The 70,107-nt window shown below is 41.6% G+C and overlaps 2 protein-coding genes and 1 long non-coding RNA gene across 4 annotated transcripts; 2 read left to right on the top strand and 1 right to left on the bottom strand.

Annotated features, from left to right (window-relative positions):
• The first annotated feature begins 12,474 nt into the window (after positions 1-12,474).
• Positions 12,475-48,306, top strand: LOC139622095 (tyrosine-protein phosphatase non-receptor type 14-like). 2 transcript variants are annotated; one of them, XM_071479220.1, is made up of 20 exons: positions 12,475-12,919; positions 23,785-24,197; positions 26,162-26,337; positions 34,002-34,099; positions 35,231-35,298; positions 35,609-35,679; positions 35,787-35,874; positions 35,980-36,068; positions 36,241-36,328; positions 36,512-36,594; positions 36,781-36,841; positions 37,495-37,573; positions 38,891-39,360; positions 39,466-40,794; positions 42,265-42,405; positions 43,513-43,731; positions 44,915-45,043; positions 45,285-45,519; positions 45,716-45,879; positions 46,209-48,306. In XM_071479220.1, exons 2-20 carry the CDS (start codon positions 24,024-24,026, stop codon positions 46,335-46,337), a joined length of 3,891 nt encoding a protein of 1,296 aa, XP_071335321.1. In that variant the 5' UTR covers positions 12,475-12,919; positions 23,785-24,023; the 3' UTR covers positions 46,338-48,306. The 2 variants fall into 2 exon arrangements, with proteins under 2 accessions (XP_071335321.1, XP_071335323.1); XM_071479222.1 differs by lacking the exon at positions 12,475-12,919 and adding an exon at positions 12,971-13,305.
• LOC139622098 (N-lysine methyltransferase SMYD2-A-like) lies at positions 46,940-58,220 on the bottom strand. The gene is made up of 12 exons (XM_071479228.1): positions 57,896-58,220; positions 55,422-55,485; positions 54,328-54,438; positions 54,167-54,227; positions 52,512-52,636; positions 52,346-52,413; positions 51,428-51,530; positions 50,714-50,824; positions 50,461-50,581; positions 49,829-50,003; positions 49,584-49,692; positions 46,940-49,075 (listed from the first exon to the last, which is right to left on the bottom strand). Exons 1-12 carry the CDS (start codon positions 58,063-58,065, stop codon positions 48,995-48,997), a joined length of 1,299 nt encoding a protein of 432 aa, XP_071335329.1. The 5' UTR covers positions 58,066-58,220; the 3' UTR covers positions 46,940-48,994.
• A 607-nt stretch (positions 58,221-58,827) lies between these two features.
• Positions 58,828-60,210, top strand: LOC139622099 (uncharacterized). The gene is made up of 2 exons (XR_011691148.1): positions 58,828-58,959; positions 59,798-60,210. It is a non-coding gene; the product is annotated as an uncharacterized lncRNA (long non-coding RNA).
• The last annotated feature ends 9,897 nt before the right edge of the window (positions 60,211-70,107 follow it).

Here is a 70,107-nt window from a genome sequence, read left to right as displayed (position 1 = left end):
TTGAAAAGAAAAGCTCTGTCCTGTCTCAATGCCCTTTCACCTATTCAATGTCCATAGCATTCACATTCATTTTCCTGGTTCTATAGCTGTATAGATTTTATCTGTGAGTAATACACAAGGACACATAGAGTAGGTGGTTGGAGGTTAACTGGAGGGCATAAGGAGACCACATGTGCCTGCTGCAAGGCACTGATTAATGATTAATCCTTTAAATTCAAATAGAAAAAATAACAGACAAGACTTAAATGAATGCGTAAGTTTTCAGAAAAAGCATGTGGAGTAATGAGCAGTAAAATACTGGAAATGACACCAGCTGCCATGCCTGCAAACTAGTGCAAGGTAGCACAGTTGCTAAATGAGCGCGCAATTTGTGGATTAAAATGTACGAGTAAATGTTGCAAATATAAATCATGATTCATGCTGTGATTATTTGCAGTTTCCCGTCTCTGTCACGTTACTTAAACATGGTGCAATAGCATCTTATCCTTAGCAAATCAAAAGGAGCTTAAAATTAAAATGTTCCCACCTGAACACTATGTTTAGATGTGTGTATATGAATACATGTGGGAGTATAACATATAGATATTTGACAACATTTTCACTGACTGTTTTGCACGTATCTGTGTACTACACAATAAAGACAATCAAGACTATCTATCTATTACTGCAAAAGAGAATGCAGAATAAAGTGTACTGTATGTACTGGATAAAAAGGAGATCAACTATACATATATTAAAACATTAGGAAAATGTAATAATAATGTCATATAAAAAAACAGCAATAGTGGAAGTTGCTGAAAATGTAATGACTTAGATGATGTGATGAAAGGGAATTGATAAGAATTGCTTTGAAAGTGTGATTGGTTGCACCCCTGTAACACTCACAATGAACAGTTTACAAACAGGATCAACAACGATGCAGCGGAAGCAGATATCGTCTTTTTTATTCCATGCAAAACCTGGCTTCGACATTACCCACAATGCAGCCTGACCACTGACACTTCAATCAAATATTCGGGTGTTTTATAACCTCGATTCTCCTTTGATGTATAAAATCAGTGGTGTACCATTAGTATGATGAATATTTTTAATTTGATTTTATTTGAAAAGGACCATGTGCAGCTTTCAACCAACCGATTGATGTGCCACACCCATAGCCCCTTGGCAGGTCATAACAGAAAAGAAACATAGTAATACACAGTACTCTTTACAGAGTGAAGAGAACATACAGTACGTAATCATACAGAAAGGAACACACAACAAAATGACAGTTTATTTTTAGGAATTATGTTTTGTTGGAGAAGAAGTTTTCCAGGTTTCTTTTATTTGGACCAATATGTTTTTTTCTTCCTGCAAGTCAAATGTTTTCCTTTTTCTGTTCAAATCATAATAAAAATCATACTTGAATTGTGAGATACCCCTGTATCTAAAAGCTGCTCAATCTGAGAGATGATAGGAAGGTTAAGTAAGAAAATAAACGCTCAGCTTTACACAGCTCACTTGTGTCAGGATGCCGAAGGCATCTCAAAGTCATGAATTAAGGCAGATCATCCACATCTTCTTTATTATGTTGGGTGAAGTTATGAAGAGACCCTTTGTTAACAATCTCCAATCTGTCATGTATCATAAATATCATGTATCATAACTCTTCACATCTTCAAGGATGCGGTGAACTGCCAGTGTGACCTTGTGAAATAGCCTGTTTTTGTATGAAAGCAAAGGGTTTTTTCAGAAATCAAGGCTAAGAAAAGAAATAATGTTTATTTTCAGTATTATTTATATGTCATGGAAAGGAAAAACAATCTGCAAATTTTTATAGTCAACCCTTTATCTTTATGTGACCTCATGTTGCACAAGCAGACACAAATAAAACCTCCAATGGCCCATCCCACAGTTTTGAAATGGCCCTGCTCCTCCACTCTTCCCATACAAATAACAAACTGCCTTTTCTTACCAAGCTGATATTCCTCTGATTTACACTTGAGAATAGCCCCTCACTGTGTGATTTCTTAGGCCACCATGGTGCTCATTTCACAGCATTTTATAATATATATATAATGAGATTTCTGTGGCATTTTATAATGTTTGGTTTGCATGAATAACCCAACATGTCTAAAAAAAGATTTCCATTTAATATTAAAACTACTAATGCCACATTATGGCACTGAATATCAGATCTATACTGAAATTTTGAAAGATAAATTTTACTCCACTGTTGTCACAGTCATGGTTTGAAAAAGGCTTTTATACATCACAAAGAACACACACTTTGCGCAGCACATTTTTTATGGTAAAATGCAGTATTTTAGAGTACAATGGCGCTGTTGTGCATTAAAGAAAAAATAAATAAAAGATTTAAAACCTGACCGTGGACAGTGAAGTGGGAGTAATTCTCTCTTAGGTCTCTTAGAGACAAGTGCCAAAGCTCGCATAAGATTGAACCCATTTAACCTCCATGTGGCCTTCCTCTCCAGGTGGTGTTTATGCTCTGCACAGCTCCTGCTTGTGAATTTGAGTCATTCCTGAATATGAATATTAAAAACAAGAAGAACATGCATGCTAAGCCACCTCTTCAATGGATTAAAAAAAGGTTAAAAACAAATGGAGATGATGCATTCCAGCAGCACTTAGGAGTGGAACTTATTTTCCTGTTGATGTTGCTGAACTTCCTCCGCTTAAATGATAATACAACCCCCAGGCAAGGCTGTGCAGGGTGTGAATCACTGCCTTATAAAGACCCTGCCATTTAACCAGCTGCAATTTATACAAATATTATCATCAGAAGCAATCTGCAGAGGTTTTACAGACTATGAAAAGAGAAGATGGATATTCTCTCAACCTGTCATTTATTTGAAGATGCAAATGGAAAAGGCATATGGCTTCTTTCCAATTTGTCTTAATGCTCAAACAAGGCAAATATTGAGCCAGAATTCGACTAATATGCAGTGTTCAGATACATGTGGTGTTTCCAAACACATCATTTAAAATGTTGAAGTATGACCCCATGCTGTTTCTGAGTTCAATATTTTAATGAGTAAATTCCCACTATCTTTGATACTTGTTATCGAACAATATAATTGATGCACTAATACAGTGTTTGATGCTATTTTCAGTATTTTGCTTGTTTGGATTCATATATGTGTATATAAATAGTGTAAAAAAGGCAGTATTTACAGTATATTCAGGACTACTGGCTGGTATTTTTTAACAAAGCCCTCTTTAACAGCACAAGAAACACATTTAACATTGGCTTATCACTACTTGCTTTATGTTATTTCTTATAAACTTAATTTTCAATTGAAATCACGTTACAGAAGTCTATGACTCCAAACATATGTAACATCATATGTAGACCAATATAATGTACATTTCTTTGTCTGTGACTTTCTGGCAAGTAAAAGGAACAGGAACATTACAATATTAATAAAAGCAGGATTTATTGTAGGGCTGATGTGCTAGACTGCATTAGTTTTAATTGGGTTTACCTAATAGACTGGCAACTGAGTGTATATTTGTTTGTGCACAGGAGTATCTCCCCCGCCCTCTAAGGAGCATACTGTTTGACTGATGCTCATATGACCAGTCCTCGGTACAAAGACCCTCCTCCCCCTATATACAGGGGGTAAACCACCTCTCCTGCAGCTGTTGTCCTGCCCCAGTGAAGACTGCAAATGTTACTTGAGTAAAAGTCAAGTATAATCAGGAAAATGTTCTTAAAGAAGGCCTAGCTAAAGTATCAGTGCAGAAAAATGGCCCATGTGAGTGTAAAACTATTACATATTGTATCATTATGTTATTATTACTCATGTATTAATGTGTAAGCAGTATTTCACTGTTATAGCTGGCTGAGGTGGAGCTAATGCTTAACTATTTTATATAAGGCTGCACTATAATTTTCATAATGCATTAATGTGCCGACCATTTCTCTCTTCAACTGATGAATTGTGGTAGTGGGAGGTAGTGAGAAATGCCCATCACAAACATCCACAATCCAAAGTGACACCTTCATGCTGCTTGTTTAATAAGATTGTTAGAATAATTACAGGAAAAAGCACCAAATACTCATAAATGAGAGGTTTGTACCAGGAAATATTTGTTATTTTACACCCAGTTACTTTTCTAGTTACCTTTCTGTCAATTGACTAATGATTTCAGCTATTACATTTACATTTACTCATTTGGCAGATGCTTTTATACAGAGTAACCTACGAGTGAGGGACCTAAAGCTTCAGTGCTGTAGGAGACCTTGACATGAGTACTAAGTGCTACATCGATTTGTTAGTGGAAGGAGATCAAGTAAAGAGGTGCACCAAAAGTGCATAGTAAGTGTTGGTTGGACATGTTACGGTGTTACAAGTGTTAGGAGAGGAGGCGCTGTCAGAGGAGAAGAGTCTTCAAGAATTTTTTGAAGATGGAGAGGGACACCACTGCTCTGATAGCATTTGGTAGTTTGTTCAACATTCCTTGCAGGAACACAGTGGCCAAGAAGGAGCAAGGGTTTCTGCAAGGGTTTCACTGTGCACAGAGGAAAGCCTGCCAGAAGAGCGCTGCAGAGTAGCTCAGATCATCGTGCCCGGTCTTCGGTTCCTGTAAGTGGGGTTGTTTTTACTGTATGCAGAAGAAGAGCTCAGATAAATCGTTCTGTTAACGCCACTGATGGGTTGATCACAAAACTTAAGCTACTGTTGCTCCTTGGAGTTCATAGATTGGGACTCATGGTGATATCTTTAGAAGTTACTAAAAAGAGAAAACTAAATAAATAAATAAATAAAAGGAAACCCATTTGAAAATGTTAACTGCTTGGTAACAGCGCTTGCAAAAAACTGAACCACTTGCTGGACTTTAAGAGTCCCAGCTGAAGGTGGCATGGGGTCACTCTGGCTGTGATGATGGGGCTGTGAGATGACTGCTACACTACTGTTTTGTCAAACTGTATGTGGGAACTGAAAAAAAAGATGGTGCCAGTTTCTTCTTGTTTTGCATTACAGTCAGAGATATTTGGTGTGTGTGACTTATATAATAAGTGAATCATAAAAATGACATTCTACCTTTTCTCTGTTTAGTCAGTAGCCAGCCATCTTCTATTTGTGATGTCCTCTGTTTCCTTCCAAGTGCATCTACACCCAGCCATAGTGAGAGTGAGGCTGTTAGTCCTATAATAGACCGCCTAAGCTTGGAAAATGATAGACTTAACTGTGCCTGTAACCTTTTACAGGTACAGTTAAGTTCGACCAATTACAGACATTGTGCGAAGTATTTGGAGCTTTTCTCATTATCCAGAAAAATCCATTACAAGCTCAGTGACAGGTTATGCAAGTGTGCGTCATGAATAGGTTGACGTCACTTCGAAAAACTGCGGGAGTGAGGAGGAATGTCCCATTTGGTAAATATGTGTTGCCTCGATTCCTCCCTTATGTTGTAGGAGGAAAAGAGAATAGATTCATGTAAAGAAAGAGAGGAGGCTTGTTTACACGCTTTGAAAATGTGTCAGATTGTCAGATGTCAGATTTTTTTTTGAAAAGCTCCATTTTCTCCAACCGTGCTATAGCGTGAGGCAGGTGTTTTTACAGTTATCACCTTGGGAAAGCATTTTAGAATAGGTGAGGTTTTGTGTGTGGGAGACACTGGCATGTTGTGGATAAAAGAACAAAACAAAAAGAGAGAGATGTACGTTTTCAAAAGTATCTATTTACCGTGGCCGTCAGATAGAAGGCGGAATCCATTTCTGGTCATATTTTGGGGCACTTAAAGCCCACCATTGGTTCAGCAGAACGCCCACAAATTTTTGTGTTCCAGGATAAACTTTTTTCACACCATCAAATCCCAAAACATGAGCTTCAGAGAAGAGGTAGTCTGGCTTTAAGCCAGACATGAGGGCGCCCAAGGCAAACTAATGGACCTTGCTTCAACACTCACCAAGCAAACACTCAACAGGTATTACTGGTACTATTTATCTATTCTATAGCGTGCTTAGTGTGACAGGGAGATTACGACACCCTACAAACCTTTTCTATTAATTTAGCTCTATTTATCTCCAACAGTTACTGCTTTTGTTTTAGTCATAATTTACTGTTTTAGTTTACACACATTCACAAAATCTTTCTCATTTCTCTCTCTTGATTGGAAAACACTTTTGAAACTAAGTCAAACTAATCAGTGCCGGTGATTGACATGTTGCTTTCATGGTAGCATTTTAAACTTTGTTTAATAGAATTAAATGAGGAAGGACCTAAGAAACAGAGAATTTGTTGCATGCAAGAACCTCCATGTAACATGAGTGTGCAGTGGTTGTCACGTTTGATATTTGATGTAATTTGGTTGTGTATTATATTCTGTTTTCTAGATCGTGCAGGAAATGTGTAATTCTTTTCTGTTTCAGAAACTAGATTAACCTGTTGGAGGATCCGGGTGCAGAGATCATGTTTCTGAGCCTCCAATAAAGTTCAAAAACTAGATTTTAACATAGGACCACAACGTTTGGGAGAGAAATAACGGAAGACACATCTTAGCTGTACTATACAAATATGTGATTAATCAAATAATGCACAAACAATTGACACACAGTGAGCTCTCTGGGGGTTTGAGGCCTCAGGGCAGTTACCCGCTTTCGATGGTTGGTGATCCACTTTTGGCTGCAGCTGCTTGAGTCATCCATGTGAAGCAGCACTTAAACAGATGATGACAGAGAGGATGCTCATCAGAGAAATTACCTGCTGAGGTGCTGAGTGAGTGAAAACCTAGTAACACACAGCTATTGGTGTCCCATGCTGGAGACTGACCCTTATAGGTATATTGATGCAGCAGGGAGAGTGCAGCTCTGAAAGGCCAAGATGCTCATGCGAGTTAAGATCAACTAATCATTCATCACTCTCATGACTGAGCTGAACTGAAATGAACTGACAAGTGGACTGTCAACATGTGAAGCACCTGCTTCACATGTTGACTTTTTTGTTTTTTAATTTAAAGAAAAAGGCCCCAGTCTGGTATGAAGCTCTTACTGAACAGTCTTGGTATGGTTTGATTTTCTTTGATTGTGCATTAGCAACTTAAATATATATACTTTATAAAGTGAGATTTCCATGTCTCTTTTGACTATGAAGCAGGTTTAGGTTCTATATTAATACTGTGAAAATATCAAAGCACTCAATCCACAGAGAAATGCACATGGCCTGTATTCAGAAACTGTGCCTTAAAATGAGCCGTCAGGACTGTAAACTTTGTGATGTCACAATGGAACAGTCACCACCCTCAGTTATCCCCCAGTGCAGCCCAACCAGACCCACCATCCAACTCTGTAGGATTTGGATTTGGATTTCTGCAAGTGTTTATCTGAAATATGCTATATTTTTATTTGATCTCTATTACCATTGTTGTTTTTGGCCTCTCCAACTATCTTTTCAATTTTTAATCTTTTTAACGCTATTCTTCTACTAGTCATTAGATTATTTTCATGATGTTTTATGGGTTACACTTGGACTGAAAACACTGGGGAACACAATTTTTGTTGAGTTAGGTCTGACAGCTGTTTTTAACTACGGTAATTTTTGGGTGCGGAATCCAAAACTGATCTCAGTTTTTCTCTATCACGTCAAGTTTTTGAACTATAGGATCTCCGTTTTCTTAAAAAATATGAAAAATACTGTACTTAACAGATATGTGCTTGTTTTATAAAAATTTACAAATATTGACACTAAGCTTAGCTCGTCGCTAACAGCACCAAGATTTTCCGGAAAGCTGGCGAGATGGCAATGCAGAAAATGTAGTTTAGTACTCATGTTGCAACCAAGCGCTTTGTAGCTCTCCAATAGTTTCTGAACAATTTCTGTGTAATTACTTGCACGTGTATTTCCAAGAAAGTTCTTGACGACATCTTTGAATGATAACCAAGCATTCTTCTCAAGGTCTGACATAGTCCCGGTGAACTGCTCATCTTTGATGAGCTGCCGAATTTGTGGACCATCAAACACACCAGCCTTGATTTTTTCAATTGACAGTCCAGGAAATTGCAAGATGATGTACTTGAAACAGTTGGCAATGCTTTTACAAATTGCTTCATGAGACCTAGTTTTATGTGCAGAGGTGGGAATATTATTTTCTTCCTGTCAACAAGTGGCTCATGTAGAATGTTGGGATCTTCAGGTTTAAGATCAGATCTTGGAGGCCAATTCGTCTCAACCCAATGCTTCTCTCGGCAAGTCTTACTACAGCTAATCAATTTTGCTTATCTGGAGGGTAAGCTGTGGAGAAAAAACTTGACGTGCTAGAAAAAAACTGACTGCAATTTTGGAATCAGCATGCCAATTTTACTTTTAATCAGCATAAAAATCTAACTCAACAGAATTTTTTTTTCAAATTGTTCCCCAGTGAAATCATTTATTATTGTGGCTCTGTGTGGACGGCAGTTCAGGGATGATATCCAGCACATGGATTTGTATCTCTGAAAAAAGTATAAGCTGCTTGGTGGCTCTACCTCTGTCCACTGTACCTCTTCCCCATAATTCGAACCCTGTGAGTATTTTCGTGCATTCAGTCAAACAAAGCACAGTACATGCTCACATTTTGACACTGGTATACATTACACTCTCCATCACATCACATTTAACCTGCTATTTTGACAGCTATGCTTAATGTATTTTAATTTAAAAAACTAGAACAGGATCCAAACATAATTGCTATCCAGGTCAGATGCTGAAGGTTTCATATTGCAGATGTTTCTTATTAATAAATACTCAAGGATGCAAACGGGAACTCCCTTTTCCACTGAAGTTATTCCTTTTCAGACAATGTTCCACATGTGACTTAAATTCATGAAAAAGATCACACACAGCTTTTTCCCCAGCATAACTGTCTTCCTTATCATACTTTAATTTATAGGGTTTTAGATGTTCTATGGTTTATAAAAATGAAACAGTGCTGACATTTCAACCTATGGCGACTGACTGCCTGCTTTCTGAAAAGTTAATCAGGAAAATTGTATGAGGTTTGGGCCCACTCTCTCTTTTAGTCTCAGTCAGATTTATCTATACTACACTTCATCATAAATATGTGTGGTGTTGAAAATACAAAGCAGTGATTTATGGAGCTTTGAGTTTGTGTCAAACCAGCGGTACAGACAGGCATAAACTTCTTAGAAACGCTGAACCAAAACAAACCACAGAACTAAAGGAAACTGGATAGAATGCCCACAAGTGAGCGTTAACTGAAACATCCTGTAAAACAATACAATGAGAAGTTTTATTACCTTTGGCAACAAGATAGAAAATAAAACCATGTGTATATGAGTCTTCAGACAATCACAGCCTAACATCCTCTGCAAAGGACTGAGAACATGATGTCACTGAAGCAGACACTCTCCAGACTTTAGCTTCAGTTTATGAATTTCTCAAACATGAGGGAGAACCACTCGTGTCCTGATGGGAATCTGAAACCCATGTTAATGTCAGTAAAGCAGAGCATAAGTCACTCTGGATAGCCTTATACCAGAAACGCCAGTGTTTTACACTCCCACAGCATCTCCCTCAGGACAACTCAGGAAGCACAGTCCAAGGCCTTTATCCAAAATCCTAAAATAGAAAATAAAAGGCATATTGTTTCCCTTGGATCTGACTCCCAGCCAATGGTCAGAGTTGATAGCTGAGACACATCCTGCAGTATCTGTTTTAAATGCACGTTAGAAACTCTTAGTCACTTTTACGCTTGTGTACAATTATTCTTTGTGATGTTTCATTAATTCCAGGGGTTATATAGTGTTGGAGTGTGTTGTAATTTCCTTTTCTGTTGGGTCCGTTTTGCTTTAACTTGGCTGACCCAGTTCATCTTCATTTAGGGATTTCCCAGAATTGTCTTTTGACAGCCAACACCCAAAGTTTATGGGATTTTCAACTGGAGATTTTAAGATGTGAACAGAGACACAGTAGCAGAAGGCAGCATCTAACATTTTGAGTATGTGTGTGTTTCTTTTCACTTATAAGTACTCTATAAACACTTTTTTTTTTTCAAAGTGTGACCTAGTAATAATTATTGCTGAAGTTGTAAATTGCTTGTTAGCCACAAGAGGCTGCAGTTCGGTCATAAATAAAGCAGCCTCTGCAGAGCGTTGTATTGTTCTTCTTTTTCACTTTGTGCTCAGTCCTTTATCCATTTAAGTTAATATGTAAATCAACCACAGATAAATACATTAAAAGTAGGAGAATGTATGTAGGTTGTGGAATATGTGTAATTTTCACATTTTCACTATGTGTAAAACATGTCAAGCTGAATAAAAACTAAACTTAACCAAATCCGAATAATGTACTGCATTTATTGTTATATATTACTCTTTGTTTTTACTCTCATTGAACCCACACTCATCTCTAACAGGAGATTGCTATAATATACCTTTTTAATGAACCTGTAAGGGCTTTTGAGATAATTCTTCCCCTTTGTGCTTTTTTACTCTCCTGTGGTACCATTAAAGGTTCTTGTGATGTCCTTGTAGGATGGAGTGATTAATAACTTGCTGTGATATGTGAAAATGTATAATGAGATCACTATGGACCTTATTAACAAGGCACTTAACAGAAAGTTAGCGAGTGTGTGACAGTTTATCGCAGCAGCAACTTCGTAAATGAAATAAAATATGTGGTTTCAAGTGGTGGAATGGAATATAAAAAATAAAACAAAAACATAAATATACAAAATATAATGATGAATAATACATGGACAAAACCACCACTGAGGACACAGAGATCATGTCTTTGGTATCTTCTCTGGTAATTTGGGTTTTTTGAAAAACAGAAATTGACATTCTCAGACACAAATTACACACAAAGTTTTTAAAGTCTGGTTTAGATATTTGTTGGACTTGACATATTCAAAGTGAACTGCTACTGGCAATAAAAATGATAACATTTCAATAAAAGAAAGGGATTCTGTCTTTCACAACCAATTGTTTTCCTTGTGGTGGGGATCGAGCTTTGAAAAACAGCTTATTCACCAAATAAATGAAAAACTAAAAACGTCATTATTTGAGGTAGAAGACTTATTGTATTTAAAATCCTGGCTGAGGCACTGAGTTCTACTACTGTTTTTTAAATGTTTATTATTTATTAATTTTTGTCAATCAGAAACAATATCACATATATCCGTCTTTTAATTTCTAAGCACATTTAGAATATAATAAATACAGTAATTCATAATATGTTTTGGGACAAGCTCATGTATTAGATCTCGTGATAAAATACAGTATACTATATATTGTGTGAAATAAGGCCCAAATATACATAGCCCGAAGCCTACATGTTGTAAAAATGTAGGTTATGCAAATAAATTACCCCACTGACGGTGTAATTCATCCACGGCCAAAAGGCAACAAGGGGGGACATAAATATGTGAGGGGAACTTCTTTGTTCGACGTTTAGTCACCTCTGTGGCCCCTGGAAAACCATTAAACGAGGAGGACTTCTCCCAGGAGCCCGGCATTCCTCAGATTCCTCCGGTCTGATGTCAGAGCAGAGGGGACGGCGCTCCAGAGGCATCTGGACCCGCTGCTGCCTTCACGGTCCCCGACGAGGCTGCGACCTCTGAGCTCTACTGGCGTGTTCAAGACTTTTCGCACATTTGAGCGATTTCAGAAAATTTCGCAAAACTATGTACTAAATAAAATTTTTTACTTGTTTTCTTTTGACCATCAAGTGACAGGAGGGTATTTTTTATACGATCTATGAGGGGAAACAATTCACTCATAATCCTGTGCCAGTGATTTTTTTGGTAACAAAACAATTTCTACTTGCAATCCCTTGTCGATGGTCGTGTATATTTACAAGCAGTGGTGGGAAATCAATTACCTAAGCTAAAGTTTAAGTAAACAATGTAAAAGTTCTCATTAAGATTAAAAGTGAAAGTCCTGTGTTCAAAAATGTACTTTATCAAAAGTACTCAAGTAGGCCTGTTATCAGCATAAGTGAAAGTAGTCATTATACAGAGTATAGAGCTAATACAAAGAATATTCTAATGGGTTATTATTATTGAGTACAGGTAAAGAATATTTTAATATTGTAGCTGCATTGTACAGATGAAGCTCAATTAAACTAATTTGTATATTAATGTGTTCTGTTGTTGGTCATGTGTTTTGTATATAAAGTACAACCCTCGAAATATAGTAGAACTGAAGTAGAGTATGATGATTATACCCAAATAAAATAGAGGTACCTCAGCTGCAACATATTCTAGTAGGCATAAAATATGGTATTTGAGTATGGCCAATTCAATAAACAAGTAATTTTCCGGTAGTTTTAAGTGAAACACTTGAGATAATCCACAAAAATAAGGTTAGAATAGTTTGAAAAAATAACATAATCTGTAATATTTTTTTTTAAAATGCTTTTCAATCCTTTCCACTTCCTGTCTGGACGTTCAACGTGAATCTCCTGATTCCAATGTTTATTCCAGCTTGTGAATGCATCGTATGCTCCTCTCTCCCCCTGCCGTGAACGCCTCCATTGGACTAGAGGGACCACTACTATAAACATACTGAGAGTCCCAGCGAGAGAAGAAGACCACGTCGTTATTGTCCACGGCCAAGTTGGAGAAGTTTCGTGGCCGTATTTTTTTTTTTTCCTGCCTTTTCTGCTCCTGAAAAAACTCTTTAAAAAAAAACCGACCAAAACTTGACGCCGAAGCAGCTTCAGGACCAACTCCGGACTGACTTTGCGACTGCATTTGCGACTTTTCTTTTTTGTTTTTTTTTTTTGTTTTTTTTTTTGTTCTAAAAGTTGCGCTCATATGATTCAAGAGACTCTCGAGAGTTGTGTTTTCTACACGGGATTTTAAAAAAGATTTCAAAGATCACATGAGGAATATCTGTTTGCTGTGAAGTTCAACGCCGTCGAGCAAAGAAGTTTCTCAAGAGCAGAAAACGGCATGTAGCGCAAGATCAAGGGTGAGTTGTCTTGGGGGGGGGGGGGTCCTCACCAGGAGAGCTTTCTCTAACGCACATAGGCGTCATTGTAACGAGTACGGGACAGCACTTCTGAAGTCTGAATGAGCAGGGCTAAAATGTAAAATGTAGGCCAAATGGCTTTGGCCACGTAGGGCAGGCAGGAGATCCCAAATATTTTCATGCCAAACCCACCTCCCCCTCCTCCCCCTCCCCCTCCTCCTCCTCCTCCAGCACATAAACATAAATTAAAATACAGACAGAGCCCCAAATCCTCCTCTACATTTGATGAGGTGTGGGCAAGCGTTGGCTGTGATTTGGAGATCGTCTTGGACCTGTACGTGGCTGGAGAGTGGTGGGAAGAGTTAAACCTCCGATCAGAGCAGCTTGTAAGTTCTGCAGAGCTTATGAGGGAAAAGCAATATTATATTTCATATATGCACTCGGTTGAGGGCCACCGTGGAGCCCTCTGTTGGGCCCCAGAAGGATGCAGTTTGGGTCCCTTTCTTGGAGTCAAATGGGCCCATGCCAGGTGAACAACTGGAATATTTCGGTCCTGCTCTGTTATTACACCTGGAGATGACATTTTGACACCGAAAACAACTTGTAGTGTGTGTTTGCTGCACTGGACCACGTTGTGGAAAATGCCTGAAGTCATTCAGGTCAGAAAGTAAGCTGGGATTAGGGCTGCACATGCATTCATCTCCAAAGTGATTACACTTCTACACGATTGGTTCAGCACATTTGGATGACACAGTGTGTTTGTGTATGAGCGTCCCTCCTCTTTAACCTGGTGATGATGACATGATCACTTCGTTGCCGAGCTGTTTGTCTTACACCCTCACACCCTGCGTGCACGCTGACTGTGCACGCATGTTTGTGTGAGAGTGTGTAAAAGATGTGTTTGGACTTGCACCTTGGACTACCAAGGCTACAGTAAAAAAAAAAGGGAGAATTCTGTAAAGGCAAATATAGCATAGCTGCAGGAGGCGTAGGCCATACACACACACACACACACACACATCTGGCTGTCTTTATAAGCTCAAAGGCATGCTGTGTAAATTATATGGTGCCAGAGCAAGTGGCTCGGGAGTACATAGCAGTTTTAAAACCCTGGTGGAGAATTGAAAATACCAGCATCCTTCATACATGCTCCTCATCACCTCATGGTCAGGCGTGTTTCAGAGTGGTCAAATATCCAATATCAGTTTCTGATTATTTCCATAGAGTCAGTGCCATATTTGTCACTCTGTATCCTGCCGTCATATTTGGAAACAAAGGAAAGTTGCTGAAATGCCAGTGCAACGTCCCAAAGGCATGTTTTGTCTAAGGTCAGCATGGTAAGAATATAATAGGTGTTTACTGCATAATGGGAGCCTGCATGTAAAAGGAAAAGTGGCTATTGTTTGTGTAGCCAGTGGTCATTTGAGTCTAAAGGCCACTCGATTGCTACGTGGGGCAAACTTACCTGCAATTTTAGTGTTCGTGCTCAGGAAGAGAGCAAGGGGCACAAACACAGACAGCGGCAGTTGTTGTTGTTGTTGTTGTTGCTGCAGCAGGTTAATGTACAGAAATCATTCATGTGGTTCTCTTGTTCTCCTAAGGGCCATACAGCTGTGATCTCTTTCTTAAGTGTAAATGCATTTATGATGAAGTAGCAAGATCAAGTTGTTGTGATGCAAAATAAGGCTGAAATAATGATCAAAGGCGGCCTCAGATTAAGACCGCTCAGAAGGTGAGAGAGAGCACAAATTACAAATAAAATCTTATGGTAAAACAAATAACCATTAATATAAATGAAATAAAACTCTTGAGTTTTAGGAAGCCAGTTATTAAAATGGTATGCGGCTGTAAGCAGAGTGTTGTGTGTGGTGAGTGTATTCAGACTGGCAGAGATGCTTTTGTCAGAGGATCTCTGAATTGTGTAAGAGCTGTGCTCTCTGGCAGCCCGGCAGACAACAACAGAGATGAGGGCGTGCTGCGACCTGTCCAACTCTCCCACAATCCACCTTATACACCTTCCAGGTGCTGCGAATGAGTTGTCAATCACTGCTGGCCTAGGCCCCCTCCCCTCTCCTCCCCTCCCATCCCCCCTCAACAGGTCAGACCCCTCTCCCTCTGATCAACCAAAAGTTTAGGAACACTAAACTGACTTTTTCCATGGTGTGGTCCACATATGGGCCTGAGTGCACACACGTTTTTAGGTTGCTTTGTGCGGAAGTGTGTGTGTGATCCTAATGGAGCATCAAGCGGAGAAAATTTCCATTTGATGTCAAGTTTAAAATGTGCGAGTTTTCCCTTCCTCGCAGCCGTTGTGTGTGTTAGATACAGGCGGAAGTAAACAGTAGCAAACCCAAAGTGTTGCTGCTTTCATTGGCTTGTAAACTCAGAGCTGCTGAAGTCCCTGTTAGTGCCTGAGGGTTCAGCTGTGAGAAGAAAACTCAGTGGCTTTTTGATTGAGTGTGTGTGTGTGTGTGTGTGTGTGTGTGTGTGTGTGTGTGTGTGTGTGTGTGTGTGTGTGTGTGTGTGTGTGTGTGTGTGTGGAGTTGTATTTGTGTGTATGGTTATGTGAGTGAGGTTCCCAGGAGGAGGTGGGTTGGGGGTGTGTGTGGAAAATGTGAACAGCACTGTGGTTGGCTGGAACAGACGCAGTGGCCGACGGTCGATGGTCCCATCATGTTTCTGTTGTTGAGGTGAAGAGCCGCTGCTACCAGTCTGACCGTCCATGTTTGCTCCCTCCTTCCCTCCATACTCTCCCCCCTGTCCTCCACCCACACCCCCACCTTCTCCTCGCCAACTGTACCAACATGATAAGAGCCATCTCCTCTTTCCCTTTCTGCTTTGTTCTCCACATCCTCGCTTATCTAAAACCTTTATTTTCTCATTCGGATGCTGGGAATCACCCACGCTTTGTATGCATTTAGAGGAAACACATTCACACACACATATACACACACGTGCACACACACGCATATACACACACACACTGCACCTCACGCTGTTCCTCTCAGTCATATCTCCAACTCTCCCTGCTTCCATGACATCAATCCCCAGATTTCACCGCTGCAGGATGACTCGGCGGAGCTGCGTCACTGTTGGTTTGGAAAACCAGTCTCTGGTCAGTGTTAAGCTGTATCCCTCTTTGATCCTCCCCCTTTTCATTTTCTAGTGACACTGTTTAGATGGCTATGCCAGCATGAAACACTGGGCATTCCCTATCTATTACTGTCAACTGTGGCGCAGGGCTCCAGCCAGCGAGCACGTATCTCTATTGTTCTTCCGTGGTTTCTTTGGTCATAGAGTTGACAGAGTCCACACCTGTGCAGTTGGACAGTTGGACAGTTGGACTTTTTTTTTTTTTTTTACCATTTTATTCAGAGCAAGCAGAGTTTGCTCTGTTGCCAGTATTTTTAGGGATTTTGTCTGATGTGGCTGTCATTTCCACATGCCCTCATGTCTCCTACTCTTTGAGTGTTTGAGCTCCACTGTGCTCAACACTCAAGGAATTTATAACATATAAGGCGTCTGAGCATCAGGATTTTAGATTTTAGATATAGTGGATCTTTTTAGAGCAATCCTAAATAAATACAAGATTTAAATATGGCCTGATGTTGCATTGGCTGATAGTAGCAGTTATTACAGAAGTGTGAGATTTTCACGCTCACTCCAGCGACTGTGATAACGTCCTGTCTTTCATGACCACACACAACAAATGCAAGATGAGGAATTTCTGGATTTTGTTTAACGCTTGCATGGAGCTTCCACCTATAGCTGAACTCCTGAATCTGTGAAAAAGTGTGCGTGTGTGTCTGAAAGTGTCAGAGGGCGAGATGGAAAGAGTGTGTGTGTGTGTGTGTGTGTGTGTGTGTGTGTGTGTGTGTGTGTGTTTGTGACGATGTAGTTACAGGCTCCTTCGCTGTCTGGATATCACCTCTGTGCGAACAGTCTGTGTTTGTCACCGTCACTGTGTTCTCATATCATAGAGAGAATGCGCGCATGCATGTGTGTGTGTGTGCACGTGTAGTGTGTAGAAAGTGTGTGTGTATACGCATCTTTGTGTCAGAGATGGGGCTGGAGAGAAAAAAAACAAGAGAGCTGGAAAGTGAAAAAGCAGATGCGCTTGTTTGAAACACACTGTCTGGCTGCCTGGCTCCACCATCTGTTGCAGCTGCTAATGTTTGTGTGTGACAGACAGTATGTTTATGTGTGTGTGTGTGTGTGTGTGTGTGTGTGCGCATGCATGTGTGTGTGTGTGCAGGAGGTTAAGATATAGTGTGTCTGTGCCTGTATGCAATAAAAAGTATATGTACAGTATACGTTGTGGAGTAAAAACTTATGTTCATTCCTTTAAGGTGAGGGGATATAAGGCTTTTTTAAAAGCGTGAGGGTACACACACACACACACACTCACACACACACACACACACACACACACACACACACACACACACACACACACACATGCATACCCTCTGGGTCAGACACACACACACATGGCCTAAGTATTAGATAACAAAGACGACCCCGGTGGTGTGTCCTGCTGTCCCTAAGGATGCTGGGAAAACAATTTCTGTGTACATGTAAAATCTATGTGTATGTGCCTTTACTGTATGCGCTTGTTTCACATGGCAAAGTTTGTGTTTTGTTGCCCAGCGAGTGGGACAGTCTGATCCAGGGTCAGCTCCCAGAAGCTGCTGTTACTCAGACAGACTTTGGCTGTGTGTGTCCAGGAATGTGTGTGGACTTCAGAGCCGTGTTTCCCCTAAACATCTCACCACTGAGCTCCATGGTAAGCCAGAGGGGCACAAGAGGATCAAAGTCCTAAGAAGATTTTGGAAATATCAGACCAGATCTGGCTGTTTTGGTGCAGACATTGTTGTAATAGTATTTGCAAAATCTTTAGTCACAGTTGCCAGATTGGACAATGCAGCAAAGTGACAAAGTTCTTCGACACATACAATGGAAAAATAATTTAGGTCAAATTATCTGTCTCTGGTTCCCTAATGTTAAACATGACAAATAACTGTTTTACTCTGATTTGACTATTTCCCCTAAATGATTAATTAATTGTAGACCATATGATTAATTGAGAAATTATTATTTACATATATTTTTTATATTAAGCCTGGAAATAAAACACAATGTGTACTCCAGTGGCGTATTGTGAGTATTACAGCTAGGCTGTCAACCAACCAACCCCCGTCTGTGCTGTGACGTCTTTCAGGGCACATAAACACTGTAAACAAATCTGACACCCGCTGTTAAAACAGAAACACCGTAGCTACACCGGGGGTGTGCCAAAGCATCTCACACAGAGGCTCCGACACTTTACAGTAGCACCACCCTGGGGATGAGACGGGACGCTTCCATTTTACCGGTCAGTATGGCAGCTCACTGGTCAGTGGCGGCCAGTTTAAAGCTCGTGCAGAACAGCAACACACATAAAGATATGAATGCTTACACGTTTGTCACCATTGGCATGCTACACATCGTTAGCTCAGATAAATTCTCCACAGTTCAGCTGTTTCAACAGAAACCATCATACAAAAGTATGATTAATTCAGATTTTTGCATCATAAACCAGCAAGACGGTGAAACAGTGGCAATTGCCTAGCTCTGAAGCGGTCATGAAATCCAACTGTCTGTCCTTTTCCTTTGTATTCTTGTTGTCCTTAAGGATCCACTGATCAAAAGGATCAAAGGGTTTTTCATAAAAGTTTTCAAAATTGTGAATATTGTCATGTGCAGTCCGTTGCAGACTGTCCTATCACTTTGCCATCTGTGCTGTGACTGCTGTCTAACTGACTGACTGAGGTCTGATCTGCTGCTTAAACTCTCTTAAACTCTGATTTTTGGTCCCATCCACTATAAATCAAAATGAGATTGGTTAGATTGGTTGGTTCCACTGCCACTTTCTAAACAGACCCATGCGGCTATGGGGGCTTCAGACCCAACCACAGAGTCAGCCAGTTAACTGGCTAGGTAACCAAAAAAAGAAATAACTGTTTGGATAACTCTATTTTCATGGTGTTAGCTGATATGTTTGGCTTTTTTTTTTTGAAGGACTAGAAGACCCTGATGTTTCTCCACTGGCTCACTCTTAGTATTTGAGCTAGGCCTGGTTTAGGTTTGAAGACCAAATTGTAAAAAAGAGTATGCTGGAGGAAGAGTAGTTACGAGCTGTGAAGCACTTAACCTGTTTGTTTTGCCACAGCGTTCACGTGTAACAGGAGGGGAGGGAAGGGGAGAAGGAGGGGGGGTGGTCAGTGTTGGTATTTCAGACAGACAACCAACAGAGATTAGATTGATTGAGTTACACACGCTACACTTGCGTCCTCAGCTCTCGGCGGCCTAATGGTCTTAGCAGTAGGCGACAAAGTGCTGTTTTGTTCCTGCCATTGTGTGGATGTGAATGGAACAAAGCGACCGACGGGCTGCCCTGAGACAGAGCACACACAGCACCCAGATCAGCCGCTGTGCTCCTGAGCAGACGCTTGGGGGTAGTTAAGTTTACAACTTGTCTTTTTGGCAATTCTGGAAAAAAAAAGTATTTAATGCTAAATGGCTTGATTTTCTGTGACGCATGGTCTGCAGATGAACTGCTAAATGCGGCCGTCTGGTTGTGTTTTTGTTGTGTAATTCTACCTGGCTGGCTGTGGTGTTTGGTTTGATTGTAATTATCAGGTGGCCCCTGTGTGTTGAATACACACCTGAGTCGGTAGAGGTCACTGCAGCAAAAAACCCCAACAGCCTGAGGGGGGAAACCTGTGTCAGCACTTTTTTTTTTTTTTATCAGATTTTATATGCTTTTGTCAGCTGTTAATATATATCAGCTGACTAAACCCTGATCCTACAAGTTGCTGTAGCTACACCTGTCAAGCTTTCCATTCATGGACTTTCTACTTTATATTCAATGTAATTGTTGTCACAGTTGGTCTCCCTAGGGTTGGTCCTTAATTTCGTTTTGGTTAAAAACGCAGTCATGGGCTGAGTTTTTCATGTTTTCAACTGAGTCGTTTTACAACATGAATCCTGTAAAAGGGTCTTTCATATATACTTGATGGCTACATACATGATCTAATACTAAAAGACTGAGGCTAAAGCTGAATGTCGCAGCCAGAAGGACTTTGAAACAAAGACGAATCATTGGTCGTTGGTATGTAGGTAAGTACAAAAAAAAATGTACAAACAGATTGTAATTTTGTTCTAACAAAGTCCTGTGTGGCTGCTGAGCTGTAACACTATCTTTAGTAACACTGGTAAAAGCAGAATAAAAAGCACAACAGAGTGCCTAACATGAGCCTAAAGTAGCAGCATCTAAGAGTAGCTTCTACACAATAGTGGACATCTCAATAAACAAATTTTGTTAACCAAAAACAGTTTAATCCTTCCCTTAGACCTTTGCTCTTGTATTTTTGGTTTTTGAAAGGCTAAATGAAAAGACCACCCTCAAGCTCTTTAACTGCTGTATTGGTTCTACTATAAAACCACGCACACTGCTTTAGGCATGTGGGGAGGGGTTTTGCAAATGGTCAGTCAGCCTGCAAAATCACTACTCAGCTTCCCTGATGATTCACTTCTCTTTGTGACTATAGACGGCATTTCAGATCAACATCTACACAAATTACAAGATGCTGGGAATAATCAGTCGGCCATCTTTGTTTAAATTTGTCATGTTGACTTTCTTGTGACGCACAAGCACCAAAAATGCTTGATAAAAATGAATCTGACGTCAGGCTGACAGGGCACACAGCACTGTTTGCCTGTCTAACGGCATATGGGAGTAAACACACACACACACACACACACACACACACACACACACAGTTTTATTAATGTGTTCAGTTAAAGGTATGCAGGTCCGTGAAGTCGGACTAATCTCATCTAATTCGCTTTTCACCTCTTATGAATTGACTCAGTGGCTCCTGCATACTAAAGGTCTTAAATCTTGATTGATTTATAAACATTTCTCGTGTCATCACACAATGCGTTGGCAAACAGCTGACAAAATATACTTGGCTAAATATGTTTTCATCAACCCACAGAAAAAAAAAAAAAAAGATAAAAGCTCCTTCTCTCTTTTTTTCTCGTCACCTTTTTTGCCCCTCGCCACAGCAGTTTGGGGAATACAGAAAGAAAACACAACAAAAGATGGGAATGGTTTCATATATATTTAGCCAAAGCTCACTACCCTGAAAAAGAAAAACAGCCCTCATCCCTCGGTTTTCCCTCTCGTTTTCTCCGCGCCACAAAATTACAATGTGCAAATTCATAAACGTATATGCTGTTTTTGCGTGCTGGAAATAAACACGATGGTCGGGAGAGAATGTCGCTGCAATGCTGTAGCGTTTTTTTTTTGTTTTTTTTTTTCACATCGAGGAGTGGGTTTGGTCCCAAGCTATTGTCTGTCTGTCTGTCTGGTTTTACTCAGCCACACACTCCCAAACCATGCCACTGATTGCTAGTTTAGAGTTGCACTAACTGCTGTCTGGTCCTTTGGCTAACCTCTAAAGAACCTGGTGGGTGTGTGTGATCTTGTGTATGTGTTGGTGTGTTTGTGGTGCGCTGTCCTCATGCATGTCTATGTTTGTACACTACACAGTGAAAGTATGCGCCTTTATTTGTGTCTTTGTGTGTTTATCTGTGTCTGTCTACTTGTTGACAGTGATCTCGCAGGCCTCTGAGCTTGGGAACATTTCTTGAGGCTTTTCAGGGACGTTTTACCGTCAGCCTGTGATGTCACTTCCCCTAAGCCTGAGCCGGAGGGTGGGGGGTAGGGGTGGGTCCGTGGTTCAGGTCAGGTGACGGCTGGGGTCACGGTGGCCACATATTCCAAAGCGAAGCTGCTTTACTCACCCATTGTAGCCTAGTTATTCACTTCTCTGCGGCTTTCTCGCTGGGTGTTTGTGTGTGTACGTTGGCAGGAAGGGCCAATGAAAAATTACACGAATAAGATGATTACACATTACAGTGAGCTGTCTTTGATGGATTCATGATTAAGGAATGTGTTACGGCTCCCAAAGGGGCATGGCTGTTACAAAAGACAACGAGTGGTGTGATTCAGGTCGTAGCAAACAACGCGGCTGTAAGTCAGCGGTTTGTAGCTTCTTTCCCTCTTCCATTCAAGACTTGCTTGCTTGTGTCTTTTTCTCCCGCTCACTCAGCCTTGCCTCACACACACACACACGCACACACACACGCGCGCACACACACACACACACACACACACACACACACACACACACACACACACACACACACACACACACTTTTCTTCCTTGTGGTGCATACTTGTGTCAGGTGTGCTCTGTTTTTCCAGTCAGGGTAAAGAGGAATCTGGGCCGGGGTCCAAGCTGACTATCAACAGCACATTGCCAGAGCCCGGGACAAGAAGCAACACATCCATTCTGTCTTTACTCCTCCTCCTTCTCCCTTTCTACTCCTCCGCCCCCCCTTTTCCTCCTCTCCTGATCACTGGAGCATTGTCATGCCATATTTTGGTCTTTTTACTCTCCTGTTTGTGTGTTTTCTCTCATTTCATTTCATTCATTTACATCCAGTTCCTTTGTTTTTGATGCGTCTTCCTGCTTTGTCTCTCTGTTTTCACACATGCTTTCCCTTCTCTTTTAACCCCCAACATATTTGTTCTTTCTTTCTTCTGTTTATGGGGTGTGGAGCCTTGATTTTGGTTTTGTGATCGAGTTCCTGTCTAACAAGGCTACAAAGTGGCCACCACCCTTAAAATGACACTGCTCTCAGCTTTTTCAAAGACTTGCCATTGGCAACACCAGCATTGTAAGAAATCCCTTGGTGCCTGGTGGCTGAATCACTCAGTTTAAAGCTCACATTTTTTAGGTTTGCCTCTTAGTGGTGTGTCTATATAGTGTATTACAGGTGTGAATATATACCTGCCTGTGTGTGTCTGTGTGTGTGTTGCGCCCTACTTCAAAGCTTTGAAGTCATCGCAGACATGAAAGCTAAGAACTGATGACTAACCCAGAGATGTGTTCAAAGTGTTCCCAAAGACCTGTCTCAACCTTAAAACCACAGTGTGTGTGTGTGTGTGTGTGTATGTATGTATGTGTGTGTGTGTGTGTGTGTGTGTTTGTGTTGGCTTTTCTCCCTCATGATGTCGCAGTAATGAACCGTTTTATGATTTCCTCTCTGCCAACATAAATTCAGATTTTCTGTTTTGTCTCAGTGGCTGACAAAAAGTGTGTCTGTGCAGGCATATGTGCCACCGCCGCATGTGTGTGATCTTACACACTGTGACACTGTACGCTACAATATCTGGCGCTGTGCTGTTGTCGGGCAGGGAGAGGGAGAGGGGAGATAAAAAGGAAAAGGAAAGGCCTCCCACACAGGCAGATATGAGACTTAGAAGCTCCATTAGTTCCTCAAAGCCAGCTGCCGGGTTCAGATGGATGTCTGCGCTCTGCTGTTTGATGTCCATTCATCCATAGCCTTACATCTCTGCCTCTGTCTCCCAGCTTTGCCCGGCACTGGGCCTCATGGGGCTGGAGAGAGCGCAGCTGCCATAACTATAGGATAAAGCTGTCTGCTACCGTGCCATTCCTGCCTCTGCTAACATTGCAGCGCTGCCACTGCTGCTATCACTGGTGATTTTTGCGAGCCTCATCTGTTTTTTGTTTCTGCTTGTTTACGGGAGGTTGATGATACGGGGAAATGTGGCGTGGGAGTGTTTGATAGGAAGAATGTTTTCTGATTAGATCACCATGAGGTTTTTGTGTTCCTGTTGGCCTCAAATGTGAAAACCAGAAAGAAAGAATCCACAAAACTATCTCTAGATATTTTTCAAGAGTTCTATGTTATGGGCTAATCCTTCTCTTTTTCATCCCTCCCTACAGCACCCGTTCTTCCTCCTCCACCTCATCGTCCTCCTCCTCCTTTCCGGGCATCTTTGGGAATGGGCCAGCGCCTTGCCAGGGTGCATCTCTCCACCCGGTGGTGTGGCTGGCGTCGTGCGAGAGTGAGGAGGGCAACGGCCAGGTCATAGAGCCCGCCCACCCCTCTCTCCACTTGCTTGCTCCCAACTGACTTTTGACCTTTGACTCAGCCGTGACCCCGCCGTGACCTCCAGCCAGCCATGCCCTTCCGGCTGAAGTTGCGGCGCACACGGCGCTACAACGTCCTGAGCAAGAACTACTTTGTGACACGGATTCGCCTGCTGGACAGCAATGTGATTGAATGCACTCTGTCAGTGGAGAGCACGGGACAGGAATGTCTGGAGGCGGTGGCCCAAAGGCTCGAGTTACGGGAGGTGAGTTCATGTGTGACACTAGTAGATGCTACTTTTAGACAATTTGTCAGCTGATATCTATCTGGAGCTTTCTCCTCGACCAAAGTAAAAATGTATCTGTAGTCATGAATGATCAACTCTTCAGTAAATAACTTTTGGTTGGATTAGAGATACACCAAGAAGAACTTTTTTTTTTTTTTACACTCCATCACATTTATGGATGCGCTGTCAGAGTGTGCGTGTGTGTTTTTGTGTTGTGTGATCGCCACGCGTCTCTCCCCTCACCCCGTGTGTATCTCCCTGCCCTCTTGTGTCTCTCTCCTGCAGGGTCCTTGTCTGTCTCTAACGAAGCGTGGCTACCTCTGTCCTCTTTTCACTCCAGAAGAAAGAGATATCGCTCATCCCCCTGTCCCACTTCAACCCCTCCTGTTCATTCTCTCTGTGTGTTTTCTCTGGTACTCTTCCTCTGTTCCTCGTCTTTCTGTATGTTTATTGCTAATTTTTTTTTTAAACCAATCATTAACCGCCACCTTACACTGCATTCACACAAATAAGCACTAGAGAGCAGAACACATCCAATTCCATACTTTATCCTTTCTCTCCTCTTCCCTCTGACCCTGTGTCTGTCATCACCTCTAACACAAACAAGATGCACATAGTTTTGCATGGGGTTTGTTGTTTGTATGTTGGGTGGTTTTGTGTGTTTGTTCGCAGATCAGAGGAAGAAGGTGTGCGTTTGGTTGAAGACTGAGTGACTTTGTTGAATACGTGTGTTCAAGTGGGTGTCTGCGCTCACAAAGTGAGAGGGAGGGGGGTGGGGGTGGGGGGTGGGGGGGTGTAGTTGTGCGTACTCACATACTGTTGTGGTATTTGCCAGGTGTCAGTGATGTTATAAATAAGGTGGTGTGATGCCTTGGCCTCAGCCGCTGTCTGCTCTGTGCATGCACGCTATCTCAGGACCCTGTGTGTGTGTGTGTGTGTGTTTCCATCTGAATTTGTTGCTTTCATCTCTGTATTACTGTACCTGAGGCCCTAACTGCCCCAGGTGCCTCTGTCTGTTTACATGTGTGGAAGAAAGTAATTGTTTATGTACATCAGAGTGTGTGTGTGTGTGTGCATGTCCCTGCAGCTGCAGCTTGCAGCTTTACGACTTTCATCAGAGTCAAACCATGCAGACGAAACAGGTGTGCTTACCTCCTCTTGATACAGTGAAACACGCACACACACACAAAGCCAAAGAAACGTCATTGTATTTTTCTAAAAAGAAAAAACAGGTTACAGCACTTCTGAGCTCTTCCACTGAACCACTCACTCTTGGTTTGACCCATGTTGTAATCAATACAACATGTTATACATGAACCGTCCCCTGAGAGAAAAATTTGAATAGTTTGATCATATCACTTCTTTCTCTGTGTTTTTTTCTGTTCATTCAGCTGTGTGTTGCGTGTTGCATTTTCTATGAGCATATCAGTCCCTCGATGAAATAACAGGCAAGAGACATGGTTTTCATTTTGATTTAGTGAGATAGGATCATTGCCTATTTCTTTTCTCCCAGGGTAATCTTACTGGTAATAGCTCTGGTCTCATATTCACATTTAATGGAGTTACGCTGCTGACGTCAAAGGTTTGATCAGATTTGAAGGAGAAATATGTCCTTGTTGTATTTCAGCTGCTATGAATCTCCTCTCTGTTCACCTTAATTTTTCCCATTGAGTGTCTCAGCTCATTTCCCATTTCCCTCCTGAACCCTTTTCTCTCCATCCCTACAAACCTCTAGTTCCCATCCCAATACTTTGTCCTTTCCATTTACTGCCATTTCCTCTGTCTGCCAATTTCTCCTGCTTGTCACTCCATCGTGCTGACATAACTCATCTCTTCTTCCCTCCTCCTCGTTCCCATCTTCACTCCTTTTTCCTTTCTTTCATTGACACCCCTTGACCTTGTGCACCACACTGACCCTCGCTTCATCTCTCCCCCGCATCCAGACCCATTTCTTCGGGCTGTGGTTCCAAGGAAAGACCCAGGCCCCGGCCCAGCGCTGGGTGGAGCTGGAGAAACCCCTCAAGAAGCAGCTGGACAAGTTTGGCAATGAGCCGCTGCTCTTCTTCGGGGTCATGTTCTATGTGCCCAGTGTTTCCCGGCTGGAGCAAGAGGCCACAAGGTAAAGCCAAAAAAAAAAAAAATCCAAACCAAAAACCCACCACAGCAGCTGTGCTTCAGGCTATTACCGTGTATTAGAGCTACAGCAGATGACATTTACCATCAGTGCTTCCTCATTTCATTTGTTGTAATGTGTCAGATGCAGATGTCAGATATTGCAAAACATTGCTTGTGCTTACATGTGACTCACACCAGATGTACTTAATCTCAGGTGTGCTCCTCTATACACTTGTTGAGAAAATGAATCTGTCCAGAAGAAGCCAGGTGCAGTGAGTCTCTAAAAGTAGCTGCTTTTTTTTGTGAGTAAAGAATCTGCCAGTTTGAAAAATGTGGACTAGTCGTAATGGACCCTCCCATATTCCACGTACACATATGTCACAACATGAGAGGGAAAGTTATTTAATTTATTAGCATTCATTGCCTTATTCCTTGTGTCCTGTGCTTTTACAAATCCAACAGAGTAGCACAGAAAATGTCTTTACTGCCCACAGAGGTGAAATCTTTCCTTTGGCTTCATAATCACAGTCAAATACCTTGTGCACTTGTGCAATGAGGTTCAGTAGGTTTAGGAAACAAAATAGAAATTGATGCATCTGTTATGAGTAATGTATAAGTAAACAATAAAACAGATTGTTTACCATGGTCGCAGTGTTATTGTGTAATGACACTGACTGATGCCATATTCAAATAAGAAAATGCTCCTGTCCGCATCATTGTTTACATTTTCAGGCATATTTTCTTAAAAGGGACAGTTCAACATGGTGGGAAAAATGCTTGTTTACTTTCTAACTGAGAGTTAGAGGAGAAGATTTATGCTATCCTCTAGTCTGTAGGGTCAGGCAGCAGCTGGTCACTACTTTAGCATAAAGACTGTGAGCGAGGGGAAACAGCTAGCCTGGCCCAGGCTATCAGCACCTTTAAAGCGCACAAATTAACATGTTATATCTTGTTTGTTAATCCAAACATAGGAAAAGTGAAAAGATTTTTTTTAATTTATTTACATTTTTATATATATATTTTTTTTACTGTGGGACAGAGCTAGGCTGATGGTGTCCCCCTGTTTACAGGCTTCATATTATTGTCTATATTTAGCATACAGCTATAAGAGGTGTATTGATCGAGGGGCATCAAACTGAAATGTTGAAGTATTCCTTTAACTTTTTGCTTTGTGACTGTATCGACACAGCTGGTCACAGACAGATACATTTACATCAGCAGCAGCGGCCACAGTGAGGCACAGTGTCTGTGCACGTATATGTCTGTGAGTGTGCGTGAGAAAGAGTGTGAATGAGCACGTTAGTGAGCTGTGAAAAGGGCATCCAGGGGTCAGCGTGTAGTGGACAGTCTGCCATCTCAGATTCCTTCTCATCCTCATACAAACACACTCACACACACACACGCACACACAGAATCACATTCTGCAGGTCTGCCTCGCACTGAGCTGGTGAATTTGCGGCTTCTGCATCACTGGATGTGGGAAAGGTCGATTCCAGGTCACAGCTTGACGTTTTAATACTAGAGTTAGTTTCAAGGTGTGTGATTAAGTGTGTGTGTGTGTGTTTGTGTGTGTGTGGTAACCATTTTAGTATTTCTGAAAGGAAAAACCCAGATTTGCTGTTTTTGTGTTTACACTGACAGTAATGATATCATCATGTATCAGTGGCCGGCCTGATACACTGACTGTGTGTGTGATGGGGAGATGGACCAGAGAGTGTGTGTCTGCAGGTTCGTTATACAGAAGCCAGGATCTGCTCTGGTAAAGGGATGGTATTCCAGGAATCCCCTGCGGGCTTTTACGGCGTTTGTGTGTGTGTGTGTGTGTGTGTGTGTGTGTGTGTGTGTGTGTGTGTGTATGTGTGTGTATGGAGGTTATGGGGTTGAAGGGGTTATGATGGGGCCTTAGGGGCAATTTAGGGAACAATGGTTGCCTCTTTTTCTCAAGCCCCCTCTCTTTCTCTTACAATCCCTGTACATAGTGTCACCCCTACTCCTTTTTATCAAGAGCAGATCTCCACATCACTCTAGTCCCACATTTTCACTCTCGTCTCCCCATCCCCTCATCCTCCTTTTCTTGTTCTCTCCCTCTTTCTCTTCTTATGTTAGTCAGGAATGTTGGCACAGCCGTCCAGCGTAGGAGGCGGACCACACATTCCTCCCAGCAAAAGTGCTGGGGGTAAAGAGGGGTGGGGGATGTCTGGTTTACAAAACACACACACACACACACACACACACACACACACACACATATACGCACGCACTTACACTCACTCACCTCACACACCTCACACACTCCCCCAAGAATCCTCTCAGAAGCCAGCTGCAGCCCTGTCAGAAGAGTTAGTCACAATACACCACATTGTAAGAACATACACGCTCCCTGAGGCAAGCATCTCTAAAAGCCCCTTCCCTTTTTTTTTTTCTCCACATGAAGTTGAAAACCATTTTCACAACTTTTTTTTAAAATAAAGTTCAAAACATTTTTTATTAGCCATTACCTCTAATGAAGCCTTTTACTCATTCCAAATCTCTTTAAAAGCATTTATGTCAGCACTTTCCTTTGAGAAGTCCATCTGTCACTGTGGGAAAGAACACAAACAGCCCTCTTTTTAAAATTTATTGACTTAAGGTTGATTTGGGTCATATCCAGTGAAGCAGATCTTTGTCGTTGTTTTTTCTACACACCTGGTCTGATGAAGGGGGGAAGGGCAGGATTCATAGAAAGAATGACAGAGGCGAAGAGGAAGACAAGTGGGGACAGAGAAAGTAAAGAGTTTGGCAGCAAGACTTGACTTTGGGTTTGTACCTTGTTATTTGTGTGGTTTGAACTCTTGGCCTGTATGTGTTTTTTAGCTGGAATGTATGCATATTTATGAGTCCATGCAGAAAAGTCTGTTTATGCTTGTCTGTAAAAAAGAGAGTGGGAGTAAGTGGATTTGGTTTTTCGGGACATTTTACTTTTCTTTCGCTAAACCATATTAAGTAAAGTAACTTTAAAATTCAAATGCTTCCTACCTTGTTACTTAACTCAAAATATATGTAGTTAGATATGTTACCAATATTGTTTTAACGTTTTAGATGATTGTCACTGTTTTTTATACAGTAAATCAATCTTATTTATCCAATAATATATATCTATGTCTATATCAATCTATATTGACTGCATAGGAATGATATTACTCCCATTTTTTGTATTTAGTTTAACAAACATTATGCATTTAGAAAAGAAAAAAAGATTGCATTAATTAAAACCAGATTATAAGGTTTTAGAAACAAATTCATTCAAACTTTATTGTCAGAAACCACAGGGACAGTTAAGTCTGTCTCTTCTGAGTTAATGAGATTTACTGAGAAAGTAATGTGAGTTTTATAATGTGGTCAGGCCTTTGAAGTTCAGTGTTTGACTGATGCGTAACCTGATACTGGATCTCCCTCTCTTCCCGTCCATCCATTCATCTGTTTCTGCTTCCCTCTCTTCCTCCCTGCATGCAGCTGTGAAAATTACCCAGAGCAGGGGGCTGCAACCTCTGTGTGTCTGTTCGCACCAGTAATCCAAGATAACTGGATCCCATGTAAACACTGTACTCAGTGATGTTAATGCAATCATGCTCATAGTTACAGTAACATGAAGTATGTAGAATTTTCCACTTGTAGTCAGATTACTAAACTGTAAACATTGTAATCAGAGAAATCCAACTGCCTGATGATGCCAGATGATATATATATATATACATATGTGTGTGTGTGTATACAAAGTATATATATTCTGTTTAACAAGCAAATCTTGATATTTGAGAAGGTGTAACCAGCAGATTTTTGGCATTTTTGGTTGATAAACAAACATTTTTCATTGATTATTAAGATTGTTGCCAGTTAATTTACTAATCACTTCAGTTCTAATCAAGTCGTGTGTTTTACTCTCCTCAGTGTTTCCATAAAAACGTAGGTACTGCAAAAACAGTGGCACAGTTTCTCGGCAATATTCACGCCAAGATGGTGACAGAAAATGCCAATAAAAGGTCAAGCCTGAAGTTGAATTACGCAGGGAAACACTTTGATATCGCAACATAATCTGAAGGAGAAATTTTTAGACAACCCACGTAAACATAAATCAGAGTTATGCCTCACTCAGAGTAGTGGTTATAATGTTTGGAGTGTTTTGGCGTGTGTGTGTGTGTGTGTTTGTGTGTGTGAGAGAGAGAGAGAGAGAGAGAGAGAGTCTGCTCCACAGAGATTGACCCCCACAATGTGTCTTGCGTAATCCCAGAATACCTACTATAAATTACTCACTTGTTACTAGATATCCTGTTCTACCACTTTAGCTTATTCTTGGCCTTGGATTTGACCAATTTTACCACACAGACATGTTGCAGAAGGCGAGGTGCAGTGTATGTGTGGGTGAAACCTTCTGTTCCTTCTGTCTCACTGATATGAAGGAGGGGCAAAATGGCCCAGAGAGAGAAAGCGAGGAACCTAAACAGTGAGCTGTTGACCAGAGTGAGGCCAGCTGGCCTCAGCAGCCCCCAAGGCTAACAGCACCAACAGCCTTGAAATCCTAGCTTTGTTCAGCTAGTTACCACACGTACATACGCGCGCACACACACACACACACACACACACACACACACACACACACACAAACACACAGCTGTACTGTGTTGTGCCCCTTGCTGATTCAACACATTTCAAAGTGAAATCCTCCTGCCTCCCACACAAGCTGTCTGGACCCATCCTGGGGCTGAGGGGGTTGTCAGGGTCATACCACTGCAGAGATGGGTTGGGGGCGGAGGTGGGGGTTGAAGCATATGTACACACATATGCACATTCATGCATGCATGCACATATGCTTGCAGGATTGTTGTCCAGGCCTCTTGGACATCTGGCAGCATGTCTTGAGCGAGGCTCGAACATGCGTGGGCATATAAAGGGCTCTTTGTGCCTGTGTGGCTGCCTGGAGTGCCAGCAGAGCACTCTGCCATGGTGGAAGTCACAAGTTACTCCAAGTAAGGAAAGCTGTACCTCATGTCTGTGTATGCATGTTCACCTGTTATTACAGCACGGTGATGTCATTCAGACATACATGCCAGGTGTGTGCTGCTATAAGGACGTCTTTGTTGACAGCTATGTGTAGGCTAAAGGAGTAGCACTCTATGTGGCAGAACACATAATAAAAACTTAAATAGGTCTTTGTATTTGAGCAATGCTTGGGTGCTCAAATGAGTTTGTAATGTAAGGTAATAGGCGTCTCTTGCGATCTCTAGATGCAAAAGAAACACAAAGTTGCGTTTAATTTTTCAGACTTTCGTCTAACGTTTCCATGATGTTTTATCTCTTTTTTCAACTGATCACAACCTGCAGACAAATACAACTTGTGTTCTGGGATCACACGTAGATAGGTTTGTGTTAAAAACCAAAACTGTTGGGAACCACTGTTCTATGTTTTGTGGCTGTTTTGTGTAATTTGGGCTCTCCCATGAGGCGCACCGTGACACTCTTGTCTTCTGCCTTTCACTCTCATGCTTTCATTTGTTCATAGTCATTTCTACAGTTTACCATCCGCCTCTTCACCACTGACCTCGCATATATATAAACACCATCATGTTGCTGCCATTGAACCTCCAACCACTGTCAACCTCAACATTTCCCCAGACCCCATATGGAGAGTGCTGGGAAAACACTGAGAGTTTGTAAAAACAAAAGTCCACAATCATTTGAAGGGTTTTGTGTCCTGTGAAGCCCCCCCCCCCCCAGACCGCATCAGGCCACGCCCCCTACTGCAGCCGCGGTGGTTGGGGTTGGCTAATTAGAGGGTTGCCACGGGAACGGAATGGCAACTTGGCCAACGGGTGTAATGACAGGGTGAGGAAGGAGGGCGGGGTCAGATTATAGGCCCGGGAGTACGCTGAGAGGAGCTCAAAAAAGAAAAGCAGAAGAAGAAGTGGGGGCGAGGGGGAGAAAATGCGAAAGAGAATATGAAACATGAAAGATGTGAGGAGGTAAAGCAGGAAAAGTATGAAGGGAGCTGAGTAGTAGAGGATGGTTGAGAGCAAGTTTGAATAAAGACACCAAATAGGAATAAAAAAACAAAACAAAACTGAGGCATTAACTTAAAATCTTGTGTCTTTTTGAGGAAGATGAGTGAATGACGAAGCATGTACGACTCAGTGGTTTCAACATAGAAGTTTGTGTACTCGGGCATGTATGCTTCCATTGGGACTCTTTATGACTGTGTGTGTGTGTGTGTGTGTTGGTGTGCATGTGGATGTCAGAAAAGGTGTCTCACAGCCCACATTGAAAAGCCTCAGCCTGTGGTCACCATGGCAACAAACAGGAAACGGTGCACAAGTTTTTATGCAGCTGAGCCTGGTCGCCCTGACAGTTCTCTCTTTCCTCCTGTGTGGCCACTCCATTCTTCAAAAGACAAACATCCACTTGGACCGCGGCTAAAAGTGGACAAAAGGAGCTCAGAAACTTAAGGAGCGTGGTGTATTTCAGCCTCTTGGTTTTGGGACTTGTACCACATTTTGTGAAGGCTGCAAGTGCGCTCAACAATCTGAGCAGTGTCATCATATCATCTTACGCTTGGCAAAAGCACTTCTGCTCAAAACCACGGGGCACTGAGTCTCAGTTTGCCTCATATTTGCACCACAGTTATAATACTCTTCTTTTGCCCAGCTGGTGTTAAAGAAATCTACCTAAGATTTAACTCAGCCCTTATTAGCGTCATGCTCGGTGTTTGCTGAAAATTTACAGACCTATAAAATCATTTTGTTTAGCCTCTACTAGTATACATTTGGCATTCCTCTCAAGTCAAAAGTGAGTCATTGGTATTTCAAATAGAGGTGATTCACTCATTCCTCACTTGGATTCTGCAACAGGCCTCTTTGGCATTGTTTTTACCGGCTAATGCTGTTGCCAATACTGTCTTGACGCATACTTTCTGTTGCACAAACCAGAAGCATAAGAATATGTCTCTCTGTGGTGTCTCAGTAGATGTTTGCAATCCTTTCAGTTGCTAATGTGAAACGCCTTGAGCACAGCTCTTCTTACTTTCTTTGGAGAAATGTGTTGAACTGAGACCCATCATGTTTTCCAGCTCGATTTTTACATAAGTGGTGTTCAGAGACAGTGTGGCTAGTTGGAAAAATAACGCTGACTGCCAGCCGAATTCTGGTGAGTTCCTGAAAGCCAATAAGAGTGCCTATTCTACCACCCACTTAGTCAGACTTTTTGTACAGTTTAGCTGGTAGAAAGGCTGTGGTATGCAGTCTGATATGTAAAAACAAGACTTCCACACGACTCAACTGCACAGCAGTGCTTTGAGATAAATGCTGACATCAGTGTGCTAACATGCCCACCGTAAAATGTGCTGCATTTTCATCACCTTAGTTTAGACATTTATTGCTTTCCACTAAACACAAAGTACAGCAAAGGCTGATGGGAATATCACAAGTTATGCAGGACAATCTGGTCATGAACCACAGTATTGGAAAAAAATAGAATCTTGACCTGATGATGGTGTGAGTGGAAAAAGTCAGGGAAAGAGCAAAGTCTTCAGGTTTCATCCTCTGGGGAGCATGAATAGATACAAAATTTCAGCAACACCGGTGTCACACTTAGATGGGACTCTCCAGCACCTCATCTGAATAATACATTCCTCCTTTCTAGGTATCAGTATTACTTGCAGGTGAAGAAGGAGGTGTTGGATGGACGTCTCCAGTGCACAGTAGAGCAGGGGATCAGACTAGCGGGCCTAGCAGTACAAGGTAACACACACACACACACACACACACACTCACACACACATGCATGAACAAACATCTCATGTGAATAATCTACCAGAGGGAGACAGACAGCACAAGAGAGAAAGAGTGAGCGCAAACTCACACTTTCTCGGGACATCTTGACTTCACTACCTAATATGGCTGCATACCACTTGGAGAGCCCAGTCCACTTGAGTTCCTATGGTATCAGTCTTAACACACACACACACACACACACACACACAACCTCACTCCATCTTCTTGGACTTGTTCCTGGGTGCTGTCTGTGTCTCAGGGGGAATGTAAACAGACTGTTAGCTTATCACTAGCTCCAAGGTTAGCCTCAGTAGCATCAGGAAGACTCTTATCTGTCAGGAGGCAAGGCTCCTCCGCTGCACCTCCTTTTGTCAGACAAACAGCAGAGCAGTACTTAGGATGTACTTACAGGCCCTATCAGGAGGACTGAGCTTGTTATGGAGGTGGTGTTTTATTTGCAATAAAGCCCACAGCAGAGTAGTTACAAGGAATGAGGAACAAATCTGGGATTAATTAGTTAGCTACTTAAAATACCTGTTTGCTAATTATGCTAACAAGTGCTGATTACTCTGAATCAGACTGTTAGCCAAAGTACAAACATACAGTAATTTTATCCCTGTATTTCTTCCATAGAAGTGTTATAAAACTCTTTGGAAAAGAGGCTTAAGCTACATTTAAAAAAAGTGTAACGAGGTTTTAGCTTCTTAGCAAATTGATATCAATATTACAATGTTACTTAGAGCAAGGTATGTAAGGTGATTTGTTTATCGTTTGTTGGTAGAATACAGTAGATTTTTGTAACTTTATAGAGAAATGGAAAATATGTGTTAATTAGAAAGGCTGTAAGTTAATGTTTCTTTTTTGTGTTAGCGTCTTTGACATGTTTCCTTTGGAATTAATAAGGTTTGATGTTATCATATGAAAATATGAAGTTAGTGAAGGCCAACAAAAACTTTTTTTTAATAACATACATCTTCAGTTCACATTCAAGTGTGACATACTGTTACATATACACAAAAAGATTATTAATATATTTATGTCTTTCTCTCTCTCCTGTGTGTGTGTTTGTGTGTGTGTGTGTGTGTGTGTGTGTTTTAGCGGACTTTGGAGACTTCACTCAGTTCATGTCTCAGGACTTCCTCAGGGAGTATGTGCTCTTCCCAGTGGTGAGTTGTCAAACCATTACTGTTCAAATATGAGTTGTGTGTTTGTGTGGGTGTCTGTGTCTGTGTTGCCTGAGGGCAGACATTCTTGTGTCACCTGTGTACCTCCTCCCTCTGCATACCTGATTGACAGGCAGAACATGAGCGTGAATCTGTGTAAGAGAGAGCGAGATAAAGATCTACGGTTAACTTTTTCATTGCCGTCTCTCTATCCTCCATCACCTGCTGCTTGTTTTTCCTTTGTTATCCCAGTCTCATCCATCTCTGTCTCACGTGCTGCCTCATGTTTTGTCCACTCTGTTGTTTCTCTCAGAACTGGCCGAATGGAGACGAGGTGCTGGAGGAGTGGACGCAGAAAGTTGCAGAGGAGCACAAGAGTCACTGGTACTGTCAGCGTCATTTCATCCTATTTGTACATGTGTGCACACGTGAGGAAAAAGAGAGAGGAAAAAGATGACATTCCTGTTCCTGTATCTGTGTGTACTCTCCAGTCGAATGCAGGCCGCTGAAGCAGAGCTGCTTTACATCAAAGAGGTGGAGAAACTGGATGGTTTTGGCCAGGAGAGCTTTGCTGCCAAGGTAGAAAAATGACATATCACCCCCAGCCTCCTACACACACACATCTACAGAGCAGCCATTTTCTTTGATAGTGAGACTGATATCATATTTATTCTTCCTCCACAGGACAACTACACCAACGACATTTTCATTGGTGTGTCCTTCATTGGGGTATTTGTCAAACACAGAAATGGCAGATCCATCATGCTCCACAAGTACGTTGCCCCTCCGTATTTATCTATTTTTGTAGCCTGTATGAAGTTTGACCCGCTTTGTGACACAAATAAATTAATATGCAAGAAAATATTATATATTCTGTGTGGGAAAATTCAGTTCTTGTGTGCATTTTTGTTGATGTGTGTGTGTTTCTGTGTGTGTGTGCGACAGATGGAAGGACATTGGTACCATAGCGCACAACAAGTCAGCCATCACAGTGGAGATAACAAGCAGAGACGACACCATCATTTTTCACATGGTGAGTGTTGTGTCTGGAAGTGGTCTCAGCACACGCATACACACATGCTTCCTACAAGGTTTCTAGTGGGAAGTGCAAAAACCCCCCCCAAAAAACCGCACATTCACTGGGGCACATTCAGTCTTGATTTTCTATAAATAATTTAAAATATCAATGTTTTTCTTTCTGTGTTTGTATCTGCAGGAGGATATGGAAATGGCCAAGTACATCGCTCGTCTTTTCACGGCCAGACACAAATTCTACAAACAGAACAAGATCTGTGCAGAGTGAGTCTGGAGGCCACACGGAGAGGCCATCTGAAGGCCAACGCAACATTTATATCCATTATTATCAGACATTTCATTTTCCTGTCGACTTAACCAACCTGTCTGAGCGTTATTGTAAAGTGATGCAGAGTTCACGGTGCTTTTAGTTTGTAAATCATCTTCTGTGTCGTTACCTTTTCTCTTCAGGCCCACTCACTCACCTGCACCAATCAGGAGGAGACCCACCTGGACCCACCGCCTCTCTCTGGTACCGTCACAAGCATTTGCTCTCTTTGATTTGGTTTAATACCGCTTGTTACTGCTCAGTGGTTTGACACAGTCCTGTTTATTATTGCCTCTGGCCAGTAGAAATGAGACCAGAAGCCAGGACACAGAGGGAGAATTTGGGAGGGAGGACAGAAACGGCCGTGGTTAGAGATTTGACCCTGCTCTCCCACTCAGGGCAGCTCTTAATTGTGCCATGGAGCCTTGGTTTTAACGTGTGTTGCTGGTGTGGTGGGTGTTGTTGGAAAGTTTGCAAGGGTGTTGCTTGGTCTGATTTCCGGTGCGACAATGAAGGCAGTGATTTGTGCGTCTCCTTCCCTGCTGGCCAGACAATGGCTAGGCTAAATGTGGCACAATGACTGTTCAGTCAGTCCACTCGAGTGCTCAGATGTCTGTCTTGAGAACCGCAGGCATTGGTGGTTGACAACTCCACGGCCCTAGAGTAGATCTGAGTCACAGTCAACTGTTGTGTAGATGAAAATTAACCTATTTAGAGTTATGCTTACCGAGAGTTTGTGACATGTTAATGTTTATTTAGAGATACTGATTCGGTATTTGCAGATTGTGATGACATGTATAACTTGGAGGTTTTACATCTTCTTAACTGTATTGCATTAAATGTGTGTCTTCATCCAGACGCGTCCCCAGTCCTGTAACTTCCAGTCAATGCATTCCCAGTATGGAGAGCATTATCAGGACACGCAGAGCTCTCAAGGTACGTGTAAACCGCAGACACACTCAGACAAACACAAACACAGAGCAAGCTTCAAGCTCCCTCCAGCTCACTGCTTTAACCACAGTGTGATTTATGATTTCTGCCTCCCTCATAAGAAGTGAAGCGGTTCAATGGAGCTAATTGTGTCTTTCCCATCCAGCGTGTGACTCACAGCCCATTTGTATTTTAAACAATCTCCCAGCCAATTAGAGCCCCAGCATTAGGGGTGCAGAGCAGTGACCTCATGTGTGCTTCACTCTTTCATTGACATGTTCACACACTCGGTCTGCCTTATAATCCGATGAGGTTCAGTCATGTCGGCCTGACGGTAAAACAGAGCATGTGGAAAAACATTTTGGGTGTGCTGCTTTTGCGTGGGTGTGAGATCATTCTCGAGTGTGACCTCAGGCATCACACTCCGTTTGTGTGGATGGAGATTATGTATGTTTGCCGGCTTGTGGGCTTGAGATAGTTTCACACGAGATGAGAGAATGCTCTATTTGTCAGATAAAGAGCAACAACATGCATACCACTGTCTCCTCGATTACGGTAGGAAAAAAATATTCCCATCATAGAACTATACTGTTCTAAGCTGGTTAACGACTGGGAGGAAATTTTCACAATTTTTCTAAGTTGGTTGTTACTGCTATGCAACTACAAACCAAAGATGAGCCATTGAACCATTTTTGCCACATCAGAGACACCTTGAAGGGGCCACAAAGTGTTCATTGCTTATGGCTTTGTAACAGCTAAGAAAATGGAGCTACAGCACTGGAAAACACCAGAACGGCGTTCAGTGTAGCACTGGCTAAGTGAACTGTCAGCTACCCTCCACTATAAAAATACTAGATTTACTCCAAGGGCCAAAACTGAGGATTTTAGGAAAATGTGGTCCTGTTGCTTTTCTGCAAAAAATGTGTATTAATCCTAATGATAAACCTCAACCTCTGACAGCTCTTAGAGGTCTAGACTGGCATATTTTTTGCTTTTAATTTATGTACTTTTCTTTTGATTTTGATTGTCTTGTCAGCATGAAAACGATGTGTTTTTGTGGGTTAACCAACTTTACTGGCTTTATTTTATGGAATACTGAAGCATAGAAATGTACCAACTGTGTGAACACTAACAGAGCTTCAATAAACATGCAACATCCAAAAAACAAAAAAATAAGATATTTCAAATCTTTAAAAAAAAATCTCACTACTGTACATCTTTGTGTCATTGAATGGATTTAGTGCATAAATAGGTTTAAAGCTGTCTGGAGCACAGCAATTAGTTTATAATGCTTCTTATTCATTTATTTCTTTTGCTCTTTAGACAGCATCTTCCATGACGACCCCTACTACAAGTCAGAAACCAGTCTGGACCGTTGCCCGGTGGACTTTCCTTTCCGAAATGGCACCGTGCCCAATGGAAGCATGTACAGCAGCCCCAGCCTGAGCTCCCTCAATCATTCCCAGACTTTCGTCCCGCCCTCGCCCATATCCTCCAACCTCAGCATCCCCGGCAGTGAACTCATGCGCCCTGACTATATCCCCAGCCACCGCCACAGCGCCATCATTGCTCCGTCCTACCGGCCCACGCCTGAGTATGATGCTGTCATGAGGCAGAAGCGCCACATGCTCCCCGCTCACCATGATCTCCACAGCCAATCACTGCGCAGTCTGAACATCAGTAATGCCTGTGCTTACCGCCAGCCTGAAGCTCTGGTGTACAGCCAGCCTGAGATGAGGGAGAGGGGCCCTTATCATGGCCTAGGGCCCAGCCCTGGACCTTACACACCACAGGTAGAGGTGGATTCTCTGAATAAATTGAACTACTGTTTGATTTTTGTTTTTACCTTCTAGCTCTTTTCTATATTTCACACTGTTTTGTCACTGTCTAACTTGCAGATCAGCTACAGTAAGCCGGTGTCACATGGCCCTCATCAGGGAGGACCAGCCAGCAGCCAGGGCCCCTGTCATTCACCCTGTGTTAATGGTGGCGGAGGCAGCGGTGGAGGTGGAGGTGTAGGAAGCTCTATCTCTCACACTGTCAGCACACCTGAGTTGGCAAATACCAAACAACAGGGTACCAGTGCGGGAAACTATGCAGCAACAGCCAACATGCTGAGAAACCACATGTCACGCCCCCCTCCACCTTATCCTTCCAGCTCCTTCCGCCCGGCCACCAGCACACCGGACCTGGCCAGCCACCGCCACCGCTGCATCGGGGGCAGCAGTCCGGAGCTGGTTACCCGCATGGTGCAGCTGTCGGTCAAGACCTTCCAGCCGGACAGCTCAGCCGTGGTGCATCAGTCCCTGCAGGAGGTTAGTGAACCATTAACTGCAGCTGCTAAGCACCGGTCCACTCTGGGCAAGAGACACAGCATGGAGGTGATCAGCAGCATGAGAGGAGGAGGGGGAGGGATGGAGGGCATGGTGATGAAGGGCATGAACGCTCCACTTCATCGGAGGAATACACTCAGAGAACATGTGATGCCACCTCAGCCTCAGTCCATTCCTCAGCCCCAGCCCCAAGCCCCTCAGTCACAACCGCAGTCACAGCCCCAGCCTCCACCTCAGCAGCCGAAGGAGTTGCCCATGCAGATGCCTGCCCAGAAAGCACCCGAGGCCTCTGTAGCGCCACCTGCAGCAGTGGCCTACCAGCATCAAAAGACTCTTTCTAATGCCACAATGCTCATTCATAGTAGTGAGAGTGAAGAGGAGGAGGAGGAGGAGGAAGAGGAGAGGCCTGAGCTGGATGTTCAAATCCCAGGTCTCAACGAGGACATCAGCATCAGCGCTCAGCTCCAGGCTGCTCTGGCCAAATTGCCCAACAAGCCCCCTCCAGAGTACCCTGGTCCTCCTAGACCTGCTAGCAATGCTCAGATCCGCAACCACACCCACAATCACAACCACACTCACCACCACAACCACAATCAAGGACCACAGAGCAACCAGGGACCAATGGACCCAAACCAAGCCCAGGGCCGAGCCCTCAAAACTGGGCAGAGTCAGGGTGGTGGTGGGCCTGGAGGAGGTTGTGGTGCAGGTGCTGGTGGGACACTGACCCGAGGGGACCAGGGTGGAGTGAATGGAATAGTTTTAGGTCCATCCATCTCAGAACCGGACCTGACCAGTGTGAAGGAGAGGGTGAGGAAGGAGCCGGTCAAAGAAAGGCCAGTGTCGGAGATGTTCTCTTTGGAAGACAGCATAGTGGAGAGGGAGATCGCTCAAAGGGTAAGACAATCACATCAACTTTTCAGATGTGAGGACTTTCTATTGTTCTCTGTATTAGATGATTTTAGTATATTTTTTCAATTAGATCATGTGTTTTTTTAAATCTATTTTTGGACTTTGAACTGAATTTGAAATTTGAAGGCTCTGAGAAATTATGATGGACATTTTTCGATATTTAATGTTATAAATTAAATGATTGAATTTAAACTGATCTGTAATTTATCAAAACACCTATTGACTAAATCTGTGAAAATATTACAGTGTATAAGCATTAGTCGTATTAACGCAAATGTTGTATTTTGGTGTCAAAAACAGGCTTGATTGTGCCATTCTGTATATTTGTGATGTGTAGAGGATAATGGTACCAAAGCTTTAAAGAAGATGTCAAATTATGATCAAATCCAGAGATGTAAAAGTAATTCAGCAGAAATGTCAAAGCAGAACGTCATCCTGCACTGAACAAAGGAAGCCAGCATACTGGTGCAGTTTAAATGTTACGGTCTGTTGTTTGCTAGTTTCATAGCTCCTGATTAGCAGTAATCCGGGTTTCAGCACCTGTGAGGGTAGCACTAGGCTCTGAGTTGCCCCATGCAGCTAAAGCCCCTATAAATCCCTCAGATTATTCTTTGGGTTAGGTGTTCTTGTGTAGGTCGGCTCTTTGTTAAGGCGCAAAGATTTGACAGAGTGCCAGAGTCCAGGTATAAGTTAAATCATATAATCGCCTCACTTGGTTGTGATAAACCTCTGTGTTCAAGACTGACCAGGTGTGGCTGACTGTTTATGGTTGATTTGAGTTTAGAAATGTATTGACATTACTCCCATCCAAAACTCCAAAGCTAATATCTCTCTTTCATACCAGGTGGTTGAGCTCATACATAGAGGGTACCCCTGGTGACCCTCAAGCTGTTGTTTTGACTGTCCCACAAGGAATGAAGGAGGTGGAGAGGGGAAGGGCGGAGCTGTCCTGGAAGTTTAATAGCATCAGAGATTAGGAGAGGTAATCCTTGGAGGAAGGAGTGACCGTGCAATGTGGGTCAGAGTTTGGTAGACAGACAGAAAAAGAGTCAGGGTGTGTTCTGGAAAGAAGAGGAGGCTGAAGACGTAGATGGGGATAGACAAAGGGATGAAGGAATGAAAAATATGTGAGAGAGGACAAAACAAGGATGAAAGGAAAAGTTGAAGGCAATGAGATGGATAATAAGGTACAAGTCTACTCTTAATAGGCTTTGTATACAGGGCTTGCTAGTTCACACTTTTGGACAGAATACAAGGGGATTGGTAGAGCCAAGCTTGCCCTACAAACAGGACCCGAACACATACACGCATGCACATGCACGTCAAATTCTCCCCACCCACTTCCGTACACGCACATGTGCGCGCACGCTGCACTCAGGCCACGGCAGGTCAGTCAGTCTTGCAATGCTGCCGGTACCTGTAACCATGACACCGGGATTTTCCTCTCTCTTGAAGACGCTGGAAAGACAGAAGATGTCCGTGGACTCCATGAAGAGACCGCTGATGATGGCCGCCCTCAACGGCCTGTATGTGGCCCGGATGCCTGTCCCCAAGAGTCCCACAGAGGACGGCGCCAAGGCGGCTACCGACGAGCGGGTAAGATGCTCCCTCATGCTCTAGAAGTTATGTGTGTCGAGATTTCATTACTTAAATTATACATCATGAATCTCACTCTTTTGGCTTGTTTTTCAGGAAGACAGTATGTGCTGTTGATTGATAGATAACAGTAGACCTTGCTCTGCCTGTATCTTCTTGAATATATGATTGTGTAAAAATTGGGGCTGTGGTCACATAAATTTTGTATGTTTATGATACTGTAGATACAAAACAAACTTTTTACAGCTTAATTTTTTACTCACAATTGCTCAAAAAGAATGTAAACAAACAAATTCTGACAAAAAATATAATCACAGCAGATTTATACAGCTACTTCTAATCTTGATTAAGAGTCCTTTCATTCAAGAAGAATTCAGAAACTTTTAAGCCCACATTTGACTTATTCAAATTGTTTTTAACGATTGGAGGATCGAGATGATGCGAGGCCCTTTTTACCAGCAGCTTTCTCACCTGTTGACTAAGAGGTTTGGCAGATAGTTGTCACGATAAAACTCAAAAACAGCCTCTGATAATCACATTGATTTAATGAATTCCACTTCCCCAGTACTGTCTGTTTGCTCCCCTTTGAGCGCAGAGATGTGAAGCCCAGTCTTTGTCCCCGCTGTTGCTAAGCTAACGGGGGCAAGCCCTAAGTGGGCTGTGGAACGCGTGGCATGGTGGTGCTTATCGCCTCTGGGCCCGCTGGTATGTTAAGAATGTGACCCGAGAGAGAGCGAGCAAACCGCAGAGACAGAGGGATAGAAAGAGAGAGAGAGACAGAGATGCTGCTCCCTCAGACATGACTGGCCTAATAAACACGTACCCCCACCAGGATGAAAAACATCACCGCATATCCTGCTCTTTTACAGCTGTGTTGATGCTTTATACATGGTTTGATTCAGTAGTCTGTTAAGAAATGTGGGCATATATTGTAATGGGATTTCTCCATCTTGCTGGTCTGAATAGTCTCTTAGGTATGATGGAATGTAAACGAATAAAAGCTCTTTGGGGACTGAAAGAGAAGAACCTCTGAATTATGTGTTGCTCCGTATTCAGTGACTGACACCCCCCCCTCCTCTCCTCCTCTCTTTCTCTCTGTTTCTCCAGTGTAAGACCTTGGAGTTGAAGCTGGAAGAGGAACGAGTCTTCACTGAGTATGAGCAGGTGCCCAAGAAGAGGGCGAACTGTGTCCTCACCACAGCAACTCTGCCCGAAAACACAGAGCGCAACCGTTTCCGTGACGTCGTTCCTTATGAAGAGAATCGGGTCGAGCTTGTGCCCAACAAGGAGAACAACACAGGCTACATTAATGCCTCGCATATCAAGGTGTGATCATTTATGTGATCCAGACTTTGATGTAACTGATTTGATGCCTTTCCTGTGTTTGCTCATGAGGTACACTGTCCTTTGAAAACCATGTATCTCTAAAATAGGATGTGATCATGGGATCCTGAATTTGAAATCAGACTTTTTCAGTGTGAATGTATGTAGAGGAGAATAATGACATAGAATGGGAAAAAGTCAAATTTAGAGATAAAATATTTCACGAAGTGCTTTATGTTTATGTGTATGGCTCTGAACCATGGTTGCAAGTGCTTTGCAACATGCGAATCATACAACACAAATTGAATCAAAGGGTATAAACTTGATACATTCAGCTCTCTGCTAGTCATTGTTGTGGGCATTTCTAGGCAGGGAATTGCTCGGAGGAAAGGATGAAAGGCAGCCATTGAAGGCTGTTTGGGCCTTTAAGCTCACAGAGCTTGTGGAATTCCCAAAGAATGTGGTCCAAACTCCAAACCCTCTTAAGTCAACCTGAGCTGCTCTCACTAGCCCTCTATTCATGCTTAGTTGCAAACAGTGTGTGTGCACAAGCTTGTGTGTATGCATGAGTTTGTGTTTTGTGTGTATGCCTAATTGCGATCCGGTGCGAGAGTGCGATCACCGCACTGAATCGCCTCCTATCACGCTGTAACCCTCTTACTTTCCCCCGTCATTTAAGGTAGCTGCTGCAGAACAAAAGGCCTTGTTTATTCCCCATCCAACTCCTAATACTGTGTTTACAGTCACGAGGTGGCCTGAGGAATCGGCCGAGACATGTTCATTATGTAATGGCTCTATGAAGTCTCAGTGGTTGGAGTGTATCAAAGACAGGAAGTGTTTCAGTGCCGTGTGTGGCCTTATGGTTATTAATGAGGGAACGCAAAGGAAAGTTAGAGGAGAGGAGTTGATAGTTTTATAAATGAGAGAGAACTGTGGAGAAAAATAAGAGGTGTTTATACTGCCCTCCAGTGGTGGATGAAATTATTGTCAATGCCTTAAATGAGCTGGAAATGTAATACATTTCAAAATATAAATTCACACATTTTTTTGGGTTAAAATGTGACTTTTTAATTGTATTTATCTTAAATTTTGCTTTTTAATGAATTATATAACTATAATCTGCATGGGCACTAATTGATTGTTTATGTATCTGTGTGTGTTTGTGTGTGTGTGTGTGTTTTCCCAGGTGATGATCAGAGGGGAGGAGTGGCACTACATTGCCACCCAGGGCCCGCTAGCCAACACCTGTGCCGACTTCTGGCAGATGGTCTGGGAGCAGGGGGTCAACGTCATCGCCATGGTTACTGCAGAGGAGGTATACACACACAAACACACACACCTATGCACCCACATGGCATACGCAGATGTGGATATTTTTCAACAGCTGACAGCTGGCGTTTGTCTGTGTGTGTGAAATACGATGACAGTGAGAGTGTGTTTGTCACTTTGTCTTTGTGTGTTTGTGTGTATGTGTAAAAGTTATCCCCCTCTTCTGCTTCTTCCCTCCGATCTCCAATCAATCCTCATCCTGCACTCTTCACTCTCTCTCCATCCAGGAGGGTGGCCGGTCCAAGAGTCACCGCTACTGGCCTAAACTGGGCTCCAAACACAACTCGGCCACTCATGGCAAGTTCAAGGTGACCACCAAATTCCGCACCGACTCAGGCTGCTACGCCACCACGGGGTTAAAGGTCAAACACCTGCTGTCTGGCCAGGAGAGGACGGTCTGGCACCTGCAGTACACTGACTGGCCTGAGCAGGGCTGTCCCGAATATGTCGTGGGATTTCTCTGTGAGTGGCACTGTCATTATTATCATCACCAATTTCACATCAGGACGTGATGAAGCAACTGCTGTACCGTCATTATTAAATATCTAATTAAAGGAATAGTTCAACAAGTGTTAGCAGTTAACCGCATTCAGTGAAGTCTCTCTACAGCCTGGTAAACACTATGTCCACATCTCACCTTTGTCCTTCTTCCCTGCAGCCTACCTAGAGGAGATCCAGTCTGTAAGGAGACACACTAACTCCATGCTGGACACTTCAAAGAGCCTCAATCCTCCTGTGGTGGTGCACTGTAGCGCTGGTGTGGGTCGAACCGGTGTGGTCATCCTCACTGAGCTCATGATCAGCTGCCTGGAGCACAATGAGGTGGGTGGACTGGGGCCCTACAGTCAGGGTTGCAAATTCAAGAATCTGATTGGGCTCTGTTTAAGTTTAAGTCAAGGGAGATATGTTTTAGGATCACAGCTTTTTTTTTGACAGGATACATGCATCACAAGTATCATATGAATTCAGTTGTGTGAACACAGTTGACTATGCTGGATGAAAAACATACACATAGGACTTTTATTTTGTAAAGGCTGCCTTTGTGATTGTGCCTGTGTGCACAATTAAACTAAACTTCTTACTTCTCTATATATTTCTCGTTTTTCAACCCCTGTTTATGGTTTCTCTGTCTCCTCTTCCCTTCTCTTCAGCCGATGGAGGTTCCCACCATGTTGTCAGAGCTGAGGCAGCAGAGGATGCTGATGGTGCAGACCATCTCCCAATACAAGTTCGTCTACCAGGTCCTCATCCAGTTCCTCAAGAATTCCCGCCTCATCTGAATGCAGGCTCATGGCCTTTGACCTTACATGACATGGCAGAATGGCAGCAGATGATGACCATGGTACTTAATGTAAGCACGGGGACTGACATGGCAGATATAACTGACTGACTGGTTTTGTAGCAGATGCAGATAGAAGCAACTCTACTTTCGTGTAGAGTTTCCTATGTGGCAGTTTATGGTAATGGAAAAGTGCCGAGTTACATCATGGAGGAAAGGATTCGTGTTGGCTTGTGATGAAACTGATGACCATTTCTCCCAGTCATTCTTTTATCCCTTGGGATTTAATCTCGGACCTGATCTTTCTGTGCGGAGCAGGCATGTTTGTGTGTTTTCTCCATGCAGATCAGGTGCATAAGCAGCTTATCTTTCCTGCAGGCGTGAATGTGTATGTCTGTCTACGTGCCCTGTGTGCTCTTGAGATTTCTTCAGAAATGTCTTGAGAAATCAAGTCTCAGTTCCAGTATGGAGACATTGCCTTTCTGCTACCTTTCTCATTCATTATTTAGCCATTATTAGAAATGGCACTATGCTGCATGAACAGTAGGTGGCAGCAGTATTATTACTAAACTCTATACTCTGAAAGAGTTTGCCAAACAAACATTTTCTTTAAATCACAGTTCTAAAATGTTCCTTTATTTTTAACAGATTATTGATTAATACAGCAGATATTTACTTAAACATTGTAACAAATGTCTTTTATTTATTTCCATCCAGATTGAGGTCACCTTTGCCATAGAACAGAGCATTGCCAAGCCTGTTGATCTTTTTGAATGCTCTTAATTTTGACTTTATTTTCTGGAAAGCCTTCCTTGTGAATTTCATAATGGTGTCTCCCTTTTTCCTTCTCAACTTTCCTCAATTTAGACATTTCTAGTAAGATCCCACTTTCACATCCACACACACACGCGCAAGCACACACAAAGTACATTTCAACAATCATTTGTTTTCATGAATCACAGCTCCTTGCGATCGAATGTGTCGTTAAATTTTTTTTAAACTAAAAGCATTTCAAAACAAAGAATTGGAGATAATGTATACATAGAATTTCACCGTTAGCGTATGTAGTACAGAACTTTGTCCTCAGATACAGCAAATACTGTATCATGATGCCTCATTGAAAGATGAAATGAGAAGATGCCTGGCTGATCCTTTTTGTAGGGTTCTGGATGTGTTTGAAAAACTAAATTCCTTTTTTTTTTTTTTTAACCTCCAAAGATGAAATCTTTAAATCAGTATTTTATACTTTATACATAAACATTTCAAATCATTTACCTAACTCTCAGGTAAAGATTTGGCAGTAGGAGAATGCTGATATCTCGGTTTATTTTTGAAGGATAATAGTTTAGTGACACAACTGTCTTTGCCAAAAAAAGACAACTGTGTCTCCTAATCTGATCCAAACCCAGTAGATTACTGTGTTGCCAGGTATCTGAATCCTGTTTATAAAATCACCTTCTGAAGAATTTCCTTTTACATGTTACATTCAGTATACTTTTTAAAAAACTTTTCTGAATTGTAATGCAAAGCCTGCCGTGTCCAAAATAACTTTGTACATAATGGGCATGTGAGAAAAAAAATTTCTACAAATGTTTTATATAGGTAATTTTTTTGACTTGGTACCCTAAAAATACCGCAACATAATAAACTATGCATGCATTTTTATATTTCAATGTATATATTCTCAGATAAGTATAAGCTTTATGCTCTCTTGACATGTAAGTGTTTTGTTGCACTTCAGTTCTCTTTGTGACAGTATTTTCTCACATGGCATTCCACTGTTTGTTAATATTTAATTTTTCCCTTTAATTCCTCTTTTTTTGGCAAAACTCCCAAATACGTTTCAAAGTATGTGTACATATGTTTTGTATATGCGTTTTCAGTGCATCAAGTCTTTTGTTTTTCTCTCCCCAGACATGTATGAAGCTGTTGTACTTGCTTATTATGCAATAAAGCCTTATTTTCTTTAAGACTGTGGCCACAAATTGATTTTTTTTTTGAATTTTTGAATCATTTTCTTTTAGCCACTAATACTGTGTGTGTTGGAGTGGGTTTCTCTTACAGTGCTGGAGACATTAATTATAACAGAGCAGTTACAGACGGTGTTAATGCAAACACACTCCTCTATCCCAACCCTTCGTTGTGGCACATTCTGCAGCTTTAACAGGCCCCTTGCGGTGAGTCAGCTGTCCTGACCGGCTGACAGGGATTTTGTTGCACTGACCCTCTGCACAATAATGTAAACATCTCGACTGATGGATGACGGGGTCCAGCTGACATGTCAGTCAACAAACCAAAACAAACACGAAATCATTAACAGTTTGGAAAAGAAGAAAAAGAAAGAAAAAAATAACTTCTCAGATGCCTTATGATCAACATGAGAGTAAAAAGCACATTTCGCAGTCAGCTTTTCACCGTGGCATAACAACTTAAAAAGGTACAAAAGTATTCCTCACACAATTGAAGTTGCTGTATACATAACATGAACATAAAAATTCAGCTTCCAAAAATCCATGAACAATACTTTCCATAAAAACACGAATTGTCTCTAAAACCAAAAAGAGCAGAAAGTGCCTACAGTTCTGTAAAGCTCCTAATCAAAGGAGTGTATGCAGTCCATAGGGATCAGCCATGTTCCGTCATCTCTTCTCTTTCTCTTCATTTTTGTGCCATCTCTTTGCGCAGCTCTGTCAAGTAGTAGTGATCTTTCCCGTGAACCACCTCCATGATGGCCATTGCCTGTGGCCACACAAAAATAATTCTAACTCTTTACAGCATGGAAACATGTACATTATTTCTAAGTTTGGAGGGCATCGAACTGCACAGCTTTTTTGGCACCAGCTGAAATATGTCTAACATTGAGTATCTAAAACTATTCCAGATTCCTTAATTAGTTTCCTACTTAAATTTCAAAGCAAATTTTATTTCATTTAAGTGCTTGAATGGCTGCTTGTGTTTGACAGCCTCTAATATTTAAATAAGGCAGCTTCTTTGTTAAATAAAAACATGGCTTTATTTGTAAAATGTCTTTATATTCCTCTGTGTAAGGTATTGGAAAAGGTTATCGGTACCAAAACTCAGGTGTTGTACTGCCACTACTATCAGAGTAGTATTTCAAATGACTTTCAAGCCTAATGATTATTGTTCATGATTTTGCCAGTGCAGTATTTGCTGTTTTTAACTTGATTAAAGGTCCTCCACAGACTTTTATGAGAGTCCGACATAAAATGTCAAAATGTCACTTTACCTTCTTGAGAGCGCTGATGCCCATTGAGTACTTCTCCATCCCCATGTACAGTCTGCCCAACTTCAGGTAGATGGAGGACACATTCAAGGAGTAGGGAGGATATAGCTGGCTGCATTGGACAGAGATCAAATGTAGTTTTTTTACTCAAACACAAAAAACTGAAAAAGTGTAGATATAAAAAAAAAAACTTCTTTGCAAGAAATCTTATTGCATAGATTTCGCAAGCCAAAATTGCTTCTCAGTACTTGTAAGGTTTGAGGATCTTCTCTCCATATCTGATAGCTCCGTCTATATCTTGCATGTAAAGACAAACTCCCATGGCCTGGTACATCATGTGGAGCATGTAGACGTTGGAGTCGTCAAAGACGGCTCCCATCTCCTCCAGGCTCTGCTCACACATCTCCAGTAACTCACTAGGGGGTGCCACAAAGTCAAGGCTGCATCAACACAAGCTGAGGTTGAACCAAAATGTCAAAGGGCATCTGATCCTAATATCAGATGTTTTAGGGTCTGGGAAACTGATGAAGAATAAAGTCTACAATGAGTAAGTCGGTGAGTAAATCAACACTTTACTGCAAATAATTAGAAAATGTGCACTAATCACAACTCACATCATGCAAATTATTGACCAAAATCAGTCAATTAGTTTTAAGTGCAAAGTGTGAGTGTAAGCAGAAGAAAGAGAAGATTAACTGTTGAGCTATCAGGCTCTAAAGCTTAATAAACACTGAACAGCTACGCAAAATTCTTGTACTTGATATTTCCGGCAGCTGTTCTCAATAAAACATTAAAAGCACAAATTATACAAATTATACAACACAAGAGACAGTTTTATTCAATAATCTATTTAATAATATTTAATAATATTAAAGGATATATTTTGTGTGTTTGAAGGCCCTGAACTCTCTGATGGTTTTCCGGGCGTAGCGCACCATATTGTTGATAACCTCTGGCTCGATGGGGTCGCTCTGTTTCCGTACTTTCAACTTTGCCTTGTCCTGTAGGTGAAGACAGAGCCTCAGCATGGTGGTCAACCAGCCCAGCAAGTGGGATACACTGCATGCGTTTGTTAACCAAAATATAGCATATAATGTTATTTAATCTTTTTGAAATCATCATTTTTTTCTCACTTTGGACTTGCGTTTACATTCCTTGCAGTCACATGTGAAGTAATAGGACTCTCTCAGCCTGTTGTTGCGGTCATCTGTTGGATATAGGAGGTCTATGTAGCTGATGAGCACCTGGAGGTGGAAATAACCCATAAAAACACGGCACACGAGAATCCCAAATAATGTCTGAATGTCTCAATTGGCTGGCAGACAGCTCTTAAACCGCAGGTTAAAAGGTCAGGTCTAAAAATAACCACCGGCCTCTTCAACAAATGTGCTATGTGGGATGGTTTACAATAATTTTCTTTTAAAGATGTACAGCCTTTTAAAGGACTAGCTACAACCTTTGGGAAATACACTACACAGGTTCAGTGAGAAATCTGATACCTCACTATGGGCAATCAAAGAACGATGCCTGTCTTACAGATAAGTTGATTGATCCCTATATATTATTAGAAGTACAAAGGACATGGCAATTACTCTGTGTCATTTGACATAAAAATGTACTGTTCTTTAGAAGCAATTCAGCGGATTATCTTGCTACGGTCTGAGCGGAGGCTGATGGACCAAATCGTGCTAAATCGGGCTAACAGATTTAGACAGTAATATAATTAGCATATGTTTCACACACTCTGGCCTCGTGTAAGAAGCATGGCGCCCTCCTCCGCACACACTTGAGAAAAAAAACCAGAACAGGACTCAACCCCCTCTAAAGCAGCTGTCCCCTCTCCTCACTTCATCTCCGGGCTTCATGTTCTGCACAGCCCGAACCTCGGCCGACATTCCGTTATACGTGACTACGACACTGGGAAGACAGCTGTGGTTTATCAATGCAACACTGTGAGGAGAGACAGACAGATACCAAAAGAAAGAGACAGGTTAGAACAAAAATAGCACTCTCTACTTTCCCTTTTCTTACAATGGATGAGATAGGAGCAGTGAGACATTATTGCTCAGAGCAATGACATAACAGTGACATAACCACTTTATTTTTAAGTGGTATTAGCACTATACTACAACTGAGCCTACAGAGAGGTCTTGAGTGTCCCTGACATACGTTAGCGGCCTTGTCATTACCTGGGTGGCAGGCTGCAAATAGCTCAACAAGGAGCTGAGAGGGCAAATTCACTCTCACTCAGCCAATTTTAAAACTTAGCAACAGCAGGAAGTCGATTTTTACCACCATAACACCAACTGGAGGGGAAAAGTTGTTGCGTCTGGCCTCTCTCTCTGGATATGTGTTACTTATTTCAGGTTGCTTTAAATACTGACTTTTAAATCATACACAAATACTGCAAGTCAACTTCTACAAACAGATTTCCACATAGCGTCTGTGCCGAAAAAAATCTCCAAACAATATATGATGCATAACGTTGCATTATTGAGACCACCTGCAACATTTAAACTAACTAAATAAGCAAAGATGAATAACAGTTTATAAATAAAGCTAATCTATGCCAATACATTTATCTACTGAATCTCACAAAACCATGAAATGAATCTGAGGTCAATTAAAAAAATAGAAAACCATAATAGAGTCTGTGTAAGGAGGGGAAAACATACTATGATATATACTGTACCTTTACACGCGCTGTTGAAACAGTACTGAATGAAAATGGGGTTGTATGTATGCATGTGAGTTGTCCTTCTTACTCTGGGTAGACTGCGGTACCAATGTGGGATAGTTCATCATCCTCTATAGTGAAACCATTACAGGCAACCTGTTGAATGAAGGACACAGAGCAGAGAAAGAAACAGTGCTTCTACGTATAATCATTCTCTGTCTGTTTTACCAGTGATGTGTGTGTGTGTGCGCTACCTGGGAGAACAGCGTGAGCAGGTCTTTCTGGTCAGGAAACTCCAAGTGTTTGGAGTAAAAACGATGCAGTCCGGCAATGTCTGCCTCGTTCATCTCTCTTTTCTCATTATCTACATCCTCCACGTCTGTTACAGGAAAAGTTTGATTTGATCGTATTAGTTTGATACAATTATTGCTCTTTAGCAGCATTCATTTTAAACTATCATTTCCTTTAGAGTAAAACTAGGTGAACACTTTTGCCAGGCCACATTAAAGAAGCCAGACAGCAAAAGATCAGAAGATACCATCCAAATGTGGATATATCCTGTTTGTCTGAATTAAACTCTCATTTGTAGGAAATCTTATCTGCACACAGCAAGTGACCAGTCTACTGACTTGTACTGTTGTGTTGCTATTTGAGGTCAACTTTGGGTAAAACTTTCACAGTTTCTTTTTAAGTCTGAAAGAATTATGATTTCCCTCTTCTCAATCTCTTTACACTGTATGTATGGTCATTGTGTCTGGATGTCCAAAATTAAACTGAATTGCTGTTACACCGTGAACCTGATTTATACCTGGATTTGAAGCTCTGTTAACAATATGAGCCGCATCCATTCCAAATAGCCGACAGACAGACAGGAGCTGTCAACAGAAAGGGATAAACAGCTCTCCTTCCTATGACACCACGTCATCCACATATACCATATGCCAGACTGTGTGTGCCTGTGTAACACTAGAGTTAATCCTCACACAACAGACTCAGTGTTTCAAAGGAAAGCTGAACTTTTCCTTCAAGACACACAAGATAAAAGTCACACACAAAAATAGGCATTTTTTTTATGGTTTCTCTTTTTTCTAACCTGGGTTTCAAATCATATGAGGATTTAGATAAGCTCAGCAAATTATCTGAACAAAAATCTGTGTAGGGCAAATTTTTGATATTGTCACTAAAGGAAATAGGAGGAGCCATGACGACCAATAGCATATGTGACCAAAAAAAGAAAAAGATATTTCTATGACTGCTAATATGTGGGGGTGGGCTTTTTCTGTCTAATACTGGTTTCCAATCTTAAATGAGTACCCCATAAATTTAGCATCAAAACTGTTGTAGCAGAACCAGCGATAATGCAAAGAATATGTTTTCTATGCCACATAGACTATATACTGTATCACAGGTACATATTTACACCTGTTATATTATAACATCAGGAAAAATTAGTTAATATACTTTTTTTATGATTTTGAACTGAGCCTCAATTATGAATTTTCTCGATTTCCTTGATTCAACATCATTTGACAAACAGACACACATGTAGTCAGCTCCGTGTGTCAGTCTAAAGTGCTCCTGCTTCCCAATCAAGCTGTTACACTTGTTATGTTGTCTAATGGCCATTCGACCCACATACATAGGATATATATATAGATATCACCAAGTGTGTTTCTGTCACTCTAATCTGAATGGGCTATGCTTTTTGAAGAGGGACATCTAAGTGCACTTAAGACTGAAGTGCAAAGACTCAAAGTCTATGCACCAAGTACTTAATATATCCTGAATTTATACAAATACCTTCCGGTTGTTTTATAAGGGCTGTTGCACAAAGGACGGTACAATCATAAAAGTACAACCACAAAAAATAACATTCATGCTTTTCTCTGTTAATTAAGGAAATACTCACGGGATTGTATCTCTCCTATTAGCAAGATCCTCTCAGACAAACATCTTTCTTTCTGCATTTTCTGTGGAAAACCATGGAAATGACCACAGTGAACTACAGTGAAGTACGTGCCAGACAACTCTCATATTCTCATTGTGAGTTTTATTGACTCTTCCTTCAACCTTCTTGGCGAGGATCCGGGCCACCAGGCGGGTCATCTCTGATGGGCACCAGTTCTCTCCGAATGCAGTCATTGCAGAGCACTCCAGCTTGTGCATGGCCCAGTCCCCTTTCTACACAAACACATTTAGATATTATAAAGGCATACAAAAAAGAGCAACCCTGTAGTGTAAAACCTTTTGAAATATCTTCAGTAGAGCCAACTATTGACGGTTTGAGTCCCACCACAACCAAAGGCCAAACAGTTGGCATGTATGGTCCTTGAGCTACACTACCAGCTGTAGCATTAAGCAGCATGGTGGAATGTGATTCCACACTGTGTTAATCTAATGCTACCCTCACCCCTTTACCCCTCCAACATGCAAACTGACCCATTCATTTACTGTCTGTCACCCTCTCTGATTCAGTTCATGATAATCAAGTTAGGGCAAGTTCATTTATACACAGTAGGTCCTTATCACACATCATATATATCATATACATCATAAACATGTAGTCATGTATCAGAACTACAAAGAACTACATAAACATTGACCTGCAAATGGGCAATTTAGAGTCTTTGGTTGAGTTGAACTTGAAGATAACAAGCAACTCTGCACAAGGGACTTCATGCCGTAAGGCAAGAGGGCTTACCTGCACCACTGGACCACCCACAATCGCACTTTCAAACTAATTTCACAAGGTCAATCAAACTAAATTAAAATGACACCACAGTACAAGAGAACTAGACTAAAGGCATATAGGCCTGTAATACTCAGTACATTACTGTTGGACAGATGAACTCTTTGATGGATGGATCACCTTTGTTATCATTATGTCTTAACAAGTGGGGTCAAAAATGTAAGTAATGTAAAATGTAAATATTACCAGAGGAAAGTTTCCTAAAACATAAGGGTTCGTCCTCTTTGTCTGAGGTATAGAATTAAGAACTGTCACAGATATGATAGTTGACCCGTTAGATACAAAGTCAGGTGATCACCAAAGACATCTGAATTCAACCTCTGGAGACCATGAGTGTCTTGACCAAATTGCATGTCAACCTGTTCACACGTGAATCATGACATTAGAGGAGCACCTCTGCTGAAGTCTTTCTTACCTGGCATTTCACATTGCAGTAGAAGGCTTTCTTGCACTTCCCACATTTTGCCAATCTATCTTTCCTAAAAAGGACAAAAACAAGGGTCTATTATTATATGGATGGCAACATCATAAAAAAGTTACTGAAAGATCTGCACACATCCTTGTATAATTAACCTTTCCAGACACACAAGGAAACAACCCTAACACCAGACAACCTGCATGCGAAATGTTGCCCAAAATTAGACTTCAATCTTGTGAATGTATCTGTATATGTGCATCTGGGTATAGGTGAGTATCTGGTTGCTTCAGTCTGTCACTGAATGCATGGACATTTAAACACCCTGCTCTGAAGCAAGAAGCAGCAGTTGCTGGTGGCCTGTTATAACTGATAGCAATGGAGGGCTTTAAAACATTCTGTGGTATTAATAGAGCTGACCTTATGACTGACCAGCTGTCTCTCTACCTCATTGAAACAGTAAAGCAATCCAAAAGTCCACTCTGATAATTTTCAGACACTTAGGCCAAGTTGAAACAAGTGCTCAGTGGTCAGGGTAAGTGATGGGAAAACACTATGTGATGTAAAGTTGAGATGTAACTGAAATGAGTCATTTAAGATCTTTAGTCTGACCTGTGTTGTGTCACCAAGCGCTGTGTGAACACTTTATTTTAGGGTGAAAACTGACTGCCTTCTGGTCAAGTGTTGGGTTGAATCAGGCTGTATCAAAGACGTCTGATTTTCATTACTATGACCAAATCTAAAAGTGATCAAAGAGTCTTTGATTTCCCATGTAGAGAGTTGTCTCCAGGGGTATTTTCAAACCCACAGCTCACTGAATGAATCTCTGAATGTCTTTGTACAGATCGCTGAGATTGATACGGTCAGGGTCTACTGTATCTATGGAAGCCTAGGGTTACAGTTACAACATACAATACACAAGGTCACAACTAGAGTTAGGATTGGGGTAAGACTAAGGTCAGAGGGAGGGCTCCAGTAGGCTACGATATATTAAAAAAAACAAACAAAAAAAACAAACAAAACCTGATACTTTTTAAACATTTCCTTTTTGTCACATGATAATTGAGGATTAGCACTATGCAGTAAAAATGTCACTAAACTGAATCCAAACTGTGCACATAATTAGACTTCTGCAACTTTTTACATTAGTTTAATGGAAGCATCATTAAAGCAACAGCCCTTCCACACAAGCAGCACAGTGCTGCCAGTACTCCAATGTCATTTAAGGAGTCAAAGAGGTCAAATGACTGTAGTGTCAGTGTAAATCATCCACAATGAACCTCACAGAGCCTTCCCAAATTAAAACACTGATTGCACCAACACTGTGCAAAATACCCCAGAATCCAGAGATGTAGTTGCCCAGATATTTCAAACTATGACCCTTATATGATGAAATCCGGACTAGACATGCTCCAATCACTGCATCGTAAGATGTCATATCAAAAAATCTCCAGATATGCTCCAGATATGATTCTTGCAAGAACCTAAAGAGGATATCTCCAGGTTCTTGGAGTTCTGGCGCAGAGCAAGCACAGCTAATTTCAGACTGCGTAACAAATCATAAAAACAACTGCTGCTGTAAGAGTAAGTGCTGTGACTCTTAGTATGGAGAAAAGAGAAAGGTGTGTGTACACAGTGCAACCAGATGTGGCTGCAAAACAGAGAATATTATTAGATGTTAAAATAAGGAACATAACTGAATGTTGTCATTACTCTTAACATCTGTTCCGCAAGAGACAAATTACTCGCTAGATGGTGAAAAAAATGATGTAAAAGCCAGAAAACACAATGTATGATTATCTCAGGAGAATATATATGCACCTATTATGATTATTTCACTCACTGATCACTCCATAAACTGATTTAAATATGATAAAATGCATGTGTCTGCAAAATAGATTATTAGTGTGATATTATTTGCAATTTATACCAAATAGCAAATAATTTAAAGCATTAATCCCAACTACAGCTGGGGTTGACAATGACTATATTAATATTATATATGATCACATGATCATGGTGCCATTCAGGTCACAAAATCTAAAGCTCACCATTCCTACTCTCACAGAAGGGTATGTAGATCTGTGAAATTAGATATATAGGAAAGACGAGACACACAACCGAAATAGATTTTATGGAGTGGCATTTTTATGACAAATAGCCTATGAGGTGCTGCGTGGGTGTCTTTGGTGGTTAGTGCTTATTGAAACTCCATCACTCATGAACTGGTTTGGTAAGCAGAGAACAGTCTATAAACCGTGTTTTCAGATTTACTTAAAAAAAAAAAAAAAAAAAAATCAAATGTAATGAAGTGTTGCGGGTGATGCTGCCGGAGGATGTCAGCCATCATCCCAAAGCCGCATCTGATACAGACGATACAGTTCGGGTGAGGCTCCTTACGAACCGTGTCAAGTGCAGGAGGAAAATGAAATGAGTTATCAAAGCATGCAGGGATAAAAATAACCAGTCATTACCTGGTGAAGCAGAACTCGCAGTAGCAGCCTCTCTCTTTCACAGACAGCACGTAAGAGTACGCCGGGCTGGAGAAGAGGAGCTCTCCAACTTTAAAGGATCTGGTAACTCGGAGACCTCGACCTCTACCCGGACTGTCAAACCTCTCAAGTCCCTCGATGATGCCCGTCATTGTGCCTCCTCTTCTTCTGAATGACTCTTCACTCAGGAGAGAAAGTGGGATGTGGCACCTCAGCTCCAAGTGTTGGGGCGTTACCCTCCCCAATAATAGTTCATAGTGACACCCAAAGGCGCACAATACGCCAAGACTGCAGTTTTATACAAACCACAAAAAAAAAACAAAAAAAAAAACAACTTTTTTTTCGAGTGTCAGGTGAAGTCTCTGCTTTTTATAGTACACTGTAGATGATTTAGCAAGCCATGTAGATCATTTCACCTCACTTACGTTACATTTGTGGCTGCTCTGGCGGTTAGATGGGGCCTCCACAGCTCCCAATGTTGACAAGACTGAAAGACCCCCACCCCCATAATCTAAACTTCCTTGGCCATTTCTTTTTTATTTTCAACCAAGAAAAGTCAGGAGTCCCTCAAAACAGATATCTTTCTTGTTTTGAGGAAAATATTTAATATCGTCACATAATTCAATTTCTTGTTTTCCCTAATGTTCATGAATGCATCAGCGCCCCAAGCTGTAAGTCTCAGACGTCAACTCAAACCAGGATGTGCAGACATGTAGTGTAGTTAAGTAAAAACAAACAAACAAACAAACAAACAAACAAACAAACAAACAAACAAACTCCATTTATGAACTGTAAATTGTGAGGTCATCATCTGGTCTCATCACAAACAACAGAAAGAGAAGAGTTAGTTTGTTCTCCAGTTTTACTGATGATACAGGTTGGTTACCTTTTTTTTTTTTTTTCGTTAGCTAGCAGCTAGTTAGCAGCGATGGAGAGAAGATGAAAACCTCTGTCAGCAAACAATTACCGCAACAAGTGCAGTGGGACTGTGTGACATGGATGTTTACCACTTCATGGGAAAAAGATGTAATTCCTGGTCAGATACTGTGAGTAAAACATTTTCTTTTTTTCACGGCGCTGAAGTTAGCTTCCAACTTCCGGCAGTTAAGAGGAGCTAACTAAGGAAAACGTAGTTATTTTTAGATAAAGTCTCAATGTTGTCTGAAACCCACTTTACAATTTGTGAAACCTTCGTTGTATTTATGAGAATTAAAAAAAAGGGGGGGATTTCACTGCTTTCTTCACATTTAGACCACATCAGACCAGGTCATGAGCAAAAACCACTATAGTAAAACAATTTAAAACATACCTACCACTAGTCCTCCTAATCTGGAATAATACCCTGTTGTTAGTTTGTGGCAATTTGATAAATACAACTTTAACAGGAATATGCATCATATGAACACAATGGTCTAGAAATGTGCACAAAATTAGGTAATAATTCTACAAATGTGCAAAGTTTAACAAGTCCCATATAAAGAGAAACACATTTTCCACTTATTGCAAACAATGCCTTGGATAATATAAACAATGTAAAATTAAATGTATACTGTTCATTGGTGTCAGGGTGTGGACAATGACTTTATCCTACACAGATGAATGATATCTGAGCCAGCTGTTGTACAATTTTTCTCATTCTGATGCATTTTTATGTACAAAAGATTCAAGTTTGGGAAAAAACAACACTGAAAATAAGATATTTTTAGCAAGCTGTTTACTGCTACATAGTTTGTATGAGCTCTGCTTACAGGTCACCTGTAATCTCTCCATAGATTTTCCCACCTTACCTTCCACATTTACTTACCTTTACCTACATTAGTATATCTGCATTTCCTACTCTCTTAGCTCCCATCTTTAAAATGTCTTTGTCTTCTCTCTCTTCAGTCATACCAATCAAAAAAACTTTTGTTTGGTAACTTTGGTAGATGAGTTGTGGGCTGGCTGGCCTCTGGGGTCTGGACTGAGGACTGTTGTCCAGGAGTAGCGTTGCTCCATCTGAAGGTGAAATCAAATAAAACCTTTATACCTCCGCTCCACATCACATAAACAAACCATGAACTGTTTTACCATAATAATGTGATGGAAATTTCATTACATCACTGACTGAAAATGTACCACAATGCAATAATACTCCAAATATGTGAATGCCTGCTATGCTCTTTCAACGCTGTGAATGGGAGCTCTGGTTTCAGGTTTAATAATGTGGTGCCATGTGGTGTGTGTGCTCCATATCAGCACACACACACACACACACACACACACACACACACACACACACACAAACACACACACAAACACACACTTCTCTTTTAAACAGACAATGAGCTGTCATGGAGGTGTTGTGACACTATCCATCCACTGTGGCAACAGAAAGCACCACAGTTTTTAAGTATTTGGATGGCATAACCTTTCTGTCCTTTAAGTTTTAATGTATGGTTGTACATTAAATGCCTTGTTCTTGAATGTTATAAGGCATGACAGTGCAGTAAAGAGGCCTAAGTTAACTCTGTCGAAGTTATTGTGTTTATCTGTCAGCTTTATTGTGGAGTGGACAGCAGAGAGATTTGGATTGGAGACATCAGACATCTTTTTTCTGATAGGTTAAGTAAAACACAATTGCCAACATTCATATGAATAACCTACAGTTTGTCAATCATGTGATGGGACTTTTGGGACAGATGGCAGTTCACTAAGGCCATCTGGTGGCGAAGACAGTGCATCTTTAAATCTGACATCTACTCGTACAGTTTTTTTCTTTTTATGTTGTGGCAAATGAGACTTAACTGTAACTTTAGTATACAAATGTAGCAACGCTGGCTCTGATTGCAGTATGCACCATACAATACTTTCTCCATCGTAGAGATCAGATCTGGACAGATTAATAGAAAGAGCCTTCAAGTGCATAACTGGTGTCCACTTTTGTCACATTGTGCCATCATGTGGGTGTTATTAGTAAGTGCACCCTGAAATGACTAAGAAGCAGAGTTGCATCACAGTTCACCAGTCACCTGAGATACAGACAGATTATCCATCAGCTGAGTGAGTTCTAGTGGGACGACCAGCACTCCTGATTTTTTTACACAGAGGCACAGCTCAGGTCAGGGACTTGATCTTGAGTAAATTGAAATATTTCATAAGCAACCATGCAAACACATTGCATGTCCACACACCTACTCTCTCTCTCTCTCTCTCTCACATACACACACACAAACACACACATAAACACATACAAACACAAACCACTGTGAAGATTTGTCCCTCATCTGTATCTGAAGGCTTTATCCAACCTTGCCCCAGTTTGCCCTGATTTATTATAATTCCATTTTTCCAGTCTTTCAATCTAAAGATTTGTTCCTCCTCATTTTTTAATAACGTGCAAGCAAGGGAGGCATGTCCCTGGGAGATTATGTCGTCGTCTTTGGCGTCTCGTCTTGATTACATCAGAGGAACCTGATTTGATTTGGAAGAAACCCCCCTGTTCCAGTGTGCGATCTTTTTAGACCTCCCCACTGTGCTGATTTCTTGCTTTGTCAGAGGGGATGATCTTGATGAATATGATCTGAAAGAGAGGGGGGGAGAGGGGGATTAGATGAAAGGATTATAATTTCCAATGACGAGAAATAATAAGAAACAATAAATCCTAAGTAGATTTAGTTCTCAAGGAAACCCTGTTAGGGAAAATCAACAGAATAAGAGACAGGACAGTGGCATTAAATAGATACAGTAGGCCTGACCTGTTTGGTCTGAGATAGAAGTGCATACAGGAATTTCATAGATTTCAACATGACATTTTTAACGATTCACAATACGTTGTTTGAAATACCAGTTATTATAGGTTTAATCTAGAATCCAGAGTTTGAACATATTTGCTTTTAGACATGCAAAGTATGACTTCTCTTATTCATAGATAGAAAAAAGGCAATTAGTCAATCAGCAGAAAATTAACTTTTTTTTATAATAGATTAACTGTTTCAACTGTTTTTCAAGCGAAAAAGCCAAATATTCTGTGGTTCCAGATTTTCCAAGACCAGTGTGCAACAGCACAGTGGACCCACAGAGGACAGCCCTGTGTTTAAGTTTGTGTTTTTTGTGTGTAGTGTGTGATTGTGTGAATTTTCTCTTGGTGCCCAGAGTCCATAAATTCCAGTCAAGTGGACTGAAGTCTGTCAGTGCAAACGTCGACTCAAACATAGTTATTCCTGTTCCTCTTTTCCTGTCACTGTCCATAATGTTAGATGATTAATCAACTAGTTGATTGACATTACAAAAACAGCAACTATTTTGATAATCAATTGATTATTTTCCTTTGTCACATTTGTTGGTAAACGGAATATTTTTTGGCTGAACAAAACAACCAATTTCAAGACGTCACCTTGGGCCTCAGGGAATTATGGACATTTTCCACGATTTTCTAACATTTATTTGACCAATTAATTAATCAGGAAAGTAATCAGCAGATTAATTGATAATGAAGATATACCTTATGTGTGCTTCTGTCCAGAAAGTTTTCTTCACAGTAGAACTATGAAAAAGATTTATGGAAGACTTACAAGGCTTCCATAAATCTTACAGGACTTACTTGAGATACTAAATGACAACTTTGAATCCTGACTCTTGCTCCTCTTCATCACTTATGGCAGTTTGTGAAAAATACCAGTGCATTTACAAATGAAATTCCACATGTGAAAAGTTAATGCAATGTAGTGGTGTTTCCCTGTCTTCTTTCATGTGTGTGGTGGAGTAGGATCTGCCTGCAAGTGAAAAAAAGTAAATTAACAACAGATGAATGAATTTTCAACCCTTGTATTACATGCTCCAAAAAGTGAAGAAAAGGGTCTTAAATCCAGTAAATGTCCCCGAAAACAAAAGTAGACATGGCTAGCAGACATGGGACCATAGTACTTCAACAGGGGGCACCACACTGTACAGATTAAGCCATTAAGTCATAGACAATAGAGGTCGGCGCTTCTAAGCTTTGCACAGATCAATGTAGGTGTACAGGTTAATTGTTCATGTGAGCCAGTCAGTCGAAACATGTAATGATTTTGCAGTTCCAGTTTTATACTGCGTGTATTTTAATCAAAAAGGGAGGGTATGCACTATTCAGCGTCTTGGGTTACATGAGCAAAGCAAAAGGCTTACCACAAACCCACACTTTTACTGTCTCATAATTCATCTGCACATTGTCAGAACTCCCTTCCTCTTGCGCCTCTTCAAGGATCAGACTGTATAAGCACTGTGGCTGTTTTTACACCCTTAGAAGACACTGTATGTATAACTTGTGGCCATACTGTTGATGGATGCAGTACATTGTCACATTGGAGACCTCGTAAAATGGCAGCTGCTAATTCCTCTCTGCCACGAGGTCGTGGACAGGGGTTGTGTGTGAAATCCAGCGCAGTTAAAGTCCTTTGCCACTTTCGGTCTTGCAGTAGTGGTGGACTGAGGCCTCACCTCACCTCATATCCATGACCTTGTCATCACAGGCCGTTCTCAGGCTGCTGTGCTAACAAGGGGTCATCCACAGGGCACAGCTTGAGAGATGGATGGTGCTGTGTGTGTTTACATCAAGTGGAGAGAGAGGAGACAGAGTAATTGATAATTCTGGGCTGTGCTTTAGGAGGGAGTGCATGCCAAGACCATATGTAATTGTCCATATATTCCCCTGAGCTGAGCCCAGGCAATATACAGTAAATCCACATTCTTTCTGATGAACTCACTGACTTGACTGAGACAATGTCTACCATCCTGCCTTGTCTCTTGTCAGCCAGTTAGGGAGCCAGGCCTTAAGCCTTAACCCCCCTGTCTCCACTCCTGGCTGGGGGGGAATGTGACGCCTGCCTGCCTGCTCGCCTGTTCGGCCGTCTTAGCCCTGTGGGCTTTGCAGGCGCAGAGCCTCATCTCCCACTGTTTATCCATGTGTCTTTGCTTTGGCTCAGGCCCTACGCTGTAGGCCACTGTGGGCTGAGTGGGGTCCACTGCCCTGTGTCACCTACCTAAGCTCTGCTTTCACTGGGGGGCTTAGCGCCTCACCCTCCAGCCGCTTTATGAGCAGACAGCTGGGCTAATCTGTCTCCCTCTTTCTTTCTCCTTAGGTCTTGCCTCATTGCTTCTTTTGGCTCCTTATGCCCTGTGTTTATAGTCTAGTTTGCTCTCATGCCTTTCAAACACTGACAGTGCTGTTTCTGTTTAATCAGTACACAAACACACACATACACGCACACAAAAATTCTCTGTTTGTACGTCTCTGCTACAGTAGAGCTCGAGAATAGAGGGGTCACAGTAGAGCAGTTCATGTTGGGACTGGTCCCAGGCTCATCAGGACACTCCAGTTGGCAACTTGCACCCATTTAATATGTGACTCACAATTCATTTTTATTGACTTTTAATGATGTTGTTTATACTGTGTATCACAAGGTGCGGCCACCGGCAGACACACCTGTGGCTGGAAGGTTTAATTGTTCTCAGAGCGGCTTCAATGAGATCCATCCAATAAGTTGTAATCTTTGAATTCAGCAGCTTCTAAGACCTTGAACTAAACATAATAGATCCAAGATAACAGATTTAGTTTTATAGATCTTTGAAAACACAACCAGACAGGTCAGTGTACCTGGGTGTTAACACTGTGTTGGCTGCTTGTTCACTTTGTATAAACAGCTTATGTTGGATTAAACCTTTAAAATGTCTCCATGTCAACGCAAAGTTCTTTTTTTGACAGATGATATTTGTTAAGTTGTGAGACAGGTTACATGAGAAGTTTGCTTGGTCAAAAGCTGCATCATTGCTACTGTTTAATCAAAACGGTTGATCAACAGAAAAGTAACAGTAACTATTTTGATAATCATTTTATTGTTTGTGCTCAATTTTAAGCAAAAGGTATTGCTGCTGCTAGTGTATTGAATTAAAAAAAAAAAATTTGTTAGATGCAGCCTTACTCTTGAGACTTGAGTGCGCATTTTGTGAACATCTCTGGGTCACAACACTAAACCAACTTTGTTCCATAAATTTTATCTCATCACTTCCCTTCTTTCTTTTATATCTCACTCCGCATTCTTTCCATCTTCCTCTTGCATTCATTATATCCTCCACCCGTCATCATCCCTTCTTCCTCACGCCATCTCTCCCTGTTCACCCTCCCTCTGTTCTCCATCTTCCTCTTGTCCTTCTCCCCCACCATCTCCTCCTCCTCCTCTTCCTCCTCTACCTCCTCCTCCTCCTCCTCAGCCTGCCTTCCCTCCTCCTTCTTCTTTTCACTGTCCTCTTCAGCCGTCCGGCTAAACTTAGAAGTGACAACAGTTGCAGGGTGACACCAAAGGCTAAATAAGACCAGAACAATAGCTCCCCCCACCTCTCCTCCTCTCACCCCCTCATCTCCCCCTTTAATAGACTGCCATTGTTCTCTCCCTCCACTGTTGCTCTTTCAGGGAGTTTGTTAGCTATGCTAATGAAGGTTGGGCTTGTGTGGGTTTAGTGAGTGGGGATTTGATGCTCTTTAACTGGGCACTTTTAGAAAGGAGAGGCGATCATAAGTGTGGCTGGGTGGTTATTTACCACCGGTCAAATGTCACAATGTGGACATGATACAGCAGTGGAAGTACATAAGAGCTCTGTTATATTTCCTAAGCATTTGCTTCTATTTGATATCTGTATATTGAAACTGTCATAACCACAATAGTCAGCAAAATGTTTGAAAGGAGGTTTTATGCAAGAATATGGCCACTGGCCCTCTAATGCAGAATGTACTGTATGTGTCAGCATGTCAGAGTCCTTGCAGAAAAAAGGAGTCGAGTAAGACAAGATGCAGAGACTACAGTAAGTATAGTGCAGTCAGTCATCCAATCAGTCAGTAAGTCTGTAAATAGCCTGGCCGATGGCTCCTTTGAGCTTTCCTCTAAGAGGAATTCTCTTTCGCCTTGGTGTATTATTAGTGCCTGTGCATTGTTTCCTACAGTGGCACTGCTGCAATCAAAGGAAGTTGGCCTGCCAAGTATACAAATATTTTCCTTTGTCCCTATGTTTAGCAGGCATGTAAGAGTCAGATATGTGTGTGTGTGTGTGTGTGTGTGTGTGTGTGTGTGTGTGTGTGTGTGTGTGTGTGTGTGTGTGTGTGTGTAACTGTGCATGGATGTGGTTGCATGTGTGTATGGTTGTACGAGAAAGTGTGCATGCTCATGGGCATTATGTCAGGTTGTATGTTTATTTATGTGTGTAATCGTATATGTGCAGTGATACATCCTTTAATTGCGTGTCAGTGTGAGTGTGTGTGTGTGTGTGGGTGTGGGTGTGGGTGTGGGTGTGGGTGTGTAAGCTACTCGTGGACAGTGTGACCTTTTTATTTGAGAGGTCATGTGCTTGGCTGGTTGTTGGTGCGTTGGTATGCTCTTTGGTGCAACACGTTAATCTGTTGTACATAGACTACTGTTGTGTTCACAGCATAGTCTCCAGGTGTGTGATGGAGTGTCTGTGTCTTTAATGCACAAAAGTAACCTCCTATTATCTGGCAGTGCTTTTTTTTACACAGTTCAGCTCTTCCATTTATCCAACAAAGACATTATAATCAGATTTGTCTGATTGCTTTATAAATGCTTTTGATGAAAATTAGTTATTTGAGCCCACCTTTCAATAAAGTAATTAGCTCAATTGGAATGGAAACCATTATATGTTAATGCTCTCTGTGGCACTATATTTCCACTGTAATTGATTGTGCCCAGCCAAAATATGATTGCCTAACATTTTAAATGACACAAGGAGTGATTCAGTAGTTCTAGAAATATATCCAAAACCTTGACCTGCTGGTCTCTGTCCTTACTGCTGTGATTCAAATTCCCCAGAATTTGATATTCAGAGACCTTGGCTGATGGGCTGCACTGTACCATAATCTCATGTTGAAACATACACACACACATGCACGCAGAGGGCCAGACACAGTGTGAAATGTGTTGAAAAGAGGTTTCCTTTGCAAGCATACACTTGCTTGCACTCACATTCTTCCACATTAAAACACAGAGGTTAGGCATATCTAACACACACAGTCACAGTGTAAGACACACACCGTCGCACCCTTAGGGAAGCAGGTTGCTTGTTCGGTGGCCAAGTGGTGGCGTTGAGGCATCATCGGTCACTTGGAGTCTGCCAGTGACTCACCAAGGGCACAATGGAATTAGTGAGATTCTCTGCAATGTGACAGCTTGCTCTGGCTAAATGGTGTAATAATCTACCCCTCCTCTCACAAACCTCCAGCAGCACACACACACACACACACACACACACACACACACACACACACACACACACACACACACACACACACACACACACTCATTCACTCCCCTCCCTTTCGCCCACCCCGTACCAACTGGCACAGATAACATTGTCTTAAGCTATAAAAAAAGATTTTTTCCCCTCCCTCCATTGCGGTAATTATTGAATTAATGCAGATGGAGAGAGACATCTGCATGTTAAAGTGTTGGCCTCTCTCTTATGCACAGCAGATGTTCCCCTGTCATTTACTCAAATTACGCTGCTTAGATACACGGAGGGAGAGAGAGTGAGAGAGAGTGAGAGAGAGAAAGTTACTCGCCAAGGCGACATTGTCTTACAGCCCTCTCAGTGTCAGCTACCAAATTCTGCATCTGTCCTTCAACCAAACCCCTACTTTTGTCCCTGGAGGTGTCCCTCAACCACAGTTACATGGTTTTATTCCTTTTATCATTATTATCTAATTGTTTTATTATAAAGGGAAGGCAAGTGCATTTGTGCCTTTCAAATATGGAGGCAATCCAAAGTGCCTTAAATAAGGCAGAGAAATGCTTTAGAACAACAATTTAAAAGCATAATAAAGAGAAAAATAAAACGAATTAAAATAGAAGCAAATAAAATAAGATATAAATGTAAATGGAGAGAAACAAAAGATTGAACTGCTCTGAATTTAATTAAGGAAAAATGTGAGAAGAGTGGTTTAATTTAGAATTTGTGCAGCTAAATGCAGTTTCACTGTGTTTGGTTTGAGTTACCGCTTAAGATGAGTGCTTCCTAAACATGAAAACGGACAAACTGAGGGACTTATTTCATGCTTTGTTTTATTCTTAAATTGCAAAAAAAAACCAAACAACCTCTTCAAATAACCTCTTCAGTATCCTAATACTCCTACAGTGTCTATGATGTCAAAAATGTCCTATTAATGTAAATATTAACAAGCTGACCTCCCACTGATAGCTTAACCCAGCACCTGACCTCTTGACCTTTATTGCTGGCAGGAGCGTTACAGTAAAGATGAGACTGAAGGGACAACATCCTCTTGAAGATTATTTGTCGATTATTTGAAGCTGGGACGAGACACGGAGAGAGAGTGTGTATGAGTGTGTCTCAGTAAGTGTGTGTGTGGCTTATAACCAGGGGACCGTCTCCTTGGGATTATATTCCAGGTTGGTTCGGCCTCATCTCTCCGGATTATGTTGATAAAAACATTCTTGTATTATATTTTCTGTGCTTATTGTATTAATACTCTCAGGCAGTTCCCAGAAAAAGCACTGTCCCACGCCTGCTTTAAGGTAATCTTCTTCCACTTGAGCTTTTAAAATGTTTTGGGGAGATTGGCTGTCTTGTAATACCTATGCTCTCCGACTCTTGAGGTTATATTTGACCTCTTGTCTTTGACTCAGTTGAATCATCATATCATTCTACATGGTAAATTGTACATCTTTGATAAATATGTGGATCCAGGTTGTGCCTGATTGGACTTGGTCGGTTTAGAAAGTTTTGAAGGCTTGTGGCCCTACAGGTATGATTTTTCCCACTGTAAGGAGAAAATGACGTTGCCTTATTGTCTCCAGGATGTCTTGGTATTGTGCTGTAATGATAGGATTCCTGGTACAGCTAATCAAAACCGCACAAACATGCAGGGAAGGGTAAATTGTAAGTGGTAAGTAATAATCCCAGAACTATTTTAAGATATTAACATGCAGTCATATTACCTTATGCCACAATGATAATGTTGGATACCAAGCAGAAACTCTGCCGGTAACTTTATCTTGTATGCATCTGAAGGACTGGATGATTAGCATTAGTGTTGGTAACAACAATGGAGTGTAAGCAACAGAAAATCAAACCCCATCATGTAAAGAACACACCACATTAATGGCTTACTCAGTTTACCATAAATTTCTAATTCAATTTCAAGTCATTTTTACTTGGTGCCATTTTTGTCTGGCAACACTGTCATCATATTACATATCCTACTGTATGATGCCCAGAAATGATGGGTTTAAGGTTGAAACAGTCAATTAATCTATTAGTAAATAGACAGGAAATGAATGTGCAGCTATTTTGAAAATTCTCTCTTTTAAATCATTGTAAATGAAATGTCTTTGAGTATTTGACAAAGATGCAGTTTGAAGATGGCATCTCTGGCTGTTTTTTCACCATTTTCTGAAATTTCAACAACAACAACAACACACAAACAACAACAACAACTGATAAATCGATAGTGAAAATAATCTTGGCTTCAGACCTGGAAGGTGTGTTTTGCAAGGTCAGTCTTGGTCATATTAGTTGTTTTTGATCTGATTGAGCATAAACAGGTGACTGTGCTTGCTCTCTCACGTCCTGATGCAACTACGAAGCGTTCTATGAATCAGCTCATCCACACACATTTACACACACACACACACACACAAACACACACGTGCCCCTCCTTCCTCTCTACAAAACCCAACAATCCCGTGGAATCTGTGCAACTTCCTTCTGTTCTCCAACCAAAAGCCTTAAAGCCAACAGATGCTTTCACGTTATCATTGCCAGTTATCACTCTTAGCTCCCTCTGATAAGACTTTACTTTCTGACCCAGATGTTAAGGAGTTCAATTTATCAGATGCACCAGAAGAGCGGACAGGGAGGTGGAGGGATGAGTGAGCATCAAAAATACCCACAGGCTCGAGAGACGAGACGTAATATGCCTTTTTTTTTTTTTTTGGCCTGGTGTTGTTTCTGAAGCGGCGTTAGTGCAGTAAGGAGCTCAGCATCTAAAGAGGCTTTGGTATAGGGGGAAAGATGGGCCATATTACAGCGAGGCCAGAAGCCTGCTTGATTAATGGGCCAGGATAATCACCTCATCAAATCACTCTCACTTATTAAATCTTGTTTAATATCGTAATGAGGGCCCTCCTGAGCTGCTTTGGTAAATTCCCCCTCTCTCC

Source organism: Trachinotus anak, unplaced genomic scaffold (assembly GCF_046630095.1).
Source record: "Trachinotus anak isolate AG129_WGS33_773 ecotype Australia unplaced genomic scaffold, CSIRO_AGI_Tana_v1 ptg000005l, whole genome shotgun sequence".
In the NCBI taxonomy this organism is placed as follows: domain Eukaryota; kingdom Metazoa; phylum Chordata; class Actinopteri; order Carangiformes; family Carangidae; genus Trachinotus; species Trachinotus anak.
This window is presented reverse-complemented; position numbering and strand designations above follow the sequence as displayed.

What these genes read in the sequence shown, in the direction of transcription:
- LOC139622098 (XM_071479228.1), bottom strand. Translation starts at nt 58,065, where the DNA reads ATGACGGGCATCATCGAGGGACTTGAGAGGTTTGACAGTCCGGGTAGA. An exon ending in TGCGAGTTCTGCTTCACCAG is followed by an intron (nt 55,486 to 57,895) that starts GTAATGACTGGT and finishes TGTCCTTTTTAG; the next exon opens with GAAAGATAGATTGGCAAAAT. An exon ending in CCCGGATCCTCGCCAAGAAG is followed by an intron (nt 54,228 to 54,327) that starts GTTGAAGGAAGA and finishes GGTTTTCCACAG; the next exon opens with AAAATGCAGAAAGAAAGATG.
- LOC139622095 (XM_071479220.1), top strand. Translation starts at nt 24,024, where the DNA reads ATGCCCTTCCGGCTGAAGTTGCGGCGCACACGGCGCTACAACGTCCTG. An exon ending in AGCGGGCCTAGCAGTACAAG is followed by an intron (nt 34,100 to 35,230) that starts GTAACACACACA and finishes TGTGTGTTTTAG; the next exon opens with CGGACTTTGGAGACTTCACT. An exon ending in AGGCGGCTACCGACGAGCGG is followed by an intron (nt 42,406 to 43,512) that starts GTAAGATGCTCC and finishes CTGTTTCTCCAG; the next exon opens with TGTAAGACCTTGGAGTTGAA.